Source organism: Nuphar pumila, chromosome 3, assembly GCF_984573655.1.
Source record: "Nuphar pumila chromosome 3, dmNupPumi1.hap1.1, whole genome shotgun sequence".
NCBI lineage: Eukaryota > Viridiplantae > Streptophyta > Magnoliopsida > Nymphaeales > Nymphaeaceae > Nuphar > Nuphar pumila.
The window spans coordinates 38451924-38512871 of record NC_143251.1 but is presented as its reverse complement, the minus strand read 5'-3'; the positions used below and the strand labels follow the sequence as shown (position 1 = coordinate 38512871).

Genomic DNA, 60948 nt, shown 5'->3' with positions numbered 1-60948 from the left:
TCCACACAAACAATTATGCATAGTCTTTCAGAATTTTGCCAAACTTGACAACACTAAAGTTTCACTTTCTTTTCTTAACACTTCAAAATTAAAAGGGAAAAGGAAAATCCCTTGTCTATGCACCTTGGATGTCAATGGGTCAGGTATGATCTAATACTGACCTGTGCAGTTTCTGATAGGATCCAGATTTTGTAACAAAGAAAGAGGTCCAATTAATTATTTAGATGGGCCCACAAGGTATATTTATCACATGGATCTTGGTATGGTTTGTGAAATTCATGCTAGACCTAGGTCCCATTGAGTCCTAACTAGGATATGCACATTTTAATGTAAGAACATAAAAAAGCATTACTTTATCGAGTCTAGTTTGTGATATCCAAGTAGTTCCTGGGTATTGTTGTGCCTTTGGTAGGTCATGTTAGACATGAGCTCATACCCGATACTAGCACCTTAGAGGCGAATCCAAGTCTAGACCCACTGGATTTAGTGAAGGTTCAACCCGAACACCCTTATGATTAACCACAATATATTTAATGGCTCATCCATATGGCCGTGCATAGGTAAATTGTGTTTATATTAATATTTTTATGACAAATGAATATATAACAACATACAAATATGTATATATTTAAAACACATTATAACTTATTTTTAAAATATAAAACTAAATAACTTAATGAAATAAATACACTTTTATATGGATTAATATATATTTAACTTAAAATAGAATGCCATCATTACAGATGGGCCTCAATTATGTTAATTTTTATGATAAATAAGATGAATAAACATATAAAAAATGTATGTATTTTAAACACATTTTGTTGAGAAGCTGGCTAATCCCATGCATAATTTTCTTTCTTTTTTATGGCCAAAGAGAAATGAGAGAGGAGTGATTTATGAAAACATTTTAGGAGACAGAGAGATTATCATAAGTTTACTCTCTTATACATATATATATATATATATATATATATATATATATATATATATAGATAGAGAGAGAGAGAGAGAGAGAGAGAGAGAGAGAGAGAGAGAGAGAGAGAGTTATATATGGTAAGTCAAGAGTTTTTGAAATTTTATAATATGCCATGTAAAGTTTTTATTTGATAACTGTATAAAGAAGGGCAAACAATTTTTTAATAACATTGTCATAAAATATGACAGATGCCAATTTAGAAAAAGCAACGAAGCATCTAATTTTTGACACTTATAACCCTTGCTTATGCTTTTATAATATTTAGAATTTAAGATTAGGATTAGGATTAGGATAAGATTTAAGATTTAGGGTTTAGGATGGGATCCGGGTTGGGATTATGATAGAATTTAGGAAAGATTAGCTGATTAGGATTTACGAATAAGACATTAATTATTTGCAGAGAGCAAAAAATGGCTGTTCTACTCTCGCTGAGGATGATTTTGTAAAAAACAACTAAAACAAGAACCCTTCAAATCCCTCATTTTGCAGTAACAGAGATCCTAGATACTGAAATTTATGGAATTGTTGAATGAACATATTTTGTATTTTAATGGCATTACTATCGCTAGCTAATGTACTAAACTTACACTCCATGTATTAGTTCTAGTTGCTTATATATATCGTTTTTGTCTTCACTAACCAATACTATATCATTTACAAAAAGCATACACCAAAGGACTTCTACTTGAATACAAGACATTATTCAATTCATACAACAAACAACAACAACAACAACTTCGCCTTCATCCCAAAACAATTGGGGTCGGCGATATGAACCAACAAAGAAAATCATTCTGGGTCTTCCACATGAATCCTTCTCCTCCATTCATTTCTATCTAATGCCATGTCCTCGGTGAGGTTCAAAGCATTCATATCCTTTTCTATCACCTCCATCCATGTCTTCCTAGGCCTACCCCGACCTCTTTTAACTAATATATTTTCCCATTTCTCCATCCTTCTAACTGGAGCATCATTAGGCCTTCGTCGAATATGTCCAAACCACCGTAAATGATTCTCTCTCATATTATTTTCAATGGGTGCAACGCCTACCTTCTTACGTATCTCCTCGTTCTGAATCTTATCTTTTATTGTATTTCCACACATCCATCTCAGCATACGCATCTCAGCTACACTCGTTTTTTGAATATGATGTCTCTTGGCAGCCCAACATTCCGTACCATATAGTAAAGCGGGCCTAATAGTCGTCCTATAAAACTTTCCCTTCAACCACAATGGCATTCTACGACCGCACAACACTCCAGTTGCACTCTTCCATTTCATCCACCCAACCTTTATCCTATGATTTACATCTCCATCAATTTCTCCATACTTTTGAATGATACATCCCAAATATTTGAAAGAATCATCCACCGGTATTTCTTGCTCACCAAGCTTCACTACACTCCCATCTCTATTTCGTTGCTTACTAAATCGACATTCCATGTATTTTGTCTTACTCTTACTCAACTTAAAACCTCTTGCTTCCAATGTCTGTCTCCATAATTCTAACTTAGCATTAACCCCAGCTCTAGACTCATCAATCAAAACAATATCATCAGCAAACAACATACACCACGACACATTTTCTTGAATTGATCTCGTAAGCTCATCCATCACTATAGCAAATAGGAAAGGGCTTAAAGTAGATCCTTGATGTAACCCAACCATTATAGGAAAATTGGTTGTCACCCCTCCACAAGTGCGGACATTGGTTACTACTCCTTCATACATATCTTTAATTATACTAATGTACTTGAGAGAAACACCTTTCTTCATCATTGTCCACCAGAGAACGTCCCTAGGTACTCTATCGTAAGCCTTCTCCAAATCAATAAAAAATATATGCAAATCTTTGTTCCTCTCTCTATTTCTCTCAATAAGTTGTCTAAGAAGATATATAGCTTCCATAGTAGATCTTCCAGGCATAAAACCAAATTGATTCTCCGATATCATGACAACCTTCCTCAACCTAGACTCAATCACCCTCTCCCAAAGTTTCATAGTATGATTCATGAGTTTTATACCACGATAGTTTGTGCAATCTTGTATATCACCCTTATTCTTATATAGAGGCACCAAAGTACTCTTCCTCCACTCATTAGGCATCTTATTTGTCCGCCAAATCTTGTTAAAAAGATTTGTCAACCATTCTAAACCTTTCTCTCCCAAGCATTTCCAAGCCTCGATAGGTATACCATCTGGGCCAACTGCCCTTCTTGATTTCATTTTCTTCAAAGCCTCTGCAATTTCTTTCTTTTGAATCTTGCGCATGAAGTCACGATTCATCTTATGAAAAGGAATGAAGAAGTGTCCAAGATCCTGAGCATGACTTTCATTAAATAGCTTATCAAAACAATCTTTCCATCTCTCTTCAATCTCCTCATCTTTGACTAAAACCCTTTGCGTTTCATCTTTGATACATCTAACCATACCCAGATCCCTCGATTTCCTATCTCTCATTTTTGCAATCCTATAAATATCCTTCTCACCCTCTTTGGTATCCAACTTGTCATAAACCTCCTTATATATCTTATCCCTCGCGTTCCGAACTACTTTTTTAGCTTCCTTCTTTGCTATCATATACTTCTCCAAATTCTCATTATCACGACTTTTACTTAGATTTCTATAACACTCTCTTTTAACCTTAATAGCTAATTTGACATCCTCGTTCCACCACGATGTATCCTTACCTAGCGGTGCACCGCCTTTAGACTCACCCAATACCTCCTTAGCCACCTTTCTCATGCCACCCGCTATCTTATTCCACATAGATTTTGAATCCTCCTCGAGACACCAATCAACTTCCTTAACTACCCGCTCTACAAACATTCCTTGTTTAGCTTCTTTCAGTGCCCACCACTTAATTCTAAGATCTATCCTATGTCTATCCCTTTTACGACATTGTCTAACTCTAAGATCTAAAATTAAGACTCTATGTTGTGTAGCTACACTTTCTCCCGGTATAACCTTACAATCGATGCAACAACCCCTATCTCTCTTTCTAAGTAGGAAAAAATCTATCTTACTCGTACTAACCCCACTTTTAAATGTTACTAGGTGAGACTCCCTCTTCCTAAACCAAGTGTTTGCTAAGATCATATCATAGGACAAACCAAAATCTAAAATCCTTTATCCACTATCGTTTCTTTCTCCTATACCATAGCCTCCATGGATACTCTCAAATCCATCCCTACTAATGCCTACATGCCCATTAAGGTCACCGCCGATGAAAAGCCTTTCTCCATAAGATATCCCTTGTACTACTCCATCTAAATCTTCCCAAAATTGACGCTTAGTGGAATCATCTAAACCTACTTGAGGTGCATAAACACTAATAATATTAATAATATCCGTACCTAATACTAATTTAATAAGTAAAATCCTATCACCCTTCCTACGGACCTCAACTACATTATCTATAAACTCACGATTCATAACAATCCCTACTCTATTCCTATTCCTATTTATTCCTGTATACCAAATCTTATATCCCCAAGGTTCTATCACTTTTGTTTTCTCACCTACCCATTTGGTCTCTTGTAGACATAAAATATCAATCTTTCTCCTACACATAACATCTACTAACTCTACCAACTTACCAGTTAAAGACCCTGTGTTCTAAGTGGCTAACCTAATTTTATGGTCTTGGACTAACTTCTTTACCCCCACCCGTCCAACAAAGTGAGGGAACCCTTGCCTATTTGACACCACACCCGGGCGCCGGTGTGACGCGTCGCTTCCGGGCGACGACCTAGCAACCCTTGCCCATTTATCACTGCCTCCGGGCCTATAGAGTACAGCGCGTCGCTCAGTAGGGAACGCCCCAACATTATTCAATTCATAAATAAAGCAAAAATATATAGACTTAAAGTAGACCCTTGATGTAACCTAACTCTAATTGAAAACAATATATATATATATATATATATATATATATATATATATATATATATTGAATTATTTTGATATTTTCTCCTTACCACCGACCAAACTAAATTATTTCGGACTCTATTGTAAGCTTTCTCTAACTCATGTTTTTAAAATACCAACTGTGGGTCTCAATTTTATACGTCGCAACAAAGTTTTACTTGAATGTTAATAGAAACACATATTTATTTGAAATTATAATATGTGACAATTGACTATAACACCATCCAAACAATGAACAAGTTAGGCAGTGAGAACAAGTTAACGTTACATATATTAAACCATAAGATATTTGAGTTCAATTTGGGTCTGAAACTCAAGACAAAACAGATCGAATATGGTCGAATATTTGATCCTAATCGACATGTTATTTCTGGATATGGATCCTTTAAGTAAAAGCCGAATGTGCATTTCGATCAGATTCGGACCTGTTCAGTCATATTACTTTTGGATTCGGGTCAGATTCAGTATTTTAAGTCAGATTTGAAGTTTATCCGACGTAATTGCATTTTATTATATGTAAATGCTTGTTTTTTATCTATTTTTTGTGGATCCAGTATTACCACATTTTTTTTCGGATTTGGTTTAAACCTTCAATCCTTGGATCTGATTCAGATCAGGATCCGGTCTATTGTTTAAATTTGAAATTCGGATTCGGATACGATAATATCTGACCCGCATCCGACCCGTTTTCACCCTGCCTCGTGGGGTGGCTATTAAAAAAGTCAACGGTTAGCTGCCTCATCTAGAGAAGGCCAACTTCGTCTTTGACTAATACATTGGATCTGTTTTGGTAATTTTGATCCTGGGGGGGGTCTCCTTCATTCGTTGCTTTTGCCTTGCCCATCGTTCCTTCCTCCCCTTCTTTTCTTGGCCCCCCTCAGCAACGAAACCCCCCTTTCCTGCATCTCTCCCTTTCCTCAAAATCCCCATTTTGTCCTTCATCTCCCTTTCGACGCGCTCCAGGGAGGGCCATTGGTCGGCAGATCCGGTTGTTTTCTCGTCTAGGGTTAGGGTTAGGGTTAGGGTTAAGGTTAGGGTTAGGGTTAGGGTTTCGTTCTTCTTCCGCGACCGGGAGGAGTCATGTCCGGCGGCGGTGATTCCGGCGAGCCGACGAAGCCGGTGAGCGGCGCCGGCGTCGCCGTCAACGTCCGTTGCTCCAACGGCTCGAAGTTCACGGTGCGCGCCCAGTTGGGATCAACCGTCGCCGCGTTCAAGGCTATCGTGGCCGGGAGCTGCGACATCCCGGCCGATCAGCAGCGGCTCATTTACAAGGGGCGGATTCTCAAGGACGATCAGATCCTCGAAAGCTACGGTACACCCGCCCCGCCGCGTATCTTATAGGGTTCTCGTTTCTTTTTTCTCTAGGGTTTGGTTGATGATCGCCGGATTAAGTTAGATGTTTATCGCTGAATAAGATCGATCGTGATCGTTTTTTGAAGATCTTGTTGCTGTATGTTATGCCCGGTTGATCCTTTTTGTTGTTCGTTTTGTTATCGTGAATTTGGAAGATATTTGCTCCGCGATACATAATCAGAAAAGTATGACCTAAATTTCTTGAAAATTCTAAGAGTTGAGATCCGCGCATCAAATAACACATTTTCCAACGTAATTGTTGCGTGTGCCTGGTAACCCGCGTTCTTCTTTGGAGCATATGAATAAGATCGGATTTTTTTGGCCAAATTATGTAGTATTATGTGGTCTATGATAATTGTTGTATGTTCACTGATGGTTTCTACTGCATGCATTAATATATTTTCGCAATTTTAGTGAGCATGCAATTTACAAAATTTCTGGTTGTTTGCTTCAATTTGGTTCGTTATCCCTTCTTTTGAAGTCCTGTGAATTGCATAATCAAATTAATATATGCTGAACTTTTGTTAGCTGTATGTTGAGTATTGTGGTGGTACTATGTGCCAACTGAAAATGTTCGGCTTCTGGTTTTGGTTGTGTTCTTGAACTTAACCAGCATTTGAGGTTTGTCGGATATAGGTATCAATTAGTACAATTAGGGATACTTTATATGGATCGATTGGAATTTTGCCAAGCTAGTTTCCTACTTGGCTAAGATTGGAAGAGGTCGTGTCTTTATAGGATTCAATAAATTTATATGGCAGTTTGGTGATGCGTTTTTTTTCCCGTACATGTTTTTATTTTTGGGTACTCAGGTAAATTGCTTGAGAAAGCATAAGATGGTGTTTGTGAGATTTTAATATTCATTAATATCATTTCTTTTTCTTCTTATGTGCCCTATTAAACATCTGCCTTGGAAGTCAAGGGTCCGTTTGGTAAAGAAAAATTAGTTGATGCTAGGTTGACATAAATTTGTCAGAACCTTGACACGCTACTCATAGATCTCACAGATTCTCTATTTAGAGAATAATTTGATCAACTTTAGTTGTTTATAAGCATGGTGTTGTCTTCTCCTTTTGTCTGTTTAGAGAATAGTACCTTGTTCTTGCATATTTTTTAAAGTGTATCACTGTATCTATTATAGATACTTGAATTCTCGAGGCATATTTGACCATGTGGTAGGGCACATTGATGATGCACGGTGGATTGTGCTGAGACCTCTGCTATCATGTGAGTTGTAGCTCTGAGTATGAGTTTCATTCTTAATTTTGTAGATGTTCCTTTATCGAGAACCAGAAGAATCTTATGGATAGCTAGGATGTTCTCATTCTTAACCACTCTTATGGCTTATTGTTATCAGAAAACACCTTTCTGAATGGTTTATTTTATAGACCACCTGTCTTTATTCATGCAACCTTTTTCAACTTTGTGCAAGAAAGTGAGGAGATTGAATTTGGTCAGATGGTATCTGACAATGGGAAAAAGAAGAAGTGTCTAAGAAGGAGAGCTTGAATTCTGAAAACATAAAAGTGGCTTGCATGGAAAACTTTTCGCAGTTAAGCTTGAGTGATTTCCTACTACAGGAATATTTCTTAATAACAGCTGTACCCTTGTTAGGTTCAGAAGCATGTTTATGTGTGTCTGAGCTTCTGTGCATATTCTTTTAGATTCTCTTTCAAACACAGAATTGAATTGCTTACTCATGGCCCATTGCTGTATACAAGCTTGTTTGTCTTGTTGCAAGCACGTCTATAGTTGCACATATGTAACATAAAGTGTCAAGACTTTGGACCTTATACTTCACAAGTATGCTTGGTGACAACTTGAATTCAACTAATTTTCCTTAAAAAGGTTCTTGATCTCGCATAAAGTTTTCTGTTTCATGGGGTTGAGTTTGGAGTTTTAGACATATATCAAGACAATGGTTTTTTCAGTGAGCATCTTCTATCACAATCTGTTGGAAGTTGAGATGTAGGGATTACGAGTAGGTCATGACTTGAAAGGGAAGAACTGATCTTCTAGCACTGAACACCATGAAGATGCATCCTAGTATAAAAACATGAAAAATATACTCTCTTTATGAAATGAAATGGATACACAAGGACTGCTACAATCTTAAACACATAACCAAGATCAAGCTTAGTTGCCGAGTAGTTACAAACATCTAAATGGGAATTAATATGGCATGACACATTGTACCCATTGAACCCATTGGACCCTTTTTTTTTGTTTCCAAATGCAGTATCCACGAGATTCATTGCCGCACGACATTGCAACTCTTCTTGAAGTTTTCCTGTGGTAAAGCAATTTGATGCTTCCTATTAAGTAGGATTGGGAAAAAACTGGAAGCGATGACAGCTTGGTGGCTCTATATTCTGTTAAATTTTAACGAGAACAGGTTTTATCTTGCCCCCTTTTTTGTTAGGTCAGTGCTACTACCCTCCAAAAATCATAGTTTAGATGTTTTATGCTCGATCTGAACTATTAGATGTGTTTATCATTGTTTACTCAATAGAGAACATGTATTTGATTAAGCATCTTTATGCTCAGATGTGTATTTTAAAGAGGTCAAAAAATAAATGGTTGGTGTTATACTAAAATTTGATGATAAAAAATTCACATTTTTACATCAAATCAATTTGAAATAAAGCTTGTTTCTTAATAAATAAGTAATGATAAACACATCTAACGGTTCAGATCGAGCATAAAACACCTAAAACTATGATTTTTGGAGTGTCATAATGGTGACCTAATGAAAAAGGGGGCAGGATGATGCCCATTCTCAATTTTAAATTTTTAACTAATCTAATGGGGACTGGTTCCAACCCTGTATTTTTGCTTCTAAGAACAATTTATGTAGCCCCAATATTTTTATGCAGCTCCTTACAAATATCCAATCCATTCACAAATTCACAAGATATCTGTAGTTGCATGAATAGTTAATGAATTTTCTATTTTCTAAGTCATGTATGATTGTTTTTTAATATGAATATATATATATATATATATATATATATATATATATATATATATATATATATATATATATATATATATGTGTGTGTGTGTGTGTGTGTGTGTGTGTGTGTGTGTGAATAGGAAATTGGACATTAAAAATGGTAAAATACATTTAGAAGTTGATAGGGTGCTCAGTGCTTATGTAATGGACAGAAACAATTAGTAACATGGTTGCTATCTAATCAGTTAATATTGATGTGTGTGTGTTTAGTCAATGTTGCATATAATTGTTCAAGCATATTTCATGTGAAACATTGCATATGTAAATCAATGAGGCACATAATTTAATGTGTACAGCATAGGTAGAGTGCCTTCATCTAGGAAAGCCATGTGATGGAATGTGTAGTAGTAACACATGACTTCATTCCTTTGACACTTGAATATAAACATGTAAAAACTGATGCAGAAGGGCTGCTCTAGTCTATTTTTTGGTCAGGATGAAATAGCCTGTTGAGTGTCGTCCTCATCTCCAACCTAATTTTAAAATTGGAAAATCTGGAATATTTCATATATGGTATTGATATAAGTAATATTTCAGAGCCTATTGTTCATTCTGTAATGAAAAGAGGCGGAAGCACCAATAGAGCAAAAAGTCACTCCTTAAGAGTGACTACAAGAGCCAAGAACACAAACACCAAATGTGCACACACAAAACTCACAAATATAGGAAATGACTTAAAGTCATAAGTTGGATTTATTGAAGAAAGGAAGAGAAGGGTGTAAAACCCATACCTTTACAAGGGGGAACCTCCTCTTTTTATAGAGGAGGGAAGCACTAAAGAGGACCCATAAAGGGGGCTCCCTTCTAGTCGTTGGGAGCCCCAACGGTCATAAATATGACTGTTGGGGCCCCAACGACTAGATGGGTGGGGCCCCTTTATGATTCCAATAAGCAAAAAGACAAAATAAAAAAGGAAAAAGAAAAAAGGGAAAAAGAGAAAAGGTGAAAAAGAAAAAGGTACATTTGGGAATTACCAAAATACCCCTATCGGGTTTTTGGTTTATACAAAACAGAAAAAGAAAATATAATTATGTATATATACATATATACGTATATATACTTATATATATACTCATGTATATATATATATAAGTATATGTATATATATATATTTATATATACATAATTTAACATGCCCCCTCAAACTTTACGGGGAGAAGACCGAAAGTTTGCCAAGAAGAAACATGAATCGTGGAGTTGGGAGCGCCTTGGTGAATAAGTCAGCTAGTTGATACTCTGAAGTGACATATGGCAATGTGATGGTCCCTTTGAGATATTCGTCTCGAACATAATGGCAATCCATTTCGATATGCTTGGTCCGCTCATGAAAGGTGTGATTGCTGGCAATGTATATCGCACTCTTGTTATCACAACAGAGCTTGGTGGGAGTGGAAATGTTAACGCCCATGTCACTAAGAAGACTTCTGAGCCACACAATCTCCATAGTTGTCATCGCCATAGCCCGATATTCAGCTTCAGTAGATGATAAGGAGACCTTCTGCTGCTTCTTGCATCTCCACGAGATGAGAGATTCACCTAAAAAAATGCAAAGACCCGTAATTGAGATCCGATCATTGAGATTTCCTCCCCAGTCAGCATCAGTAAAAGCAGTTAATTCAAGAGATGAGGAAGAGGATAAGAAGAGTCCCTTGGAGATGGTATTTTTGATATATTGCACAATTCTCATTACGGCCGCCATATGAACCGTGGTAGGAGCGTGCTGAAATTGGCTCGCTGCATGAACCGCATGAGCTATGTCTAGACGTGTGATGGATAGATAGGTGAGCGATCCAATTAATTGGCGGTAGGGGGTTGGATCTTCAAGAAGAACACCATCTTCAAGTCTTAGTTTCGCATTGATAACTTCAGGAGTCTCCACTTTCTTTTCATCAGATATTCCTGATTTGGTACAAATTTCCGCAGCTAACTTCATTTGAGATAAGATATACCCACGCGCTGAATAAGCCACTTCAATTCCTAAAAAATATCTCAAATAACCAAGGTCAGACATATCAAAAGTATCTTTTAATATAGACTTAACATCATTTACTCCCTTTTTGTCATTCCCAGTGATGATCATATCATCAACATACAACAGAAGCATAATAATGGAGTCACCTGTTCTTTTGACAAAAAGAGCAGTGTCAGTATAACAAGAAGAAAAACCTAAATTGATTAATACATTACTAAACCTGTCATACCAAACTTTAGGAGCTTGCTTAAGTCCATATAAAGCCTTTTTTAATTTTAAAACTTTTCCATTTAAATTCATACCTGGAGGTGGTTCCATATAAACTTCTTCATTTAAATTACCATTCAAGAAAGCATTTTTAACATCAAGTTGAAAGATGGCCCATTTTTTGACAGAAGCTATAGCAATAAGGGCTCGAACACTAGTGATTCGAGCAACTGGGGCAAAAGTTTCATCATAGTCTACCCCATACTCTTGGTCTTAACCTTTGGCTACCAACCTAGCCTTATATCTTTCCAATGAACCATCACTCTTAGTTTTTACTTTAAACACCCATCTACATCCAATGGGTTTCTTGCCATTGGGAGGATCAATGATTTCCCAAGTTTGTGCCTTTTTAAGGGCATTAAGTTCAAGCTTCATAGCTTCATTCCAATGATCATATTGTTTAGCATCATTGTAATGTGATGGTTCATGAAAGGAGTGAAGAGCAAGAAGACATGCTCGATAATTAGGGGAAAAAGAGTCATAAGAAACAAATCTATTTGGAATCTTAGGAATGCGATTTGATCTTCTTTGAGAGGTTTCTTCTATCGACTCATTTTGAGAAAATCTTTCAAGGGCACATGGAGGATTTCTTTCATTCCTTCTAGAGTAGACTTGTATTTGTCTTGAAGCATTTTCTTCTAAGTTTTGATCATTATTTGGATGTTCAACAAGATCTTCAAGAGGTTCATTAAGATCAATATGATCATCTATGATTTCTTGAGGTAACAAGTCAAATAAAAAAGAATAGTCAATATTTTCATTTGGTTGATGCGAAAAACCATTTTCTTTTTCGAGGAATGTGACATCTTTTGAGATATAAAGTTTATTATTAAGGATGTCAAAACATCGATATCCTTTTTATTTTTCGCCATATCCCAAAAAAATACATTCAATAGCCTTAGGTGAAAGTTTATCATTTTTGCGAGTTAAAACAAAGCATTTACATCAAAAAATTCTTAATCTTTTATAATCGGGAGACATATTGTAAAGTTTTTCAAATGGAGAAAGATTTTTCAAAGAGGATGAAGGGATTCTATTGATGAGATATGTTGAAGTTAGAACCGCTTCGGCCCAAAAGGATTTTGGGATATTTTTTGAAATCAATAATGTTCTTGTAGTTTCTATTATGTGCCTATACTTTCTTTCCGCAAGACCATTTTGTTGCGGAGTGTTGGGACAAGAACGTTGATGCCAAATTCCATTTTCTTTTAAGTAATTTTGAAAATCATTAGACATATATTCACCTCCCGAATCAGACCTAAGAATAGATAGATTTCCCAAAAATTGATTTTTAACCATTGCATGAAATTCTTTAAAGAACGAGAAGACTTCAGATTTGCGACTTAAGAAGTATATCCACGTAAATCTAGTGAAGTCATCAATAAAGACCACATAATACGAAAAACCTCCTTTAGATAAAATTGGGGAAGGTCCCCACACATCGGAATGAACAAGTTCAAATGGCCGAGTGGCAAAATAACTTCTTTGAGGAAACGGAGTAGCTTTAGATTTCCCAAAAATGCAATCTTTACAAGTCATGTGATTGTCTTTACAAGTATTGTTCAAAAAAGGGAAAAGAGACATTTTTACAAAATTTGGATGACCAAGTCTCTCATGCCAAATTCCAATACTTTTGTCTTTGACAAGATTGCAAGATGACTTAGATGAAAGCGTCAAAAAGTCCATAAAATAGAGATCACCCCTTCTATGGCCTTGCCCAATCAGCTTCCCTGACTGGAGATCCTGCACGATGCAATCTTTAGGTGAGAAAGAGACTTGGCATCCCTGGTCGGTGATTTGGGAAACAAAAAAAAGATTTAAATTAATTTTTGGAACAACTTTTACTTTAGGAACAAAAAAGTTTTGAGAATTTTTGAAGTCAAGTGTTCCAATACTTTCAATTTTTAAAGACGTTCCATCGGCCGTTGAGACATAGGAGGACATAGGTTCGGAAAAAACATTGGAAATGGAGTTTTTATGAGATGTCATATGGAAAGAAGCACCAGAGTCTAGTATCCACATACCTGGAGGTGATGAAGAGTAGGCGATGACGGCTCCGGATGTTGAAGGAGAAGACTTGAGAAGGTGTTGGAGAACTTCGGAGATATGATTAAGAGTTTCTTTGATATCTCCTTCTTTGGAGAATTTTCTCCAACCGCGGCAACCTTTCCTTTAAACTTAGGACAAACCGGTCTAATGTGTCCCGGTTCATTACAATAGTGGCATATGATTCCCTTTCTAGGCCCATTGATATTTTTGTTAAAGTGGGGAGGTCTATATGCTTTAACATTTGATCCGGGCCTATTAACGGCCAAAACCTCATCATTCCTAATGCTCAAGCCAAGTCGAGTTTCTTCTTGACATACCTCGGCAAGAGCATCTTCAATAGGTAGGGCTTTGCTTCTATGGAGAAGAGATGCCCTCACTTGTTCAAATTTCGGGCGAAGTCCATGAAGGAATTGAAAAAAGTGTTCCTTTTCAATTTGTTCCCTTCTTAGTTCAATGTCTTGTGGAGCAACCCATTTGGGCTCAACAAGGGCGAGCTCATCCCAAAGAGGAGTTAGAGAACTAAAATAGTCCCGGACACTCATATCCATTTGTTTGGTGGAACGAATTTTTTCTTGGCAAAAGAATTGCCGAGCAAGATCCTTTTGGGTATACATACCCTTAAGGAAAAACCAAGCCTCATTGGCTCTTCTAAACTTGGCAATATTGGCACAATTTTTAAGATCAACATTGTTCATAAACCATGCCAAGATTTTGGCATGGTTACTTTCCAAATCCTCGATTTTGGATTGATGTTCATTAATGGCTTTGATGCGCTCATCGCCATCTAAAGCCTTTTCAACTTCATTTTCAATTTTGGTAAGAACAAGAGAGGGTTCGGGAGTAGTTCCCATAACAAAGCCCCAAAGTTTCTTACCTCTTAGATGATTTTTCATAGCGGAGGCCCACATGAGATAGTTGGACCCATTTAGCTTGAAAGAGAGCTCCACTTTAGAGTCATGTTCCATCGGCACCAAATATACTTCCTTTCTTCAAAACTTTGAGAGGCACGCTTTCCAAGATGGCAAAAGAGAAGCCCAATCACCAACCGAGCTTTGATACCATGTAATGAAAAGAGGCGGAAGCACCAATAGAGCAAAAAGTCACTCCTTAAGAGTGACTACAAGAGCCAAGAACACAAACACCAAATGTGCACACACAAAACTCACAAATATAGGAAATGACTTAAAGTCATAAGTTGGATTTATTGAAGAAAGGAAGAGAAGGGTGTAAAACCCATACCTTTACAAGGGGGAACCTCCTCTTTTTATAGAGGAGGGAAGCACTAAAGAGGACCCATAAAGGGGGCTCCCTTCTAGTCGTTGGGAGCCCCAACGGTCATAAATATGACTGTTGGGGCCCCAACGACTAGATGGGTGGGGCCCCTTTATGATTCCAATAAGCAAAAAGACAAAATAAAAAAGGAAAAAGAAAAAAGGGAAAAAGAGAAAAGGTGAAAAAGAAAAAGGTACATTTGGGAATTACCAAAATACCCCTATCGGGTTTTTGGTTTATACAAAACAGAAAAAGAAAATATAATTATGTATATATACATATATACGTATATATACTTGTATATATATACTCATGTATATATATATATATAAGTATATGTATATATATATATTTATATATACATAATTTAACACATTCAACTGCCTTGATACAGGATCTTTATCTGGTAGAGGATGAAATTAGCATATAGATGTTTTGAATAGGCTGAATGTTACGGTGTTGATGGGACAAAATTATGTGATGGTTATCTATGAGGACATCTAAATGGAAAATATGGAGGTGGAAATTTATGGATGCTTCCCAGTAAATATTATGGGGTTATCGTTTAGCATGGTGCATGCTTCAGCTGCTGGCAACTTATGGAGGTCTTCTTGTGAAGAGGTTCTGTCATCAACGTGGATTCAGTACTACATGGATAGTTGATCTTTGCTTCCATAATATGTCCTCACAGATTATCCTCCACTATGAGAAGCAATTTCTGGTTAAATGAAAAGTAGCTGGATATGCTATAAGTATCATACTATCATGCACGGTTGGCTTGTGCAACCTTTGGGAGCTATTTTAAATTAAAGTAGCACCCTGTGGGATCGAGTGGTTCATGAATTTATGTTCAACCACATATTATCGGAAGTGAGTGCACCGTATTGGTAATGTCATTCCCTTCAAAAACGAGTTGGAAGCAGTAGGAATCATGCCTCTTATTCTTGGGGATCACACTTCCGTTTCCATGGGAAGTGTGCTTTTGAGATATGAGTAACTCACTTCCCTTGTGTCCGGAATCGCATTGCCATACATGGGAACCCTTCTCTCTTGAAAATTTTTGAATTGACTTTCAGCTTCCAGATGCTTCCCTGTTTGTTTTCCAGATTTGTTTCAATACTTTATTCTTGTGGACCTCAAAAATTTGTTGCTTCTTGCTTCTGCTTCTGTGGGTTAAATTCAAGTGAATCAGGTGGATCCAACCGATATGATCCACAGCCAATTTGGGTGTTCACTAGTTTAGGGCTGGTAAGCCAATGTTATCTCCATATGGATTGGTGTACGTTGTAAAACCAGTCTGGATTAGTCATTACGGTTGGATTGGCAGCTATGGTGCATGGAGCTCGATCATGTTTATATGGTGACTAGAGTTTGTCTTTAACATTGCAATAATTCTCAACAGGCCAATAAAGTTTTTCCATGTTTTGTATGATATGACAGTACTTTTGGAATCTTTCTTGAGTTCTTCCATATCCAATTATCTGACAGAATTGGATATGTGCATTGTGGGGTCATCCAACATGCCTGATCTGTAGACACTTTCTATAATGCAGACGGCAGCTCCAAAAAACTGAGTGTGTTGTCTTTCATGCCAACTATATATATTTTTGATGAATACCATTAAATGGTTATTTGTTTCTTCAATTATCAAGATTTTATTTGAAGAGAGGAATATGTGTTGTACACTTAATCTCTAGCTTTTGGCCATCTCTAACACATTCTGTGACTTTGGTATGTATCCATTTGTGAAGAAGTATTTTCTCCGGTTGCTTGCATTCTGTCCAGCAAATTTTGGATTTCCTTTTTTCCTTTTTATCCTCCTCTTTTTCACTTTTTTGCATAATCATTGTCCATATGCAAATGTATAAATATGCCTCTCCGTGTGTTTGTGTGTGCACGCATGTGCATATTTGCATGTGTGTACAAATACCTACACGTAGTGCAGGTGTTCTATTGGCTATGTCACATGGATATGGCTGCAGATACGGGCCATTTTTATGAAGTTTTCAGTATGACTTCTATATAAGGGGAGCCAAAATGGAGTATCCGTGTGACATGGTCCGTAGTTGACCAACTTTTTTCATCTTATGCTTCCTGATTTTGCCCTTGATACATCTTTAGAATGTGCATGTGTGCATCCATGCTTGAATGTCTCTTGCCACAAATACCACTTTCACATGTACCTCAAAAGGGTTAAAGTTTACTTTAATATCTTTGAGCACTTTCTTCGTAAAAATATGCTGAATGTACTGCTTGAAATTTGGACCAAGTTTTTGTTAAAATATGTATTCGTATATATAGGGGTATTTTTGTCTTTTCACATAGTTTCATAAAACAACTATTTTTTTAATTTAGCTTTTCTAAATACATTTAGTTTTTTTATTTTTTTCCTTTTTGCAATAACCAAAAAGGGGCCCCACCATAGAGTCGTTGGGGCCCCCAACGACTCCATGGGAGCCCCCTTTTTGGCTCTCCTTTTGAGGCCATGTGGCCTCCCTTCTTCTCATTTCTTTTTGTATAAATAGGGGTGAACCCCTTTGTATTTTCTTCATGCTTGAGAACTCTCTCTCTCTCTCTCAATAAAGAGGCTTTTATATTTTTGCCTTTCTCAACGCTTGTGTATATATTGTCCCTTAGTGGACTTGGCTATTGTTTCTTTTGTTTGTCCATTGTAGGACATTGCAAGTGCTTATAGCACTCTTTATATTTCCGCATATCTTATTACATAGTATCAGAGCCACTCGATTCTTAGAGGAAAAAGCTTGGTACGTATATTTCTCATCTATTGTCTCCCTTCTTCTCACTTCTTTGTGGCATTATGGAAGCAAAATCGACCTATCCTTCAAACTCAATGGAAAGAACTACATGATGTGGGCATCGGCTATGGAGAACAACCTTGGGGGTATGTTATGGGTTCCATTCCAGAACCTAGATTGGAGCTCACAAAGATCGAAGGTGGCCAAGAAAAGGCATCTTGAAGGAGATGCTCGCCTCAAAGCCATTGAAAATCATAAAAAAGAAGTTGAAGATTGGGAAACAATCATGCAAAAATCCTTGTTTGGTTCATGAACAATGTCGAACTCAAGGATGTGCTAATATAGCTAAATTTCGCTGGGCCAATAAGGCTTGTTTTTTTATGAAGGGTATGTATACCCAAAAGGATCTTGCAAGAGCATATTTTTTGCAAGAAAAAATTAGAACTACCAAACAAGGTGATTCTAGTATTCAAGATTACTATAGTGTTTTAAATCCACTATGGGATGAGTTGGCTCTTTTAGAGCTAAAATGGGTTGCTATGAAAGATGTCAAATTAAGACAAAAGCAAATGAAACAAGATCGATTGTTCTAATTCTTATTTGGTATACGTCCCGAATTTGTTCAAGTGAGGTCATCACTTCTCCATAGATCTATCTTTCCTCCAATAAAGGATGTCATTGCCGAAATCACTCAAGAAGAAACAAGGCTTGACATGAGTAAAAATGTTGATGAAGTGCTTGCCGTATCCAAACCTGGCAACAATGTAAAAACCTATAACACCCCCCCCCCCTCTCCCACTTTGGTAAACAAGGAAACTACAATGGAGGAAGAAAAATGATTGTTTGCCATCATTGCTATGAGCCGGGTCACATTAAACCCGCTTGCCCAAAACTCAATGGAACTTTTAAACCTAAGGTGACCTCTCTTGAAGAATCTACCACCAAAGAAGATGAAGGCAAGAATGGTGACCTCAAAGAGACCCTTGGTCAAATATCCATGGCTCTTCAACAAGTCCTTAAAGCTACTTCCTCCACATCGGGTGCGGCCATTGCGTCTACATCATCACCCGATACGTACTCTTGGATCTTAGACTCCGGAGCATCTTTGCATATGACCCCTCATGAAAATACCTTAGTCGATGTTTGCACCAATTCAAAAGGCTCTTGTGTTTCTACGACCGATGGAACTTTTTTTAAAATTTCTAGTATTGGAACTCTAAACTCAAAGAATTCTCAAAATCTTTTTGTTCCAAAAGTTAGAGTTGTTCCAAAACTAAATTTAAACATTTTTTCGGCCTCTCAAATTGCCGACCATGGATGTGAAATATCTTTCTCATCTAATGGTTGCTTTGTACAGGATCTCCGGTCCGAGAAGCGGATTCGGCAAGGCTATAGGAAAGGGGACCTCTACTATATAGATCATCTAAACCTTCCTACAAACTATTTTTGTTCTTATGTCCAAGAAAAAAATATTGGAACTTGGCATAAAAGGCTTGGTCATCCAAGCTATTCAAAAATGTATTTTTTTCCGTTTGGAAACAAATTTTGTAAGGAAAAAGACATTAATTGTAAAGATTGTATTTTTTGAAAAATGAAATCTATTTCTTTTCCAACTAAAACTTTTCTTTCTTCAAGACCCTTTGAATTGGTGCACTCGGATGTTTGGGGTCCATCTCTGGTCATGTCTAAAGGGGGTTATTCCTACTATGTCACTTTCATCGCTGACTTTACTCGATATGTTTGGATCTATTTTCTTAGTCACAAATCAGAAGTGTTTTCCTTCTTTAAAGAATTTCATATAAAAATTCAAAATCAATTTCAAAGTAATATATCAACTTTAAGAACCGATTCTGGTGGTGAATACTTATATAATGAATTCCAAAATTATTTAACTCAAAATGAAATTTGTCACAAAAAATCATGCCCTAGAACTCTACAACAAAACAGACTAGCAGAAAGAAAGCATAGGCATATTATAGAAACCGCTAAAACATTTATTGTCTCTAGAAATATTCCGATTTTTTTTGGGCCGAAGCTGTCTTAACCTCAATATACCTAATCAATAGAACGCCTTCCTCAAAATAAAAGAATGTCTCTCCTTATGGAAAACTTTTTAAATTCTCTCCGAATTTCAATCTCCTTCGCATTTTTTGTTGTAAATGCTTTGTTCTCTTAGATAAGAGAGATAAATTGTCTCCAAAGACAATTGAATGTGTTTTTCTAGGTTATGGAAAAAATAAAAAAGGCTATAGGTGTTTTGATTTAAAAAATGACAAGCTGTATGTTTCAAAAGATGTAACTTTCTTAGAAGATGAGAATGGTTTTGAAAAAATAGAAAAATCAAATGAAGGTGATTATATGTTTTTACATGATCTTATTGATGACATAAATGATGATTCTATGAATCATCTTGAAAGTATAGAAGGCACTTGTGATGTGTCCAATTTTGATGTGTCACCACCAAGTAATGGTACTAGTAATGAAAATATTAATGTTTACACCCTAAGAGATCAAGAAAGGCCTATTAGTGCCTTAGAGAAATACTCTCAAATTTTTGAATCTTCAGAAGAGCCCCCCCATTCGGCACTCTTCTAGAGAATCAATACCACCTAATAGGTTTGTATCCTATGAGTCTTTAGCACCCAATTATCGGGCATGTTTGATAACCTTACATTCACATTATGAGCCCACTCATTATAATCAAGCTAAAACTCTACCACATTGGGTTAAAGCAATAAAAATAGAATTAGATGTGCTAAAAAAGGCTAATACTTAGGAAATAGTCGAACTCCCTCCACATAAAAAACCTATTGAATGTCGCTGGGTCTTTAAAGTTAAAACTAAAAGCGATGGATCCGTAGAAAGATATAAAGCCAGGTTAGTAGCAAAGGGATATTCGCAAAATATGGAATCGACTATGAGGAAACATTCGCTCCTGTAGCTTGAATGACTAGTGTCAAAACTCTAATAGCTGTCGCATCAACAAAAAAATGGCCTATATATCAACTCGATGTGAAAAATGCTTTTCTAAATGAGAATTTAAATGAAGTATATATGGATCCACCACCCGAAATTAATATTGGACAAGGTCAAACCCTTAAACTCTTAAAAGCCTTATATGGTCTTAATCAAGCCCCCAAGGCTTGGTATGATCATTTTAGTGATATCATGGTTAAATTAGGATTTCACTCTTGTTATACTGACACTGCTCTCTTTGTTAAAAGTGCAGGTACTAACATTGTTATCTTATTACTTTATGTTGATGACATGATTATCACTGGGAATGATCAAAATAGTATTGTTGATGTTAAAACCATGTTAAAAAATAATTTTGACATGTCTGATTTAGGCTTCCTTAGATATTTTCTTGGTATTGAAGTCACATATTTTCTTAGAGGATATATTTTGTCACAGATGAAACTTGTTGTAGATATATGTATCAAGTCTGGCATTTCAGATGATAAAAAGTAGAGACTCCAGAGGTCATTAATGCCAAATTAAGGTTTGAGGACGGGGTTCTTCTGGAAGACCCTACAGGCAACTCATTGGATCTCTCACTTACCTAACCATCACTAGACTAGACATCGCTCATGCGGTTCACTCTACAAGCCAATTTTAGCATGCTCCTACAACTGGGCATATGAGCGTCGTGCTTTGGGTCATCCAATATATCAAAAACACTATAAATAAAGGGCTATTTCTATCCTCATCTTCTTCATTAAACCTTTTTGCTTATACTGATGCAGATTGGGGAGGTAACCCTAATGATAGAATCTCAACTATCGGTTTTTGTGTCTTTTTAGGAGATTCCTTAATTGCCTTGAGATGCAAGAAGCAACAAAAAGTCTCGCTATCTTCTACTGAAGCTGAATACTGAGCTATGACAACTACAACAATGAAACTAGTTTGGCTTCGTAGTCTCCTAAAAAAACACAGGGGTTGATATTGCTGGAGCTTTAAAGTTATGCTGTGACAACAAGAGTGCTATATATATTGCAAGCAATCACACCTTTTATGAGGCAACCAAACATATCGAGATGGACTGTCATTATGTTCGGGATGAATTTTTACGAGGAACAATTATTCTTCCGTATGTCACTTCAGAATATCAGTTGGCGGACTTCTTTACTAAGGTCCTTCCTGCTCCCCGCTTCATGTTTCTTTTTGGCAAACTTTCTGTCATCTCCTCGTAAAGTTTGAGGGGGGGTGTTAATATATATATATATATATATAAAATACCCGCTAGGGGTATTTTTGTCTTTCACATAGTTTTAGAAAGCAACTATTTTTTTAATTTAGCTTTTCTAAATACATTTAATTTTTTATTTTTTTATTTTTTTCCTTTTTTAATAACCAAAAAGGGGCCCCACCATAGAGTCGTTGGGGGCTCCCAACGACTCCATGGGAGCCCCTTTTTTGGCTCTCCTTTTGAGCCCTTGTGGCCTCCCTTCTTCTCATTTCTTTTTGTATAAATAGGGGTGAACCCCTTTGTATTTTCTTCATGCTTTAGAACTCTCTCTCTCTCTCTCAATAAAGAGGCTTTTATATTTTCGCCTTTCTCAAGGCTTGTGTATGTATTGTCCCTTAGTGGACTTGGCTATTGTCTCTTTTGTTTGTCCATTGTAGGACATTGCAAGTGCTTATAGCACTCTTTATATTTCCACATATCTCATTACAGTTTTCACCTCCAAGATTTTCGTTGACAATAAGATCTTGCTATTGTAGTAGGCTATGTAAAATGTCTGCCTATGTGGTATCCTTCTAATGTCGGTGCTTGCATGTGATGTTTGGTGATTCAATTAGTTGATGTAGCTACACTGTAGAGCTAAATATTGAATGTTTTACCTAGAAATTGATTCTTAGAACCCATTATCAAAGAAGGTTGTGTATGCTAGTATGACAAGTAAACTTTCCACCGCATGCATCTCTCAAACGTCATCATGTGAAACACTGAAAGCTCATTGTATTTTTGTTTCTTCATCATCATGCCGTTGTCTGGCTCATGCTGGACATCTTGGGGTAAGTTCGTAAGTCAATGCACCATTTATCTCATTTCTGATTGTATCTTTTTCTAGAATCATCCTTAAGATTCAGCAAACTTATGATCTCCCTATCATAGTGTTGCAATCAAAACATTTCTGCACCGTATTTTGGAGTTAGCTATCCTATTGCTCGCTCTTTTTCTTTATGAGCCTTGTGTATTTTCAAGCTTTTGGACTTAAACCCAATAAGATTCAGGCTTGCTGGAATACCAATTGATCTGAATCCATCTCATAGGGACTTTGAAGCTCTTTATAAGGTTAACCATCACTTGTGGTACATTTGTATCATTCAATTTTTTTTTAGTATTCGGTATCAAATTAATTTCGTTTATTTTACTTGGCTCTTCATTGTTTTCAATTTGCTAATTTACACAATTTCTTGTTATATCACATTTTGTTACAATTATCTATGCATTTTTATGTGCTTGTTGAGTTTGTCACATGCATGCATAAGCACATGCCCGCACTTTCACACCCATTTAATATTGTTGAATTCAAAGTTTTGTCATTTTTGGTCCTGGGGTTCTGCATACAATTGTGTTCAGGGTTCAAATATTTGAAATGGTTTTCTACGTATTCATCTTCTATAAACAACAATGAACTTATCTGATTGCCCTTCGTATGTAACGCCCCAAAATTCCAAACTTGTAACTTTTTAGAAAAAATGTAAAAGCTTTGTAATCAATTTTTTTCCAGAGTTTAAAATGGCAGTTTAACGAAAAATGGTGTTTGAAATAACAAGTCAACGGACCTTGGGCACATTACAGGCGAACTTTTCTTTACATAATAGATTTGCATCACCGTATAAGCATTGAAACCACATAGATTCAAAAAAAAGTTTTTGATAATTAAAGTTTATACAAAAGAGGGATTTTCAAAAGAAGACCCCTTATGCAAAATTACAAAACGTGCTAAGAAATAAAATGTCACATTTTCGTGTCATCGCCTGCCATACCGACCTAATCATCACCTGTACTCTATAAAACGGGTCATATAAAAATTTGGTAGGTGCATAGATATCAAAATTTAGAAGAAGACTAACATATGCGTTGTTCTTCTTGTGCTGTGCAGTTCAGAATAAGTAAAATGAGCATGATAATCTTGTTTTGATACTAATTGTCTTGAGGGTACGCACAGGAGAAACGTAAAAACAACTGAGACTGTCCGGGGGTTTGTTATTCTATGTATTTTGATACCTCAGACAACTACCTGAGTCCGATCCTAAGGGGATGGCCAGTGACCGAGAGAATTTTTCAGAGGCATACATGGCAAGGGATTCATCCAAACTTCTGTAGAAATCCATGAGATCTACCACTTAGGATAATTTTTGGTAGCCCCGTCACCTAACTCCGTTGATCGGGGACACCGAGTCAATTGCTACTCGAGAAGCGTAGTTGTTAACAACCTGTCTATTGAAGTTTTTTTACCATCCCATCCTCTCCCTTGACGGAACCAAAGAGACGAATGTATATGTCAGGTTCTATTTTTAACTGACAACTTATTCTACACTCTTTGGTCTTTCAAACCAAATCAAACATCTTGCCTGTGAAGGTGAATCATCACCATTTATGTGATTTTTTTGTCATTGTGCATTTTCATGCTACGAGGTTACGATAAACCTCTCATCCAATCATCGTAGTATTAACATGTCGTGCATGTTTGATAGTACTACTACGATGAGAGGGATATCAATTTCTCAGAAAGAAACCCCAACATCATTTGGAAATTTCAAAGTCCCGTGCTTTAGGTCGGGAATATCCGAGATGAAGGATCGAATGTACGTACCACTTAGGGCTACGTAGTCGAAGCCTTTCCGTTACACATGTTTGATGGAAAAACTCGGTTGAAAATATGCAAATGCTAAATACTTGTTTTTGCTTTTCGAGACAATGAATAATATGAGCTTTGAAATCTCGCATGTGAAAACCTTTTAAAAATAGATTTGGCGAGGATGCGCAAATCTGTATCTTTAAATGTACGCATAATCTAAAGTAGGCTGGAGTACACGTACCTTATAAAGTCATATATATGTATATAGAATACATATATAGTAAAGCGTAAGCCTATGTACATTGCAGCGCGACAGCAAAGTAAATGACATAAAGCAAGGTCCGATGCGCGAAACCACACATCGAACTAAATAAATTGCGTAAGCGACACACGATGTACGAAACCGTACATCGGCTAAATAAATTGCGTAAGCAATGCACAATGTACGAAATCGTACATCGGCTAACTAAATTGCGTAAGCAATGTACGAAACCGTACATCGACTAAATAAATTGCATAAGCAGTAGTCTGTGCACATAACAACGTGGCGGGAAAGCAAATGACATAAATTTTAAATGGATAAGAATACGCAAAATTGCGTTTTTGAGTTAAAAACACACACACACACACACACACATATATATATATATATATATATATAAAAGTTAGAAGTATTATGTTATTTGTCCTCGTATGCAATTTTTTCCTACCTCAGAGATGGTCGAACACGCTGACGATTTCGAGCGTAGGTTTTTAAAGGCTCATGCCTTGGTAAGCGTGTTGCATTCGTTGTGCTGACATGGAGTGCTAAAAAGATTATGTTGCGCTACATAAAGGATGATATTAAAACCTTATCGTGACAATGATTGCATTGCAGGGGTCAAACCCGAACCCAATTCAAGCCGAGCTTGGTACAAGAGGGGGGGGGGGGGGTTAAAGCTCGACTGAGCCGGCTCGGTCTGAAAGCGGAAACCGAGCTGAGCTCCGCTGCCTACGCGACCAACGGGAGGGGGTGGGTTCGGTAGTCAGGTCGAGCCCAGCCTGATCCCAATCTTGTGATAGCAAGGAGGGGCTACGAGGCAGCGACAGGGCTCTCACCCTCTCTGGCGCCCTCGATTCGGGATGCATTCCCAAACAACCCGACTCGTTGACAGTGCCTCATGGTGCGGCAGGAGAGTCAACACTCCCTGTCGGTTGTCTCAGAAAAGTAGCAGCAACCTACGACTGCTGCTGAAAAAGGAGAAAGAAGAGGGTGCTGCAAGGGCTGGCCCTGTTATGCTCAGCTCGACTGATAGAGGAGCACAAAGGGGTGCAGCAGGGGCGTCGACACCTCCTGTCGGCTGTCCCGGTAAGGTAGCAGCAGCAGCCTACGGCTGCTGCTGAGAAGAAAAGGGGGGGGGGGGGGAGGGAGAGAGGAGGCAACGTACCTGAGAGGGGGGTTCGAGTAGGGGAGAGTCGAGAGAGGGGAGGGGCTCGGGTGGCTTCTGCGTGAAACAAGCAAGAGTCCTCGCTGTATTACAAAAAGGAAATAGAAACACGGGGTGGGGTTGTGTGGACCTGTATCCAAAACATCTTTGTTTTTTAGGAAAACCACGAGTCTTACATTGTAGCATATGGTTCCTATTATATGTCACATGGGTGCGGGTGCGGGTGCGGGTGCGACACGGGTGCGGCGCAATTTCAAAAATTTTGGACACGGGGACTCAGCTATATATATATATATATATATATATATATATATATATATATATATAAGACTCGGTCAAAGTTGTGCCCATTAGGGGACAGGTGATGAGTTGTGAAGGCATTCTGTACACTTTCTTCATACAGGAATAATTCACTTTTGGGCACTTTCTTCATACACTGTAATAATTCACTTTCTTCGTACAAGAAAAAACCACAAAAACTTGAGTTGTGCCCATTCTGTACTTAAAACTTGAAAGTGTACAGGTTTTTTAGTTGTGATGGGTTTTTTTCCTTACAGCTGTAGCCCAGAAAATTTTAAAAAAAAAATTTCAAAATTTTTTTTCCAAAAAATGGACCAAAATGACCCTGGGTGCGTTGACCACACCCAGGGTCGGGTTGACCGAGTCCGAGCCGCACCCGTGTCCGCACCCGTGTCGGTGCGTGTCGACGCGGGTGCGGCGACCTTGGAGCCGAGTCCGTGATATTCCCTTTGCATGATCTATCCCTATCTCTATCTTGTGTTGATTCTGCATCATGGCTCTTTGATTCAATGTCTGTGGGATGTGCACTTCTTTTGGGGTCCATCTGGTTGTGAAAACCTGGATTATCTTTTTCTTTTATTTATTTATTTAATTCTTCCTGCCTCCATGGCTCCAGTGGACTGGTGGTTCGTAATTTTTGGCCTATGTCCTGATGTTTTGGCTGCAGGATTGCCTTTCTTTTGGTCTATATTCTTTTTCATGGATGATATATCAGTGAGCTTCCCATTGACAAGAATTTTATTGCATATAGCTTCTTTGTTGTCGTTCTTCTGACCTTGAGTCTATCAATGGTTTAACTAGCTATGATATGGCTGTTTCACTAGTTAAATGCTTATCTCAGCTTTGCTTACGGGGTTGAGAGAGCGACATTGTCATGCCTTCCCTATTATGTTCTGCAAATTTGTAACTTTGCTGTCAGAGGAGGGCAAGGTTCATTAGGTCCTCTTTGGACTTTGGCCTACACTTCCATTGTTTCAGTTTTATTTGTTCGAAAATGCTACTTTAGTGGTGCAAGGTAACCGTGAATGCTCCAACTGTTTGGTCTTTGAGGGATATCTTTCTCTTCCAAACATCTGAAATTGTAAAATACTGTGTATAGTTGGTCTATACCTTATAGTTCTGAGTTGCATACTTTTATTTATTCATCTAATCACAGTGTCAAACATATAAAGATGCTGGCTTATTATACACTTTTTACAAACTTGTTTGTCTGTCATATATGCTTGTTTTGACTTGACAATTATAATAAGCTCATTGACACTTCCTTTTATTGTTGGATAGGTCTGCAAGCTGATCACACTGTCCATTTGGTTCGTGGCTTTGCATCACCTTCATCCCCTAATACCGCTAATGCTACTAATAATAGTGCTTCAAATAATAGCACCCAGGGTTCAGCAAGGGGGATTGGTTCTGTTGATAGTGAAGGTTTTGGTGGGATGGGTCTGGGGGGCTTGCTGTTCCCAGGAGCTGGAGTAAATGGACTTGGTGGAAATGGAGTAAATAGGCTTGGTTTATTTGGATCTGGACTTCCAGAGTTTGAACAGGTACAGCAGCAGCTAACTCAGAACCCTAACATGATGAGGGAAATGATGAGCATGCCTGTCATACAGAATCTCATGAACAACCCTGATCTAATGCGTAACTTAGTCATGAGCAACCCCCAGATGCGTGAAATAATAGACAGGAATCCGGACCTTGCTCATATACTCAATGATCCTAGCACTCTTCGTCAAACCCTGGAAGCAGCACGGAATCCTGAACTCATGCGTGAGATGATGCGGAACACTGACAGGGCCATGAGTAATATCGAGTCCTCTCCTGAAGGATTCAACATGCTTAGGCGCATGTATGAAACTGTTCAAGAGCCATTTTTAAATGCAACAACTATGACAGGAGATGGTGGAAATGGTCTTGGGTCGAATCCTTTCGCTGCTCTTCTAGGGAACCAAGGTGCAGGCCAGGCAAGAGACCGATCTCTGAATGCTTCAACCACCGGGTCAGAAGCTACAAGTGGTTCTCCTGCACCAAACACCAACCCACTCCCTAATCCTTGGAGTAAGTTTATCCCTTTGTTTCCTTTTTTTTCTTTTTCATTTTTGAGTGTGTGCGGAATCGTGTGTATGTCTGCATCTGTTTTTTGGTTCTGACTTCTGAGCATGGGATCTTCAACTTGTACATTTTCTTTGGTTTCTCTTTAAGCAAATACAGCTGCTGGAGGCACGCCGACCAACAATACAGCTACTAGGGCTGCTTCTGTGTTGGATGCCAGGGCACCTGGAACAGGTGGGCTTGGTTTGCCTGAACTTGATCGGATGCCTGGTGGCTTCCCTGATTCCTCTACTCTCAGTCAAATGATGCAAAATCCTGCGATAACACAGATGATGCAAAGCCTTCTTTCTAACCCTCAGTATATGAACCAGGTAAGATGCCAATTATGTTTTATTCAATTGATTGAATCCCTTAACATGAAAACATTTTCATTCAAGATTACTTCCTGCTGTATTTTTAGATTCTTGGTTTCAATCCCCAGCTACGCAATTTGCTGGACTCAAATACACAGTTTAGAGATATGATGCAAAATCCGGAGTTCCTTCGTCAGCTTACTTCCCCTGAGGCCTTGCAGGTAATTTCGCATGCTGCTTGGTTGTAACTTGTAAAACTTTCTAGTTACTCTTATTTATGGAGTGCTAGCGATTCTTGCAGCAATTTACGTCATTTCAACCGGCACTCTTATCCCAGCTTGGTCGTCAGCAAACAAACCAGTAAGTTGCTTGCCATTTATAAGATTATTATAGTTAACATGTAAAAAGTGATGAGTTGGCATCTCCATACCAACTACCATGAACTAATCCCTATCTTGTCACAACTCTAAATTCTAGTTAGCAGGAACCTAAGGTGACTTTTCTGATTCATCTGAGGGAAAAAGTGAGAATCTTTGCTAATTTGATTGACCTCCCTCCCTCTTTCCACTCTTTCTCTCTCCCATTTTCTTTGTAACTCTTTTTTCACAGGAGGGAAAGTGAAAAGGATTTCATATGAAGGCACACTTTCCCATGATTTTGTAGGAAATGATGGGAAATCATTCCCCAGCTGCATTTTCATAGTAAACATATGCCCCTAACTTTTTGAACGCTTGTTTTATTTTGGTGAAGAAGTGACTCATTGTCATATGAAAAACGGTCCATTTCCTCACCAAATGGAGGAAACAAATAGGCCCTTACCCTTTGTGTTCTTGTTCTATCATTGATAGTTTTGTTTTTTAGTGTTCAGTTGAATTACTTCTGATGATTTTTTGTTGGGCTGTCCCAGAAAAGAATGGGACTAGATAGTTTTGTTTAGTCTTGCTAGATATATTTTTGATCTTATTGGAAAAAGAATGGGACTATTTGTGTTGTGTGTTTTGCCGTCTCGTGCTGGTAGAGTTTTGCTATAATTGCCAAGCAACCATGATGTTGCTACATTGAGTTGTATGCTGCTTACTTGCAGGGAACAAGGAACTGGTGGTGGTGCTGGCACTCCTAACAATCTGAACCTGGATTTGTTGATGAGCATGCTTGGAGGACTTGGGTCTGGTGGCCTTAACGTTCCCAACACATCTGATGGTTCGATGCTCTCTCTCTCTCTCCCTCTCTCTCTCTCCTTTTTTCTGACAGATTGTTGTTTTTTCATCACAGTTCCTCCAGAACAACTTTATGCAACTCAGCTGTCTCAGCTTCAAGAGATGGGCTTCTTTGACACCCAGGAGAACATTCGTGCACTGAGTGCAACACATGGGAATGTTCATGCGGCTGTTGAGCGCCTCCTGGGGAATCTCGGTTAGTAGGTTTCTCGCTAAGTAATTGCCTTTGAATGCTGCCTGTAAGATCTGTAAGATTAGTCCTTCATCGACCCATCTATCCATTCTGGTTATGAGATAACACCTTGAAGATGGCAAAACTTGCATACATTGGATTTCTTTTTTGCACATGAAAATAAGACACTGCCATAGAGTCATCGGTATCATGTAGCTTTGTTTTGTTGAAGGCCCTTGCTCTCTTATGAGTGTGAAAATCGCCTATGCTGTACATACACAGACTTCGGCGGGGCTTTGGGTCGGTTTCTGGTGATTATGGTATAGTTAAAATTGTAAGCAAACATGTTTTGTGGTGAATATTTAATTTGTTTTTGGATAATTGTTGTGGGTGTGGGATCAGTTGCTGGTTATTGTGGGTGTGCAACTGCATGTGTCTTTTGGTGAATATTAATTTTTTATATGGATTATGAATCATTGTGAATGGTGTGTGATCTTTAGCTGCCCCTATATATCGATTTCCTTTAGATTTGTGTGTTGTTTGGGAGATGGGTCACTTTCCGCTAGAAAGTTTATGCAGTTTTTTGGGAACTTAAATGAATCACTTGAGCCACGAATACTTTTTGTGGTTACTTCTGTATTCTGCTTGTCTATTTTTGTGGGGTTAATATTTGCTACATTCGATTGTAAATACAGTCGACTTAGCCAAACGACACTTTTTTTTTGTCACATCTAATGCCATATATGTGATCCACATGTTTTATTTAGTAGGAACTGCCTTTTGAATTACCGAAATCCTATTGGTATGCAAGTTTTTTCAGTGATCCAAAAATCAACATATATGAATGAATCAATTTTTTCCGACTCATAGAAACATATTTTTTTGTTGAAGAAACACCGAGTCCATTCCTACTAAATCGAGCATGCTGAACACATCAATGGGGTTGGCTTGAGTCGAAACAAATCTCATCATGAGATTCCAATTCGATATTAAGTTCAATGGATTGTGGCAATTATATATCAATTTTTGTGGCCAAGCTTTTGACATTTGGTGTAGAATTGCGAATGAGTTGGTTCATTAGGCAGTGAAGGCCTTCATGATCTTGGATTTTGCTGTAGTTAAACAATTACTCCCAATCATCTACTACGAGTTTTTATCTATAGCAAATAGATGATGAATTGAGAGTAAAGTGGCAAAACTGCTCATACAATTCCTTTACTTCCATAGGATATGTGGCACAACACGATATTTTTATAAAAATTAGTATATAAGGAAATGTACATGTAAAAATATGCGTGTCAGCAATAGTATCGAATCCTTAAGGGGGCATTCTGGATCCTCAGAGATCCAGGGAATGGCGGTCGAGGTCAGATCTGGTATGGTCCATGCTAGATGCGATGGCCATGCCAACAGCCCCCAAGTGCATGGCTTTATGATCTGATTTGAGGGGGTCAAGGGTTCAGACCAGAAATCCTTGGATTTGAGGTCTTTTGTTATCAAATTCACCGAGGATCTCTAGATCATTGGATCTAAGATCTGCACCACTGAAACACACCTTAACTGAAAACTATAAGAATGCAATTTTGTGAGGTTTATCAAGGAGAGGCTGGGTTTTGCTGGTCCGCACCACTCTGAAAATGCAATCTTTGTGGTTCAAATCCGTGCTTTATTAACCGACATGATATCTTAGCATATATGGTATTAGAGTTGTACTGATAACATACGAGGGAACACCTTTAAGTAGGATGATGTAAACAGTTCGGATCCAACCAATGTCAAATCTGATTAATCCAATTATTAATTAATTGGATTCGGATATGGATGGAAAAAGGCTAATACTAAATCTAAAAAAATACACGTAATCTAATTCAGACATCCATCGGGATTGGACATCAGTCAATAAGCTCATGAAATCTTAAACCGAATTTGGATCAGATATCTAACCAGGTTCAATTTTCTCAAACACATCCAATTAATCAGGTTCGGAATCGGGTGTGGTGGGGTATCGGATATATCTGATCCGTTGATATCCCTACCTTTAAGCGGTTCAATGTATTTAAATGAAAATTTAGTCACATATCCGATAAAATGAGGTGTATTCAGTACATCTAAATGGGAATTAGTCTTCTAATCGATGGCATGAGAGAGGCAGTTTGTCCTGTCTCTGGTAGGTCTGGGGAATGAGACAAGCTGCTTGTGGTTCGGCTTGTGCTCAGCTCAAAAGACCTTGTTCGAATTCATATATATTATAATTGACAAGCTGAGAATACACAGATGTTCGGATTTTTTTTTTTTAAGTTTTGGAATGTTTACAAAATGGACCTGGTTCAGTAGACTATCCGATCCATTCCGTAAAAAGTACCCTTTCTCAGCCTTCTCTCTCACTCATGCTGCACCTTACCAACCCTTCTTAAATATTCAGACATGGACTGGTGCACAGTGAACTGGAGCGGGTAGGGATTCATCCAAGCCATTAATTTATAATTATTTCCAAGGGGCCTTAAATCTCAAGACCCCACACCATGTCCGGATTCAAATTTCAAATACAACATAAAAACCAAAAATCAAACAGTTGGAAACATTGCATATTTCACACACAGGCACGCACACACACACAGACTGGCACACACACACGGCTGGTGAACCAACCGAATGAACCAAACAGAGGGTGTTCAAAAGCTCAGCTCGTTTTCATGGCGAGCCTAGCCAAGCTTGAATAAAACCAGCTGAGCTCTACCTGACTCATTTGCAAAAAAAAAAATCAAAACTAAAGTAATAGAATTTGGACAACAGGGGCTCTTCGTGGTTGGTAGGAGCTGTCAGTGCACGTCTCCTTGTGGTGGGACGTTGCAGGTTCAAACCCCAGTGGTACGCTGAATAATAACTGGTGGGGGTCTGCCTAGCCCCAGCTTGCCTTTCAAAAAAAATAAAAAATGAAGAAGCTCAAAGTGACTCATTTACAAAATAAATGCATCGTTTCAAAACTGTAAACAATAGGATTTAAACCATAAATTTATTGTTTGCAAGCCGAACGCTTTATCTATATATATTGAGATATAAAATATATGCCAAATACATTTAACAAGCATATATGAATCGAGCAGGGCTGAATACTCATTGCTCATATTCAGCTGGACAACCTATTTCAAGAGTTTGAATGAGCTTCTTTTTTTGGTCCTATCTTTACACGCCCCCTCAAGTTCATCTCTCCAAGATTAAACTTGTCTGGGAACTATTAAAATTTTGGTCCAGACACAGCTTTGGTAAGAATATCAGATGTCTGATCTTCAGAACAAATAAATTGAAGTTTAATGTCTTGAAGAACAACCTTCTCTCTGACAAAGTGAACATTATAGTTTATCCTGGCATAGAAATAGGTAGCTCCCAAATTATCAAACAGAGGATAGGGACTACGAGTCACACTTTAGGTCTTTCAAGAGTTGTTCAAGCCATATTAGCTCTGCACCAGCTATAGCCTTATACTCAGCTTATGTAGTGTGCTACTTAGATGAGCTCAAAAAAAAAATGAAATTAGCCCAAGAAAGATAAGATATCTGATGGTGGATTTTCGATTATCTGGGCATCTTGCTCAATCAGCATTAGAGAACCCTGAAAATCTAAGGCAGTTAAATTGTTTAATATGCAAACCATAATTAAGAGTCCCTTCAAGATATCTTAATATGTGTTTGACGTGAGTCCAATGGTCCACCGTATATCAAGACTAAGATTTTAATACCATTATTATGTTGAATGAACAAAGATGAGTCAGCTTGGGACTCCACAAATATTAGTTTCTTTAAGTACACTTTCAATATATATAACGCTCAATTAAGCTTGCACACATACTAAGGGTGATGACTGTCCTTAAATCCTGGAGGTTGCATCATGAAGACCTCTTATTTTAGAAAATCATGTAGAAATACATTATTAACATCTAATTAATGAATTTGCCAGCCACAACTCACAACAATGGAGAAAACAGTTATGATAGAAGTAGGTTTGATTACGGGGTTAAAGGTTTCAAAATAATCTATATCCTCATATTGACTGTACCCCTTCGCCACTAGACTAGCTTTGTACCTAGGGATGGATCCATCAATATGATATTTTATTTTGTAGATCCATTTACAACCAACTAGGTTAAGGGTAGATGATGAAGGCATTAATGTCCAGGTATGATTTTTTTGTAAACCCCCAATTTCTTTATTCACAGCATACTACAATTTTGGTTCTTGTATCGCTTGGCCAAAATCATACAGTTTTTTTCTTCTTGTAACACTTCACTTAAAAGACGTAAGTGAATAGGATATTTCATAACTGTGAACAATCTTGGTTTCAACATCTTATCTTGAGATCTGGTTATCATATGATGAGTTCTGACAGGACCTTGCTTGACCGTAAGACTTATTTCAAGAGGAGGTTAAGAACTTGGTACAAGACTTGGAATAACTTGAGACTCTCTTGAAGAACTAGGAGTAGGACTCATGTTTTTCTGGTCTTCACCTAGGAGCCCAGGGTCTTGTGACAAAACATGATTGGGGTTGCGTAAGAAGGAACCAGGAAGTTCAACACTTGCGGGAGTTCCAGGCAGGACACTGACAGGGCTTCCTAATGAAAGTTGGGTTTGGTTTTGTTCCTTGATCTAAGACAAAACTTTTTTGTTTACAATAGGATCTTTTGTTCCAGCATATAAAATTTTTGACTCATCAAATATAACATGCCTAGAAATAAAGACTTTACATGTCATAGGGTCATAGCAAACATAACATTTATAATTGGCGTCATATCCTATAAAAACACAGTCTTTCGATCTGGGCAATAATTTTGAATTTACATAAGGTCTTAAATAAGGGTAGCACGTGCATTAAATTTTTTTAAGATGATCATAGCGAGATGATTTATCAAGTAAACCATAGTACGAAAAGCATCAACCTAAAACTTATGATTTAAGAAAAAATATGTCAAAAGGCTTGTACCAACTTCTCGAATATGTCTATGTTTTCTTTCAACAATTTCATTTTGCTGAGGTGTGTGCGGGCATACCAACCACCTTTTTATTCCTTGCTTATTCAAAAAGTTAGAAAAGACACCACTAACAAATTCTCTGCCTCCATGACTATGATATTTTTTATTTTCTTTCCAAATTGATTTTCGCTATGCTTTTGAAAATTTCAAAGCATGATAAAGCATAAGACTTTCTATGCAAAGGAAAGATTTAAGAAAACCTGGAATAATTATCAATGAACAACAAATAATAAACATATCCTTCTCGTGATGGAGAGACTGACCCCCATAGGTCAACATGAATAACTTCTAAATAAGAACGAATAGAAAAATCATCTTATTTAAAAAGAAGTTTGTGAATCTTATTCACAATACAACAAGAGCATAATTGATCATCACATAAATTAAGGTTGTCACCATCACATGCAATTAATTTATTTTGCTCAATCAGGTTTAACGTTCTTGAATTAACATGTCTCAAACAACAATGCCAAACTTTCTTAGAAAATTTATGAGAAACTCTAGCAAAACTAACTTCACCTAGAATAGATCCAAGACTCTCCTTACTGCCTTGAGGATGGGACAACCAAGGGTACAATCCTCCTCTATTCAAATCTCTTAGGAGAGTAGTCTAGTTTGGGCATATCGCAAAAGGTTCAGTAATGAGAAAAGTTTGTCTCTTTAGAACATATCCAAAATGATGTCACAGATTCATCAAGCATTCGAGGAGATCAAGGATCAAGGAAACTCGTTTTTCAAAAACTTGATCATGTGTTATATGATTTGTGTGAACTCTTGTGCAATTATAGATCCCAAACCATAGTTCTACAAAAGGATCCTACTGATTCTCTAAGGAACTCGAATACTGATATGGGTCAAAGTTCTGAGAACCTTGACCAACCCGAGCCTATGATCCAAAATCCATGTAGGAATGCTGAAAAATTACCCAGAGGCACTCAGGAGTTGAGAGCTCTATTAGCCAGGATCCTGCTCCATGGAATGTGGTGGCACATCCGTCTACAAGAGTTTCTATTAATGAACCTACTATGAAGGATCTAAACCAAATAGAGGAAGAAGAAGAGGATGCAACTTAATTTGTGTACATGGATAAGGAACAAGGGGTAGCCTAAGAATTTCTAGACAGGTCTATTTTAGAGGAAGTTGAGAACTCTAATGCGTCTTTGAAGCTCCTAATGCATGAGATCCAACAAAAATTCTTGAAAAGCGAAGCAAAATTGAGAAGTTATAGCATAGTCACAAGTGTAAGGCTCAGTAGGGGCTAACTCAGATGATCTAGTTAATCTGAATCCTAGAACTAGCGATGCCAGTAATCAAGAGTATGAGTTTGTTATTCAATGAATATGAGGAATGAGTTTGAAACTTTGAAGAAGAATTAAAAAATGTGACCTACCAGGTGAAAGGAGCAAAAGGAGAAATGAGACCATACGAAATCCAAGATTTTATCCCAAGTCAGGACATTAAACCTCTAGGTCTCATCTTTCGAAAGTTTATAAATTTCAAGAGGACCAAAAATCCTCAAACCCACATTACTCTCTTCCTGGATATCTGTTATGACTGTCTCAACAATAACCGAGCACTAATAAGATGATTCCCGAGAAGTCTCAAAGGAGAAGCACTATTGTGGTTCTCAACCTTATACGTCCACCAGATCCATCAGTTTCAAATCCTAATGAATTTGTTCATTAAGATATTTAGGTTTAAGGTGGATGCTTCATTGACAATTAGTTAGTTATATGATCTTGGGTAAAAGAAAGACGAAGATGCTCAATACTTCATAAACTGTTAGAGATCGGTTAACCGTCGCATGAAAGATCTAATAACTGTGTCTCATGCCATCACCTTGATTATGAACAATTTCAACTAACCTTTAAAGGAGCTCTTAGCAACACAAAAGTATGACACTTTCGTGGAGCTCATTGATGCAGTGAGTTGGATGAAATCAAACTTTAAAAGAGGCATGTATGATGGAATTCTGGTTAATACTAAGTCTAAGAAGGACAAATTCAAAAAAGAAGAATCACCTAGGAGCCAGGTTAGTGTGGCTACTCCTCAAAAAGGAAAGAAAAAGTTCCTCAAGCAAAACTAGAGAAAAGCCCAAAATCATAGGTGGTTTAGCGACAAAGACTTTACCGAAATCCAGCAGACTCAATCTCAAGTTTTGACTATTTTGCTACAAAATGTAAAATTTGAATTGCTTAAAGTGTTAAACCGTCCTCAAATAAAATGAAGAGACCCAACAAAATTTTGGACAGGCTCTTGGCCATGACATTGAAGAGTGTATTCTTCTTAAGCATATAATCCAAGACCACACTGATAAAGGTGAACTGCTCTTGAAAAAATGAAGAAACTTAGGAGTAAAGTTGCATTCAGAATGAGGAACTCCACATTATTAGCAAAGTTGAACCAGTATTCGTTCTATATGGCAGCAGATTCGTACCCATTCACCTCAGCAGGCATGGTGCAAGAATCTTTGGCATAAGGATCATCTCCCTAGAGACAAATGGGGGCTCCGCTTCTGTGGCAGGAGCAATTAGTGCATGATCACTTTGTGTTGGGAAGTTGTAAGTTCGAATCCCTATGGTATAGTTGTATAACTGGCAGGGGTCTATCTAACCCCAACTTTCTCTGTCAAAAAAAAATAATCTCCCTAGAGTGGTTTGGACTCTCTATTTAGCCTGCCGGCCTTCCTACACAGGATCGACTCATGCACATGGGTGTACCCTGCAACAAAGAGGTGACAAATCAACATCCCTTTGTTACCTGTCTTGTAGCTTCAATGCTGTAAAAAATTATTGCATCCAAGCTTGGAGTGAAATGTTCACCTTCTAGGCATCTGGTGCAGGAAGTTGAGTGGTGGTTTTCTAAACACTTTGATCATTAACAAGATGCTGACCACAAGTGTGGTTTGGAGAATCTAGTGTTTCAGAAACCAAATCTGACACAACGAGGCTGATTTAACTAGAGAGCAGATGAAATTCAGCCTTTGATCCTGATGCTGTGAAAATTTTGACAAACTTAGATGGACCAGGACAGAAGGTATTCAAGCGTCTATTTGGTGGTGATTTGGGGTAGTCACACATCCATGGTCACCACGAGATGCCCAAGATATTGATATTCAAGTGGCCTTGAGTGGTACTACAACAGGAACCATACTTGCATTTGCTATCCAAAAGAGGAATTAAGAGTTTATTGCTGCAGGTGCTCTACGAATGGATTTGGATATCCTGATGTCAAAAATTTATGTTCTCGATGTAACGCCCCAAAATTTCGAACTTTATAATTTTTTTGAAATAGTTGAAAATTCCTTTTCTTTACAGAGTTTATTTTTAAAATCAGCGGAAACGATTTCTTTAAAAGAAAAAGGACAAGTTTGACAACCTTGGGCACATTAGCGAGAGAACAAAGATTTACCATGGACGATCTGGAATAATAGTTAGGAAACCATTTCTTCTATTTAAAGAGAGTGTCAGGTTTGTACAAAATTTGGATTTTCTCTAGGGAAAACCGTATCAAAAACCAAAATGTCCAAGAGAAGAACTACGAGCAGAAACAATGGATCCTTAAATCATCTCGCAGTTGCGCCATCTTCTGATGCACCTATTCGTCACTTGTACCCATGAAATGGGTTAATTTTGCGAAAAACTAGTAGGAGAGCACAAAAACAGAAAGAACTAAATTAAGCATAGTTAATTTATGCAGCAGGTAGTAACGAGCAAACTAAGCAGATAAACTGGAGAAACAAGCTAAGTACAACAAACTGAAAAGGTGAGCATGCTCAATTTAGTTATTACTTGTTAACCGGCCATGCGAGTACATACATGGCACGTGAGTCGAAACAGTTGAGTCCAAGCCGAGTGTTCATTATGTTAAGTATTTTAAGATACCTCGGTTGTCTGACTGAATCATATTCCTATGGAGACGACCGATGGTCGAGAGAGTAAGTCCTCAAGGCCTGATAGGGATGCATCCAACTTCTGCAGAAATATTAGGCTAACTTATGTAGCCCTTATCCCCCCTAACCTCCGATGACTGGGGAAGATGGGTCTTTTGTCCGAAAAAACCATAAATGGTCTATCCATCGGAGTTAGTAGCCTTCGTCCTCTCTCTTGACGAAGCTAGGTTGAATTGAGCGTGACAGAGTTTCTTAGTCGTTGTCTCATTCTTCATGCTCTGGTCCATTAGACCAAAACGAGCATCTTGCCTATGAAGGCGATCCCATTCTTTTTTATATGTGTTATCATCAACGTGCACAAAGCACTGATTGAGGTCATAAGACCATCTCATCCAATCGTTGTAGTACTAACATGCCTTGCATGTTCAAGAGTACACTACGAGGAAAGGGATATAGGTCCTTAATAGGAGCCTCAGGAGTGTGTTTCGCAAAGATATAATGTTTTAGAAAGCTATTTTAACATTTTAAATCTTTCGAAACGACCCACAACTTGCCAACATATGGCATGTGATTTTCTCGAATCTGACATCCGATGATGCAGTGTTTGGATAATATGCAAGTCACGACACTGGTTTTGGTAAATGGGCTTCGCAAAAGAACCCATCACCCAACAACTTGATCTTGCCCCAGATCAAGGGTTTTCCCAAAATATATCGGGTAAAATAGTGGAATAGGTATTCCTCCCGAATACGCTGAGTCGATGGCAAGGCAAAAATGAAAGACAATAATGCGATAAGCAAGAGCCTGGGCGCAAAGCGCGACGGCAAACAGAAACAGAAAATGCGAAAGCAAAGGACAAGGATCGCGAAACCGCGTCCTTGAATTAAAAGACAGTAAGTAGTAAATACGAAAGCAAAAGCCTGGGCGCAAAGCGCGACGGCAACAGAAACAGGAAATGTGAAGCAAAGGACAAGGATCGCGAAACTGCGTCCTTGAATTAAAAGACAGTAAATGCGAAAACAAAAGCCAGGGCGCAAAGCGCGACTACAAATAGAAACAGGAAATGCGGAAGCAAAGGACAAGGATCGTAAAACCGCGTCCTTGAATTTAAAAGCGTACTTATATACGTATATGTAATTAAGTCCTTTCAACCTTTAATTATTTTAGCTTGATTTAGTTATTTAACTCATTGTGCAACTTCTCCTACCTTGGGGTATTGCAAGGAAGTCGTCTACGAGCCTAGGTGATCGTCGGTTTAGTTCGCGGAGCGCGAACAAGCTCCGTTGCGCAACATTGCAAAAGTATGACTTTTAGAAGACATAAAAACGAGCAAAGGTAGAGAGGAGACTCGGCTTATCCTACCTCGAATGGAAGGGGGGCTTCCCACCCCCTTCCGTTGACCTGTCGAAAGGCAAAACGAGAGAGAGACGGGATCGCAGGGGCCAAATGCACACCTGCGACCCTCGGAAGATGAGGCACGGGCCAAATGGCCTTTGCTGAGCTTTGCTCGACAGGAAATGGGACAGGGCCAGAGGACCCTGTCGGTTAGAGCAGGGCAGGGGCCATCGGCCCCTGCTGGGTCTCCAAAAAGAAAGGGGCAAGGGCCTTAGGAGGCCCTTGCTGGGTTTTAAAGAAAGGAGGGGCAGAGGGAGCGCAGGGGCCAAAGGCCCCCCTACGGCTTAACAGGAGAGGAGGCAGGGGCCAATGGCCCCTGTCGTTCATAAAAAAAAGGCAGGGGCCATCGGCCCCTGCTGGAATTTTGAAAAGAAGAGGGGCAGAGGCCGATGGCCCCCTGCCGAAAGGTAAACAGAGGGAGGGAGAGTTGCAGGGGCCTTTGGCCTCTGCCTGCCGCTATCGTGCGGGAGACAGTGAGAGGGAGGGGGGTTACCTGGGCTGCCGGAGAGAGTGGGAGGTCGTCGGGGAGGTGATCACCGTGAAGGGGGGCTCGCCGGAAGGGTGACTGTCGTGAAGGAGGGCTCGCCGGAGAGGTGACCGCCGACGGGGCTCGCTGGGGAGGAGAGTGAAGGAACGAGGGAGAGATGGAGTCGGGGAGGGCAGAGAGCAGAGACAGAAGGGAGAGATGAGAGATGAGAGAGAGAGAGTCGGGGGGTCGGGGGAGGCTCGTAAGCCCTCCCCTCTCCCCTCTCGCCTTTTTATAAGGAGGGGGCGCACAGAGGGCCCGCCCCTTGTGTCGCCGGAGATCCCCCCTTCTGCGGGCTGCCAACCCCTCTAAAAAGGGTTTTCGAGGGGTTGGGCACGGGTGGGATCCGGGTCGGGTCTGGACCCGACCCGGGTCCGATCCATTTTTTTTTTGCTAAAACTGGGTTTTACATCCAACCCTCTTTAAAATAATTTCGTCCTCGAAATTAAATTGAACTTATCGATCAAAGTACAAGTCAGGGTATTTCACCCTAATATCAGAGTCAGACTTGCAAGTACATTCCTCTATCCCATGGTGCTTCCAACGCACCTTTACAAGAGATATCGTCTTAGATCTAAGCACTTGATCTCGACGATCAACGATCTCGACTGGTCTTTCCTCGAAAGACAAATCCTTCTAAATGTCTACATCATCATAATGGATGATGTGTGATGGGTCGTGAACGTATTTTCGAAGCATGGATACGTGAAAAACATTATGGATTTGAGCGTATTGAGAAGGTAAAGCCATACGATAAGCTGTTTCACTAATCCGTTCCAGGATTTTGAACGGTCCGACTAATCTAGGGCTTAGCTTTCCCTTTTTCCCAAACCTAAAAACGCTCTTTGTGGGAGATACCTTAACAAAAACCATATCTCCCATCGAGAAGGTGAGCTCTCGACGACGACGATCCGCGTAACTTTTCTGCCGACTCTGTGCAGTATGGAGTCGCTCTCGTATCATCTGCACCTGCTGAGTGTAGTGTTGTAGCACTACAGGAGATTTCATCCTTCTCTCGCCCACCTCGTCCCAGTAGAGAGGCGAATGACAGAGCTTCCCATACAAGGCCTCGTAAGGGGCCATCCCGATGCTAGCGTGATAACTGTTGTTGTACGCGAATTCGGCCAGAATGGTATGAGAATCCCATTCTCCCTTCCAGTCCATCATGCACGCACGCAGCATGTCCTCCAAAGTCTGAATTGTGCGTTCAGATTGTCCGTCTGTCTGAGGGTGAAAAGCGGTGCTGAATTTTAAATTCGTACCCGAAGCGATTTGAAGTTGTCCCCAAAACCTCGAGGTAAACCTCGGATCACGATCGGAGATGATAGATACCAGAACACCGTGCAACCTCACAATCTTGCGAATGTAGAGATCCGCCAAACTGTCTAAGGACTGACTAATACGGATAGGAAGGAAATGAGTCGATTTGGTGAGTCGGTCAACAATCACCCAAATCGCATTGTTCTTTCTTCGTGTCTTAGGAAAACCGATGATAAAGTCTATAGTGATGTCTTCCCACTTCCATTGTGGGATTTCCATCTGCTTCAACACTCCGCCAGGTCGTTGATGCTCGATCTTAATCTGCTGGCAAGTCAAACACTTAGAGATGTATTCGGTCATGTCTCGCTTCATTCCGCTCCACCAATATCCGCGTTGCAAGTCTTTGAACATCTTCGTGTCTCCCGGGTGAATCGTATATTTGGATTTATGGGCCTCTACGAGAATCTCGTCTCTCAAAACAGGATCATCTGGGACCCAAAGACGATTTTTGAGCCAAATGCTTCCATCGTCCTTAAGCCGGAAAGGAGTATCGGTCTACTGTGTACGAGCCTTCAGCTTCTTGTATTGCGCATCAGTCTTTTGCCCATCAAGGATCTTGGCTAATAGCTCAGGTTGAGCTATCAGATTAGAAAGACTGATAGAATTCGATGAGATTGCAAACGGTTTCTATGAGACCAAGTCCTCAATCAACTTCCAACCAATGTATAATAGGTTGACGGAAATGCTAGAAGCCTTACGGCTGAGAGCATCAGCTATCACGTTCGCCTTCCCTGGATGGTAGGAAATGGTGAAATCATAATCTTTGAGAAATTCTAACCACCGTCGTTGCCTCATATTTAGCTCATTCTGTGAAAACAAGTACTTGAGGCTCTTATGATCCGTAAAAGCCTCGAATTGTTCCCCGTACAAGTAGTGTCGTGATATCTTCAATGCGAACACCACAACCGCTAATTCCAAGTCATGACTCGGATAATTCTTCTCATGAATCTTAAGTTGACGCGAGGCGTAGGCGATTACCTTACCATTTTGCATTAGGACGCAACCCAAGCCTGTCTCAGAAGCGTCAGTATAAATCACGAACCCGCCTTGTCCTAAAGGCAAGGCCAAGATAGGAGCGGTAGTAAGTCGCTCTTTCAACAACTGAAAATTGTTTTCGCACGAATCGTCCCATATGAACTTAGCTTCCTTCTTTAACAACTTTGTCATAGGTAAAGTGATTTTGGAAAAGTCCTGGATAAATCTTCGATAATATCCAGCTAAGTCAAGAAAATTTCTGATGTCCCGAACGTTCTTCGGCTGTTGCCAGCTTAGCACGACCTCCACCTTTGCAGGATCCACAGACACTCCTTTCTCGGATATAACATGTCCCAAAAATATAACCTCATTGAGCCAAAATTCGCTTTTAGAGAATTTAGCAAACAAATGCTCCTTCCGCAAGGTTTCCAAAATGTTGATCAGGTGTTCGCGATGTTGATCCCAGGTCTCCGAGTACACCAGGATGTCATCGATGATCACAATGACGAAAGTGTCTAAAAAAGGTTTAAACACCCGGTTCATGAGGTCCATAAAGGTTGCAGGTGCGTTGGTGAGTCCGAAAGGCATGACAGTAAACTCGAAATGCCCATACCTGGTTTGAAAAGTCGTCTTGGAGATATCATCTCCTTTAATTCCGAGTTGATGGTATCCTGACCTAAGGTTGATCTTTGAGAAAATCTTGGCATTCCGCAGTTGATCGAACAGATCTTCGATACGCGGTAACAGATACTTATTCTTTATCGTGGCCTGATTGAGCATTCGATAGTCGATGCACAACCGCAATGATCCATCTTTATTTTTAACGAATAAAACAGGAGCTCCCAAGGCGAGACACTATGGCAAATGAATCCTAAATCCATCAACTCCTGTAGCTGCTTCTTGAGTTCCTCGAGCTCGGCTGGCGCCATACGGTATGGAGCTTTAGAAATTGGCGCAGTACCCGACAGCAACTCGATGTTGAATTCAACCTCTCGTGGTGGGGGAAGTCTTGATAGCTCCTCTAAAAAGACGTCTGGAAAATCCCGAACCACCTCCAGATCTCTTATCGAAACTTGCGTCGGCTCGGACTGGACGATACTGACTAAAAAGGCAGTGCATCCCCTTCTCAGGTAGTTTTGTGCTTTTAGAGAAGAAATCATCTTGCTTGCACGGACCGCCTTCGCGAACTTGAATTCCACCTTAGGCATCCCTCGTGGAGACAACACAATCTTGCTTTCATGGCAAAAGATTTTGGCATGATACTTATGCAGCCAATCCATGCCTAGGATGATGTCAAATTCGGTCATATCTAGAAGAATAACGCATGCCGGCAAATGTCGATCCGACAAGACCACGTCCAAAGCTGGCACGTAGGTCGCACAAATAATGTTTTTCCCAATTGGGTTGTAGACGTTGAGAGCATTATCTAACGAACTTACAGGTACGTGCAAAAGTTCAACAAAATTTTCAGAAATAAAAGAATGAGTGGCACCGCAATCAAAGAGTATGAAAGTTGCTTGGTTAGTAATCAAGATGGTACCTTACACAAGCTCTTCTTTGGTCAGTTGTTCGACCGTGGTATTGTAAACACGTCCTGGTGCTTTCTTCTGGCCGCTGGATTGTGGTTGCTGCGCCTGGTAAGAATGTTGCTGTTGTTGCGGTTGCGGCGGTGGTCGGGGGAGTAGAGGTGCTCCACCATTCCGTCTGAGGTCGTCAGTCGCCTTCTTGCGGCACTCGCGTGTGAAGTGACCCATCTTGCCACAGTACAGGCATCCGCCTGTAAGAAGAGGGCCTGTCTGCCCGGGGTGAGGTCGTCCGCATTTGGGGCAGACATCACCCGTTTGTTGCCGGACGGGAGGGTTGCCCTGAGGTCGCTGACGTTTTGAAGGAGGATATTGTTTTCTTTCACCTTCCTTGTTTACGAAAAAGGGTGGTCGCTTGGTTTGACCGCCAGAGGGATACTTCTTTTGATCGCTACCCACAACGGGTGGCTTCTTGCTTTGGGTGCTCTTGGAGCGTTCCCAATCCTTGGTTAAGAGAGTGGCTGCAGCAATGGCTGCGGAGAGAGTTGATGGCATGCTGTTAAGGACCTTTGGTCGAAGTCCTTCCTTCAATCTGCGGATGAATTTCCTCGCCCGCTCGCGATCACCTTCGAATAAGTTGGGGCAATAACACTTTAACTCCTGGAATTTGAAGATGTAATCTACCAGACTTGATGTGCCTTGGCAAAGTTCTAAGAACTCCACCTTTTTCCTTTCCCTTGCATGAGGAGGAAAATAGTTCTCCAAGAAAGCTCTTTTGAAAGTCTCCCAAGGAATAAATCAAGCTGTCGGGAACTGTATGTTCTGGGTCGTGTCCCACCAATAGCGGGCGACACCCAAAAGTCTGAAAGTACCGAAAATAGTCTTCTTGTCTTCTGGGACTACCAAAACTTGGAATACTCGATCTACTTCCAATATCCAGTTCTCAGCTGCATTGGGGTTGGGCTTGCCTGTGAAGGTTGGGGGATCGAGCTTTAAGAACTTTTCATTCGATACTGTCGCAGGGTGGCTTGGTTCTGGGGTAGGTACTTGGTTATGCACTTGATTTCGCATGGCGCTAGCCAATGCACTCAGTGAATCCATGATGAATCCCCGCCGATCTGACCATTCGTCAGACGAACCCTCGTTCGAACCTCGAACCATCTTTAAAATAACCAGATGATACATAAATCAACACTTGAAGGGGAAGAATAATATAAAAAAGGTTATCGTATTTTTGAGTAATAGAGATTATAAAAGCCCAATAGTGCTGGTACAAGAGGGCACTTACAAAAAGCCAAAAACAAAAATTGCCCACGACACAAAAAACCAACGAGTTTTTATCTCCTTTTTAGGGATGATGAGAGTACTTCTTCAAGTACTCTTTTGCGATACCCGTGCGCCTTAACCCGGGCCGAGAAGGGAAAGAATGTAAATCCTCACTCGGAACTCCTTGCCCGTGAAGAGGAGTTGTGGGGGTGTAATTTGGCGAGGCATTCGATGCATAGGGCGGCGAAGCCGGAGTGTACACCAGAGAATCCAGTATGTACTGTGGTGAAGCCGGTGTGTATATCGGAGAATCTGATATGTACAATGGTGAAGCCGGAGTGTTCACCGAAGTATCTGATATGTATTGTGGTGAGTCTGGGGTTGGTGTGTATATTGGTGAGTTGGAGGAAGACATATGAGTGGGTGGAGCAATGTCCTGAGCACTCTCTAGGGGTAATATCTGTCCATCACACATTGGTGTGTCAAAAGTACCCTAGACTGAGGATGCTGTGTCATCCAGATCTTATGTTGCAGACGCCCTTCTATCGTATGCTTCCAAGAGTTGACAATTATTTATCGTATGTCGTTCTTCACCACAGAATTTGCACTCCATCTGGGCTTGCCAGGAAGATTCTGCTTAAGAAGATTCCAAAGAAGTGTGCCGATTAAGTAAAACATGATTTGGCACGTGACTTCCTTCCCGAAAGTGCACTGCTGCCCATGTCGTGGCTAGCGGTGCTTGGTAAGCATCCGGAAGCGTAAAGCCCCAAGAATCCGCAAAAGTGGGAGGGGGCGGCCTGCTAGTCCAACATTATGAACCGGTAGTCGAACGCTCAAGTCTTTCTACCACAAAGCTTCTGCCTCTAATTGAACGACATCGCGTTCTTCGTGCGCCTCTTCTGCGTACCAACCTCTCACCATCCGAAGGGTTCATTTTCTTTGAACAAGAAAAACCCCAAATACTCATGTAAGGTATGCTCTAGTCTAATAGTATAGAAAAAGAGAAATTAAGTTACTTACAGTGCGATGCGGATGCTCGATGACCAAGAATCACTGTTTCTATCTGCTCTGATACCAAGTTGTAACGCCCCAAAATTTCGAACTTTATAATTTCCTTGAAATAGTTGAAAATTCCTTTTTTTTACAAAGTTTATTTTTAAAACCAGCAGAAACAATTTCTTTAAAACAAAAAAGGACAAGTTTGACAACCTTGGGCACGTTAGCGAGAGAACAAAGATTTACCATTGACGATCTGCAATAATACTTAGGAAACAATTTCTTCTATTTAAAGAGAGTGTCAGGTTTGTACAAAATTTGGATTTCCTCTAGGGAAAACCGTATCAAAAACCAAAATGTCCAAGAGAAGAACTACTAGCAGAAACAATGGATCCTTAAATCATCTCGCAGTCGCGCCATCGCCTGATGCACCTATTCGTCACCTGTACACATGAAATGAGTTAGTTTTGTGAAAAAATAGTAGGAGAGCACAAAAACGAAACGAACTAAATTAGGCATAAATAATTTATGCAGCAGGTAGTAACGAGTAAACTAAGCAGATAAACTGAAGAAACAAGTTAAGTACAACAAACTGAAAAGGTGAGCATACTCAATTTAGTTATTACTTGTTAACCGACCATGCAGGTACATACATGACACGTGAGTCGAAACAGTCGAGTCCAAGCCGAGTGTTCATTATGTTAAGTATTTTAAGATATCTCGGTTGCCTGACTGAATCATATTCCTATGGAGACGACCGATGGTCGAGAGAGTAAGTCCCCAAGGCCTGATAGGGATGCATCCAACTTTTGCAGAACTGTTAGGCTAACTTATATAGACCCTATCCCCCCAACCTCCAATGACTGAGGAAGATGGGTCTTTTGCCTGAAAAAAGCCATAAATAGTTTGTCCATCGGAGTTAGTACCCTTCGTCCTCTCTCTTGACGAACCCAGGTTGAATTGAGCGCGATGGGGTTTCTTAGCCGTTGCCTCATTCTTCATGCTCTGGTCCATTAGACCAAAACGAGCGTCTTTCCTATGAAGGCGATCCCATTTTTTTTTATATGTGTTTTCATCAACGTGCATAATGCACTGATCGAGGTCATAAGACCATCTCATCCAATCGTCGTAGTACTAACATGCCTCACATGTTCAAGAGTACACTATGAGGAAAGGGATATAGGTCCTTAATAGGAGCCTAAGAAGTGTATTTCGTAAAGATATAATGTTTTAGAAAGCTATTTTAACATTTTAAATCTTTCAAAATGACCCACAACTTGCCAACATATGACATGTGATTTTCTCGAATCTGACATCCGATGATGCAGTGTCTGGATGCTATGCAAGTCACGACACTTGTTTTGGTAAATGGGCTTCACAAAAGAATCCATCACCCAACAACTTGATCTTGCCCCAGATCAAGGGTTTTCCCAAAATATATCGGGTAAAACAGTGGAATAAGTATTCCTCACGGATACGCTGAGTCGATGACAAGGCAAAAACGAAAGACAATAATGCGATAAGCAAGAGCCTGGGCGCGAAGCGCGACAACAAACAGAAACAGGAAATGCGAAAGCAAAGGACAAGGATCGGAAAACCGCGTCCTTGAATTAAAAGACAGTAAGTAGTAAATACGAAAGCAAAAGCCTGGGCGCAAAGCGCGACGGCAACAGAAACAGGAAATGAGAAGCAAAGGACAAGGATCGTGAAACCGCGTTCTTGAATTAAAAGACAGTAAATGCGAAAACAAAAGCCTGGGCGTAAAGCGTGACGGCAAATAGAAACAGGAAATGCGGAAGCAAAGGACAATGATCGTAAAACCGCGTCCTTGAATTTAAAAGCGTACTTATATACGTATATTAATTAAGTCCTTTCAACCTTTAATTATTTTAGCTTGATTTAGTTATTTAAGTCATTGTGCAACTTATCCTACCTTGGGGTATTGCGAGGAAGTCGTCTACGAGCGTAGGTGATTGTCGGTTTAGTTCGCGGGGCGCGAACGGGCTCCGTTGCGCAACACTGCAAAAAGTATGACTTTTAGAAGGCATAAAAACGAGCAAAGGTAGAGAGGAGACTCAGCTTATCCTACCTCGAAAGGAAGGGGGGCTTCCCACCCCCTTTCGTTGGCATGTCGGAAGGCAAAACGAGAGAGAGACGGGGTCGCAGGGGCCAAATGCACACCTGCGACCCTCGGAAGATGAGGCACGGGCCAAATGGCCTTTGCCGAGCTTTGGTCGACAGGAAATGGGACAGAGCCAGAGGCCCCTGTCGGTTAGAGAGGGGCAGGGGCCATCAGCCCCTGCTAGGTCTCCAAAAAGAAAGGGGCAAGGGCCTTAGGAGGCCCTTGCTGGGTTTTAAAGAAAGGAGGGGCAGGGGGAGCGCAGGGGCCAAAGGCCCCCCTACGGCTTAACAGGAGAGGAGGCAGGGGCCAATGGCCCCTTCTGGAATTTTGAAAAGAACATGGGTAGGGTCCGATGTCCCCCTGCCGAAAGGTAAACAGAGGGAGGGAGAGTCGCAGGGGCCTTTGGCCCCTGCCTGCCGCTATCGGGAGGGAGACAGTGAGAGGGAGGGGGGTTACCTGGGCTGCCGGAGGGAGTGAGAGGTCGCTGGGGAGGTGATCGCAGTGAAGGGGGGCTCGCCGGAGGGGTGACCGCCGTGAAGGGGGGCTCGTCGTAGAGGTGACCGCCGGCTGGTCTCGCTGAGGAGGAGAGTGAGGGAACGAGGGAGAGATGGAGTCGGGGAGGGGAGAGAGCAGAGACAGAGGGGAGAGACGAGAGATGAGAGAGAGAGTCGGGGGAGGCTCGTAAGCCCTCCCCTCTCACCTTTTTATAAGGAGGGGGCACACACAGGGCCCGCCCCCTGTGTCGCCGAAGATCCCCCCCCCTTATGCGGGCTGCCAGCCTCTCTGAAAAGGGTTTTCGAGGGGCTGGGCACGGGTTGGATCCGGGTCGGGTCTGGACCCGACCCAGGTCCGATCCATTTTTTTGTTGCTAAAACTGGGTTTTACACTGGTTGAAGCTCACCTCATTGCACCATTTGAGGAACGTGTCTCTATTTCTACAAAATAATGGTCAATTATGAGCTTGGTTGCACCATCTCAGTGAGGAGAGATGGATTTTTTTTTCGACAGAGAAAGCTGGTGTTAGGCAAACCCCTACCAGTTATACAGCCATATACCATTGGGATTCGAACTTGCAACGTCCCCAACACGAGGGGACGTGAACTAACTGCTCCCGCCAGACAAGCTGAGCCCCCGTTGGTAGGGGAGAAGGATTGTTAACCACAGATTCCCTGCTGTATAATGGTTTTTTTTTTTTTATGTCAAATAACTGTTTCCAATCTCAGTCAAGAGGTCTGTAATCTTTTCAGTTCTGTCCTTAGAGATGGGGACCCTGTAATCTGGCGTCAACAACCACAAGACTGGTCGACTTGATCTATCTCCGTAAAAGGAGGGACCCTTAATTCCGAGTGCAGATCATGTGATCTGAAAGTGATTTGACATCTTCACCGTCCATTGCTTCATCACCTCATGGTTGTGTTGTGGACTGTAAGGATGCCAAATCACTTTTCTACAAGTGAATTGACAGATCAGTTGATCTGCTTTTCTTAATTCCCCAGCTTTGTAATTGAAAAAAAATGTTTTAGATCATCCTATCATGTTAAATAAGTAGATCTTCTTGAAACTTCAAATATTAACGGTCCACCATGCATCAAAACTTCATGATTGACACCAATCATGTTTTTACATTGAAACCCTTTGATCTAAACTGTATTTTCTTTGTAAATTGACTATGTTGAATACACCCGTGAGGTTAAATCAGTCAAACAAAGCTTGTACTTAGGTTACCAGAAACTCTACTTATATTTGAGCAACTCGTTTCTTGGCAAACCGTTTTCAAACCAGTTTTTCGAAATTTGTGGAAAACTTCTAAAAATGCATGAGAAACCCGTAACCTGCTTACTTTAAGTAGGAAACTCGTAGCTTTTATTTTATGGCACATATTTTGCATACAGTTTTTTCATGTTCCTCTTAAATGAGAATTTTCTTTTCTCAATAAGAAGATGAAATACTCATGTTATTCAAAATCGCAATAATTTATTTAAAGACCTTTTTGTATATATTTTTAATATTAAGAATAACATAATGTGTTGGATGAAATTGAGAAATTTTAAAAATCAATTTAGCTGCATTAATTTTCTTATTCATTTTTAAAAAGAACAGTTGAGGATTTTTTTTTTTTGAATGACAAGGATTCCTAGTCGAAAACCAGACCACTAATAATGGGCCTGGCCCCTTGCGAGGTAAACTCCAGGTGGGGTCACTGACAGGCAAACCCTTAGGGAGCACCCACACACCCAATGAGAGTTGAACCTTGGACGAAGGGGTTAGCACCTTTTCCCCGGGACCGCCGCCACTCAAGTGACTCGTGGGGAATATGATTAAAGGGGTCCTTTAATTGAAATAAAGATTTGGATTGCTTTTTGTGCTACCCATAATTGAATCTAATTACTAACCGGCTTGTTGGGCAGAAGCAGTTAGTGCACATCACCTTGTGTTGGGACGTTTGCAAGTTAGAATCCCAATGGTATATGGTTGTATAACTGATAGGGGTCTGCCTAACCCCAGCTTTCTCTATCCAAGAATTGGATCGAATTGGGAATTGGCCAATTGAGACCCGGTATAGAATCAATTGATTCAGGCCCGATTTAGCCGAATCGAACCAACTGCCTGATTCAGGTCTGAATCAACTATATATGTAAGTTTCTGATTATTTATTTATTTTTTTGAAACTTTTTTAATTCGACTGATGCAAACCCATTCGATTAAGATCGAATTTGTTTTTTTGGAAATCGGTCCGATTCAAGAACCGATTCCGGGAGCATTGGATAAAAGCAAACCAATGAACACAATCACCCACAAATCCTTATTAAAATATCGGGTTTTTTAAGACACACGTGCGGATAAAAAACTTCCACACGTGTGCTCAATAACACAACCCACCGTTTCCCGCCAGTGTGTCCTGGAAGTTTTTGATAAATCGTCATTTCTTCTTCTCAGAAAAGAGAAAAAAAGGAAAGGAAAAAAAAAAAAGACTCGTCGAGTCGTGAGCCTTTCTCAGAGAGGAGAGAAAGTGAAGGAAGAGGGAGAAAGGAGAATCCGAGACTCGGATGCTCCTCTTTCTGGAAGGGTGCCTACTTCAGACCATCTTGCTGCAGATTTTCAAATGCCATCCTTGTGATTGGAGGTAATTTGTTGGGTCTCCATCAGAATCTAGATTCTGTGCTTCTTTGATTGTTCCTGCGTTTCGTTTGCTTCTGTGGAGCGGTTTTTGAGAAACCCATTTGTTTCGATGGGTTATGGTGTGTGGATTGATTGTTGGATGGTGAAGAATCCTCTCTGTTGTGATGAAATGATTGTGGGTTTTCGTGGGTTTCAAGAAATTCGACGCATCTGATCATGTGTTGAACGAGTATGGAGATTGGGTTTCTTTTTTAATGGTTTAACGATGCCTTGGGGCTTCTTGCCTTTCTTGGTGTTGCTAAATACGGGTGACTTTTTATGTAGATTGCGTTTGAAAATTTTCCATTTGGGTAATTTATGTTGCTATTATTTTGGGTATCTAGAGGCAGGCTGGATGAAAGAATGGCTAGGAAGATTTACCAGGCTCTGTTGGGATAACAGATTTTGCTTTTTCCTTTTGAAATGTCGATAACCAAGTCGCTGTTTAAACTTGAGATCACTTGGCTATGATAATTTGACTCTATCCGTTCAGCTATCTCGTTTGGCCTCAGAATAATTGTATCTTGCTATTGTCATTTTTGAGTTTGAATTTAGTTTTTGGAAGGATGCTTCAATTTCAAACAAAAGAGAAAAATGTGAGGGAAGGTCTTGTGAGGTACAATGGGAATAGTGCTAGTTGAGTGTCTGAATTTCGTTGGTTTTGAGTTTGAACGCACTTAGTGTGTATGAAAAAGTTCTTACTTTCTTGTTTGCTTGATATAATGGGTTTCTGTTGATTTGTTCTATGCTTATTGGTTGAGATTTTTGATTCGTGAACATGATTTTTGTGTATTCATGTAGGCAGAAAAAATGGTTTGAAGTGTAGCTTGCTCTTCACGTTATTTGATGGATACTCTTTATGGAATTGGTTTAGTGAGAATGGTTGGTATTCAAAATTTAACTTCTTTTTTCTTATGAGCTTACAAAAGGAAGTTTTGATGATGTTATGGAACAAATTAACATACGTTTTGCTTGAACATCAAAGAATATAGCTATGGAAAAACATGCTTTGGACAATGTATAGATCTCTGTTTAGACCTCTGGATAGTGAATACTACATAGTGTTCAATGATCTGCTGTTGTATTTGATTTCGTCATCATCATCATCATTATCTTCCACTTCTTATTGTTATTATCGCTGATGTTGTTATTGTTGTTATAATTCTCAGAGGCTTAAGTTACCCCTGAGTCTAGAACAAGCAGTTTGCAGCATCAGATAAGAACATACCAATTTTACGTTCTAGGATTCTTTAGTGGCACATGGTAACATTTGGGATCTGAAGAATAAAAGATGCAACAAACAAATAGACTTGTGGTGTAATAGTGACAACTAGTTTTCTGGAAGACTTGTTAAACATGCTAATTATTATAGGTCTTGACTCTTGAGCATTGCTTCTTTGCAAACATGGAATCTTCAGTAAATGTATCCATATGCAATAAGAAATCATGCACCGAAACATTTTCTTCTTGGTTCAGATGATTTATTTGAAGAGTGTCCCCCAACATGTAAGCATGTAAAGAACTCTTCAATTCAAAGGCATCTTTTTCATTCATCTAATTTTACAGATTCCAAATCTTTTTATTGAGAAGATACAGATTCCAAATCAATGTTGCAAACCTGCCATTTTAACGAGTGATGATTTAGATAATCTACTTGATCTTTCCTCAACCTAGGCAGCCGTTGATAACTTGATATTTATAACCTCTTTCATTCTCATTGAATGATTACAGACTATGCTACTCGGGCATTGATACGAGTGTCGGTTTTCAGACACATCAAACTTTAAAAGATTAGATATGCAGATGTGATTGTGTGTGTGTGTGTGTGTGTGTGTGTGTGTGTGTGTGTGTGTGTGTGTGTGTGTGTGTGTGTGTGTGTGTGTGTGTGTGTGTAACTCCCATTTTATAGTCGGAGAAGAGAAAGGGAAGAAAAAAAAGTGTGGCAAGAGAGGGAGAATGTATGAGACAAGAGAGGAAAAGATGAGTAGGCTGCCAATTCTTCATTAGAGGATTGAGCAATATCTTGTCAGGATAAGTGATACGTTATAGCATAAGAGGAGAGAAAAAGAGAGAGGAGGAGGAAGCTTTGTTGCCCCCAAGAAAATTAAAAAAAATTCGATGATAAAAAATAAACATAGGTAATCTGTAAAATCCTTGAAGTTTGGGTGGAAAATTGCTTGGTTCTTTTAAAAAAGTGAATCTTAAAGGGCTTTTTGGTGCTAGCGGTCATCAGTATTCACCTATGTCACATGGGTGCGGGTGCGACACGGGTGCGGCGCAATTTCAAAAATTTTGGACACGGGGACTCGGCTATATATATATATATATATATATATATATATATATATATATATATATATATATATATATATATATATATATATATATATATATATATATATATAAAAGACTCAGTCAAAGTTGTGCCCATTAGGGGACAGGTGATGAGTTGTGAAGCTTGATTCATGGTTTTTTTCCTTTAAGGGGGGGGGGGTGCCCCCTTATAACCCCCCGCTAGGGGCGCCCCACCCCATTTTTTTTTTTTTAAATTCTGTAGCCCAGAATTTTTTTTTTATTTTTTTTCCAAAAAATGGACCAAAATAACCCTGGGTGCGTTGACCGCACCCAGGGTCGGGTTGACCGAGTCCGAGCCACACCCGTGTCGACGCGGGTGCGTCGACCTTGGAGCCGAGTCCGTGTGACATAGGTATTCACTATGTAGTCAATATTTATGAAAAACGGTGGTTTATAAATCACCAGACATTCTTTATTTTTGAAGTAGTGTCTGATACATGACATGCTGTATCCAACATATCCAATAGTGTTTACTTTGTAGTTCAAAAATAGCTATGTCCAATCTGTGATGTGGTGTCTGTTAAATTATATATCAAATATTGTAATCTTATATATATATATATATCTATATATATCGATATCTATATATATATAAAGGTGATACATATACTATATATATGTATATGTATCTCCCTAATTATATATATAAAATATATATTTCTTTATTATTAGACATAGGGGTAGTTTGGTCATTTCACCTTCTTGCACATATTCACTTTACGAATATGCTTGTAATTTTGCTTTTTTTTTAGTTTTCTTTTCTTTCTTTTTTATTTGACTTAGTCAACTCACCTTGGGGGGCCCACTCTTATAGACGTTGGGCCCCTCCAACGTCTATGAGTTGGACCCCTCCAAGGTCCTCCTTATTGTGTATAAATAGGGGCATTTCCCCCTTTGTAATTTCAAGGCTTTGGGTCAAAGCCCAAGTGCTTTTCAATAAAGCTTTTATTCTTTTATGCCTTTGTGCATTTGTGAGATTTAGTGAGTTGTGCTTTTGTGCACAAGTGTTCTAAGAGTGCTTATTGTGCATGTGTGCACGTGCTTATCATCAAGAATATTAAGGTCTTGATCATAGTATCTTGTTAAAGATACTTTTACAGTGTCAATGTCGGACATGACCACGCAGACCTATAACATAGATTACAAAGGATGCTATTTGGCTTAATTATTATATTCATGAACCTTGATATTTTTTTCTAGTATGAATGATTAATAGTATTTAGACGATTCTTAGTGTTATTGCTACTGCAATTAATACTGAAAGAAAATGTAAATCAAGATAAGTGGTTTGGCATGTTCTCATATTTGAGTTCAGATTAAATTAGTAGTAATTTGTTTTTTTCTTCAGTTGACGCTACTTAGACCTTTTGTTAGCTTGGAGAAATTGCTTGAACAAGCTTCCTTTTCACTGGTTGCTTGGTGAGTTCAAATAAGGTAGTTTCATGCATACCCATCTTTACATAGAACAGGATGCACACTTCAATTAAACCTGACCTTTGTGTTTATTTTTTGGTCTGAATTCTACATTTGATGTAAATATATGCATTGAAAGGGGATGTCTGAGGTCTTTGAGGTGAAATGCCATTGAAGTTGTGTGAAAAAATGCATAAGATAAAAGCTTAATACTATAATGTGTCCTTGTCATTAATGTCTCTGGTATAGTTGTATTCTATAAATATCACAATCTTCTAGTCAAGAGTTTCCAAGCCAAAAGTCTTAATATTTTCCAATTTTGCTTGAGTTTGAGGTTATCACAACACTATCCTCATATCTGTCACATAGACATTGACAATGTTACTGGCATGAGACATGGGGATGTGTATGTATTTAAATATTTAATTTGTAAAAAATGTTGTTTGGTAATGTTCTGTCTTGTCAGATTCAGTTTATATAAACCAGTCACAGATATAGGTGATATTTTGAAAATATAGCGATAATATCACTACAAATTCATAAAACGATATTAAAGGCAAAATATCACAATATTTTGAAAATGTCAGAAATTTATATATATCACGACATTATCACGATAATATCATGTTATTATCAATTACTTCTTACTTTTTTACTTGTTTTCTATATCTGAACCATGTTTTCCCTCTTTCTTTTATATTTTTTACTTACTTTCTTTATTACGTGTATTTTATTATCTAAATATGTTATTTTTTACTTATTTCTGCTATTTTTATATTTTTTAAAACTTTTAAGCCCAGACTTTTTCCTGAGATTTATCAACTAAACCTATATTATCACGAGAAATTGCCTTGCCGAGACTGATATTTGTGATTATGATATAAACTAATTCAACAAAATGACAAAAAGGACTTTGCTGTTAACCTGTAAAACCATAAAATGGATCATGGGGTGGCTGCTCTTTACATGAAATATCTCCCATTGTTGCGATTCATGATGAGATGGTTGCCTTTCATGTAAATGATGAGGAATGTCAGTAGATATTTCCCGTTCAGTGTTCCGTTTGCTTTCATTGCATGATTATCACCTTAATCAACTTCTTCAACATTTGTGAATCACCAATTGTTCCCTTGAGGTTCTTGTGTACATGTTTTCTACTAGCACACTGCGTTCTCCAATAACCCACTCCATCAGTAATATCAATCTCTTCTGAACAATTTGGTCTTAAAACAAGACTTCTTTTCAAGTAAAATAATTTTCTGCAATTGTATATATAATTTTCTGGAATTGTATATGAATGGTACAAATGAAACAAAATTTATAAATATTAAGTATTATTAAATTATCTTACAAAAAAGAGTGGTTAAAGAATACCAGAGTGCAGTTTATCTTTTTTGAATTCTTAAGTGCTGCAGACCAAGTCATCCAACTACCGTGTGTTAGTTGATTCCGCTTTGCAGTATGAATACTCTGACAAATGCTCTGATTTCTTTGACAATCTTAACCAAAAATTCATCTTTAATTTGATCAAATCAAATGTTAAATGTTTAATATACCTGTATAATTCTAACAATATAGATTATACCATTAAATGTAAATTGCATGTAGATGTAAAGACAAGATAAAATACATTAGAAAGCAATTTTACCTGGATTCATAGTAGTACATCCACTGATTCCATACTTCTACCAATCCCTCATCTTAATTATCTTGCTTGGTTTCTGTATACTGTCTTCCATGTTTTTGATGCAATCAGGAATTCATTTTGTAATATCAGGAAAATATTGAAATGTTAGGATTAGATAATATCCTTTTGCATATATAGGTTTGCGAAGTTGATTTTTTCAGCTTTGTTTTATGCTCTATTGACATATCTTCTTTCTTTCTTTCTTTCCCCCATATTTAAAACCTGATAATTCTGTTGCCTTCATTAACTGGTTGCAGATTTGTCCTCAGTATCTACTAAATTAAAGGGCTTTTTGTAAGTGGCACACTCGTCTTCCAAACTTTCATAAAATCAATCTAAAGTTTGTACTTACAAGTTATGCTATTCATTTAATCAGCACTCTTTTAGTTGCAACATTATACAATAAGATGAAATTATTTATTTAACTTAGTATATTTTGTTTCCCTTAATACTTTGGAGTGTCAAAGAACGTATAACAAAATTTGTCATAGCTGGACAGGTTATCTCTTTCCCTAGAGAATATATCTTCTCATTAGATTTTAAGTACACCCATGGATAAGTATAATTTTCTGTATTATCAATTATTCAACTAATGGCAGGTTTCCTATGCCATGAATCATAAGATCAGCATCGTGCGTTGCACATTGTTTCTACATATGTATCTGTACTTTTGCCTTGATGACTTACAAATCGCTTTATGGTTATCAGCGTTATCCATGATAAATTAGAGGGTATCCGGCGAACTTCATCAACAATGCTAGAAAAACAAATTGAATAAGTTTTCATTCGCTTTTGGTACATTTGAATAATCGTTGGGTTTAATAAAAATCGTATGCTGCAACATGAAGAGATTGATGAAGTTGCCCAGTCCACCTATGATTAATGATGTTCCATATAAGTATGTATAATTTTTTCTTCTTCTTCAAATTATCTTTAATGACCTCTTTTGCCTTATCCTTGACCTCATAGAGATAACTCATAGCTGGTTTGTCTTCATTGTCAACCAATCGAAGCACCTTCACCAAAGGTATAGTTATTCTCAACAACTTCATGCATGAATCCCAGAATTCACTTCTGAATATAATATCTACAATTTCTCTAGGTTTTTTTTTTGATCGGGATATGCATTCCACTCATCTGATGAAAACATTTTTAGTGCAGTTTTATTCTTTACTAAACTTTGCATTGTCAAAAAATTTGTAGCAAATCTAGTACCCGCATTACGAATCAACTCAACACCACTAGTGTACTTTCTCTTTAAACTCAAAATCCATGCATAATTGTAAATAAATTTAATAATTTTTTGTTAGCATTCAACTGTCTGATTTTGCCAATTCTTTACCTGTTGTCTTATAATTTGCTGCATTATCAACAATGAATTTTAGGCTGAACCTCTTCCATAACCTGGTCAAAAACTCTCAACAATACATCTGTTGTCTTGGGCGTATCAGACAAATCAATTGATATAAAAAACATGGTTCTTTTAGAGCAATAGACAAAGAAATTTATCAAGGTCCTTGACTTTCTATTTATCTACCATGATGCTACACCCAGTATCTCTCCATGATTGCCTTATCTCATCACAATAAGCTTTCATTTTATTCACATTTGTATTTAAAATCTTTCCTCTTAAAGCATGATATGAAGACATTTTGTATCGAGGCCCAATGCTGATTGTCATCTGCCATGACTTGAAAATGAAAGAAATTTGTTGCATTGAAAGGAATGGAGGTATTATTGAACCATTTCCCAACCGTGACATCCGCTTGCTCGACGAAATGCTGATATAAAACCCGAACAATAAGCTTTCATTTCATTCACATTTGCATCTAAAATCTTTTATCTTAAAGCATGATATGAAGACATTTTGTATCCAGGCCCGATGCTGGTTGTCATCTGCCATGACTTGAAAATAAAAGAAATTTGTTGCATTGAAAGGAATGCAGCCATCATAGAACCATCTCCCAACCGTGACATCCGCCTGCTCCATGAAATGTTGATATAAAACCCAAAAAATTTCAAAATTTTTAGAAATAAATAAAAGATTTTTTTTCAAAATGGATAGGATAATATAATATTATATTGAATATCTTGGATCCAAATGGATCTTGGATCCGAATAGGGGCATACCGAATCCAATATATGGATTTGGATATGGCAAGTGGATTTGGATCTTGGATGGATCCGAAACCCAGTTGGAGTTTGATTGAATTTTTAATAGATCTAGATATTGTATAGCCCCAATCAAGATCCGAAAACCAATTGGGGAGTTTTATAAAGTTATAGTATTCGGAGATCCAACCCGAATCCAAGATCCGTTAGAAAACTCATATGTATATAAATAAATTAATGTAGACAAAATTTGCAACAAAATTGGTGTTGTAGAGAGGTTCGTTGCCTCTTTGGGAATTGACGCGAGTTCAAATCCCACCACACACACACGATTTGGTAAGAAGACGCTACATTTTTTTTTGGCAAAAACCTATAACGCCTATATGTATATAAATAAATTAACGGAGACTCAATTTTCAATGAAATGGACAATAGTGTTGTGGAGAGGTTTGTTGCCTCCTTGGGGAGTGACTCGAGTTCAAATCTTCTCCCACACACGAATTTTTATTTTGGTACATAATGATTCCTTTTTAATAAAAATCTGGAATTTAATGGTAAGTTTACACGTTTTATTTATGCAAGATATAGACTAGTCGAAAATCTCAAATTTAGAAACATAATTAGGGTTTGTAACATTCAAAAACTCGGTTTTAGAAACATGAAGAAATTTTTTCATATAGCACACGTTTTATATATTTAGGTGATTCTACTTCCCATGTAGTCCACGTGACCTTCTAGCAATAGCCACATGATTTTCCTTGCCTTGTTGACCCTAAATGGAAGGCAATCAAGGAGGGAAAGAGGGAGTAAGGGTCTCACTAAGGCAAGCATTGACTCACCTTTACCTTTTTCTTAGGTTGGCTGCCATGTGAGTGTGGCCGAATAAAAGCGGAAGGTTGAAAGTCTAAAGTAGAAAGCTATTTATCCCATCACATTCACGTTTTTCTTAATTTCTTTAGGTCTATAGTTGAAAAAAATAAAGGGGAAAAACCCACTCAACTTACCTTAAAGATGAGGGTGGAACTTTGGAAAGACCAAGTATGCCTTTAACACACCTCTCTCTCTCTCTCAAAAGAAAATATGTATCCCTCTCTTCTCTCTCATTTATCTCAATTTTCCTCTCCTCTCTCCCACCTCTCTCTTCTTCTCCTCCTTTCACACGTTGGGGAGGACTGAGTTAGGGATTAACAACTGTACATTGAAGAGGTGTGTAGCTCGGAGGAGGGATTACAAACCTAGATTCGACATACTACGGGAG

General features: G+C 39.0%; 1 protein-coding gene across 3 annotated transcripts; it reads left to right on the top strand.

The window, feature by feature from the left end:
* Positions 1 to 5741: 5741 nt before the first annotated feature.
* Positions 5742 to 30419, top strand: LOC149842634 (ubiquitin domain-containing protein DSK2a-like). 3 transcript variants are annotated; one of them, XM_089999312.1, is made up of 7 exons: positions 5742 to 6221; positions 27415 to 28188; positions 28333 to 28553; positions 28643 to 28756; positions 28837 to 28895; positions 29620 to 29735; positions 29808 to 30419. In XM_089999312.1, the coding sequence occupies exons 1-7, from the start codon at positions 5990 to 5992 to the stop codon at positions 29951 to 29953; spliced, it is 1662 nt and encodes a 553-aa protein (XP_089855438.1). In that variant the 5' UTR covers positions 5742 to 5989; the 3' UTR covers positions 29954 to 30419. The 3 variants fall into 3 exon arrangements, with proteins under 3 accessions (XP_089855438.1, XP_089855439.1, XP_089855440.1); XM_089999313.1 differs by having other exon boundaries at positions 5743 to 6221; positions 28342 to 28553; XM_089999314.1 differs by having other exon boundaries at positions 5743 to 6221; positions 28664 to 28756.
* The last annotated feature ends 30529 nt before the right edge of the window (positions 30420 to 60948 follow it).

Excerpts from the sequence above, each read along its gene's own strand:
- LOC149842634 (XM_089999312.1), top strand. The coding sequence starts at position 5,990 with ATGTCCGGCGGCGGTGATTCCGGCGAGCCGACGAAGCCGGTGAGCGGC. Across the intron at positions 6,222-27,414 it reads TCAGATCCTCGAAAGCTACG|GTCTGCAAGCTGATCACACT; the intron begins GTACACCCGCCC and ends ATTGTTGGATAG. Across the intron at positions 28,896-29,619 it reads GGTCGTCAGCAAACAAACCA|GGAACAAGGAACTGGTGGTG; the intron begins GTAAGTTGCTTG and ends GCTTACTTGCAG.